The sequence below is a fragment of the Salvia hispanica genome, unplaced genomic scaffold (assembly GCF_023119035.1).
Source record: "Salvia hispanica cultivar TCC Black 2014 unplaced genomic scaffold, UniMelb_Shisp_WGS_1.0 HiC_scaffold_425, whole genome shotgun sequence".
NCBI classification, from domain to species: domain Eukaryota; kingdom Viridiplantae; phylum Streptophyta; class Magnoliopsida; order Lamiales; family Lamiaceae; genus Salvia; species Salvia hispanica.
In genome coordinates, this window is record NW_025952163.1 from 1 (window position 1) to 65,654 (window position 65,654).

Here is a 65,654-nt window from a genome sequence, read left to right on the forward strand (position 1 = left end):
TTCTTGTGTGATCGGAGGTTTCCATGAGAATTCGTGAGTTGCGAAGCAGTGTTCTGAGAGGTGGTGGTGAGATTCTTGGTCGGAATTCACTAGGTTATTAACGCTTTGAGTCCATTAACTCAAGGACTTTGGTTTCATGCCAGTAGACGCAATTCCATTAGCAGCAATTCCGGGAACTCACCTACCGACGTCCTACCGATGGCCATCACACTCCAATTCTATAGAATCAAATAGTGCAATCCTATATTTTGTTTAGGACATTCACAACGTAAGAGTGGTTTTTTCCCCCCAAATTCAATATGGGCGCCTTTCATTAGGTGGGGACAAATGCCCCAACCCTTCTCATTCTTCTAATTTATCTATATCTATAAATATCCCTTTATTACACTTTTAAAAAATTACTTTATATATATATAAATTACTTTTTCCCCATCAATATAATTTTCTAGTTATGCCCTTATTCAACCACAACTTTCAATTTCAGTTAACAAAAAAAAAACTTTCAATTTCAGTTGCCAAATCAACAATTCACTTTTTAACCCTAAACCCAAAATGCAGTCTCATTGCATCCCAAATCCGGTCTCAATTAGATTTTCATCTCATCATTTAATTTTGTTATTCTCCAATATTTTTGTGAATTGTGATTAAATTAATAAATACAAATTTGAAAACTACTTAATAAAAAATTTAAAAGTACATTAATTTAAAAAATAAAAATAATACTCCACAAAGTTTTACAACCACAATGTGGTTTCTCTCTTTCAAGCATGGTGGAGTACGCATGGCTTTATAAACAATGCGTCTATAATCTTGTCCATTCTATCAGAGTACCCTAGGCTGGATTTGGTGTCTTTCGTCGTCAGAACTTTTTCCTTTGCCTTTATCCTTGTAATTTAACGAAGATCCATTGCGCAATTTGGTTGAAATTGAAATTATTAAATTGGGTGCATTTTGGATGAATGAAGAGTAAATGTGTAGGTGTAATTGTACTATATCCACTACAACAAATCTTTACAATAACGACACAAGATTAGAGACGCAAATGATTGCGTTACTAAATTTTGAAAAATCATCAAAATACACGACGCAAAACAATAGCGTCCCCAAATTTAGTCCAATTAGACACATGTATAGTTGCGCCCCAAATTATAATTGCCAATTACAAATTAATAAAAAATAAGTTGATTAAAACAATTACCAATGGAACAAAACTCAGAGAAACAGATCCATCGTTCTCCCTCTCTCCCATCTTCCAATCCCTAGCTCTGTAACTCTCAGCCGGCGCGCCTCCGTCATTCCGCCGCCACCGGTAAAGGTCATCGTTCCCCCTTCATTATCGAAACCCTCCACTCACGATGTGTACGCACACTACCGTGGTGACGTCTCCAAGGCTCATCGATTGCTTCTTCGCTAAGCTCAGGGAGAAAGAGGTGAATTTTCTCTCTGATTCGTGATTGGATTGGTATGTTGAGGTCGTTTTTGGTTGTGTTGTCAGTATAAATGTTATGATTGATTCGGTGCTTCGTGCTTCGTTATTGTAGCTGTATTGAGATGAATCAGGTTCAAATCGACAAATCGTGAGCTTATTCTGATGTTTTGTGCTTGTGATTGATTTCGTTTGATGATAATCTCCTATTTCCTGTGCTTATAATTGATTTCATTCGATTTATAATTATAGGTTCAATTCAATAAATCAGGTTCAATTCTCTATCACTTTCCAGTTTCTTCTTTCGATATTTGTGTCAATTTGAAATATTTTGGGAACATATTGTATGAATCAACTCTGATTATATCATCTTCTACTTGTGATATTTTCAGCCAGTATCTTAAGTGCAAAACTGGAGAGGCAATTACTTACTACATTGGAAATCAGACTTGTTTGAAATGAAGAGGTATTTTTCCTATAGTCTTGATAGTATCCCTTTGAACATATATTTGCCATTTTTTATATGAGTATAAATATTAAATGTGTTTCCTTTTTCTGTGCATTGTGATTAGTCTCGAGTATTGTGATTAGTCTCAGCTACCATCTTGTCTTGTTTTGTTCTTTTCAGACGATTAAATGAGGAAGATATGTACTACGCGCTGGTCTTTCATTGTAGAAGAACAATAGGTAACTTTAATTCCTCTGATTACATGATATTGATTGTGATTGTTGATTTATGATTATGATTATTAGATTGATTCAAGAACACAAAGTTGATTTTCTTCGCCTTATCAAAAGAAGAGTACAATAAGATTTCTATTTATGCGGATAACATAGTTGCAGTTGTGAGTTTATATGATTGGGTCCAAAATTTGTGGTTCTTTTCCCTGATGCAGTGTTGACAACATACTAGGCTAGCTAACAAGATCAATGCCACATGATATAACAGTTATTCCCGAGGAACGTGAAGCTATAGAAAGGGTAAGGCGCTTTGACTAGATTTCAATTTTTAGCGTTTGTATGACATTTGAAGGTTGCAACACTTTCTGAAATCTATAGCGAGATTTTTCTTTATCGTAGGCCACAAAATGTTTTAGGTTTCCTAGTTTGTATAGATGCAACGGACTATATTAGAGCTTGATTTTCTGCAGTTTTAAAAGTAAAATCATTGGTAATGAGATTTTGATTTTGTGATGGATGAAGCCTTTAGAGTATGACTAAATTGGTGTTGTGTTGTGTTGTGTTTATGAAAGAATAGGAGGGAATCTAGCGCGTTAGCATCAGAGTAGGGAGAACTGTGTTATTGCTCCCAAATGCCCTGTTACTGGAAAGAGAATTCAAGAGGTAAGTTGTATTCACCAATTTTGCATTTTATATTTTCTGGATAAATGTGATTGAATCTATGGCAAAAGGGCTATCCATTTTGTAGAAATACATAAAGTGAAATAGTCAAGGATGTAGAGTGAATAGCAAAAGGGGCTGCCCGGATGGTTATGTTTGCTAGCTGCTAAACCCTAATGATCTGATTGAATGACAATCATCCAATTTGGCCTTATCTGTTCTGTGAAGTTCATTCGGTCAGCTACTGATCCTTGGATATCTAATGTTTTTATTTATTGTAGCTATTTAATTTTCATCTTCTAATTGAGTTTCTGAAGTTAGAAGACTTTATTCTCTCTATATTTCATGACTTGATTAATAAAAAGAAAATCTTTCTTTTTTATCTCTTATGTGCTACAGAAAACTCTTGAGGAATGTTAACAGCGTGTGGATTGCGGCCTAGCAAGGTGCAACTTCACTCACGAACATATCGTTTTGTATGAAAACGGAGAAGCTGAACCAGGTCTGCTCCTTGGTGTCTATGTAGCCATTTTTAACACTAATATTAGTTAAGTTAGTGTTAGTTTGTGTTCTGTATAAGGTAAAGGTCGAGTCTTGGTTATAAGGCTCTACGTTTTCGATGTATGAAGATATTTGGTTGGTTGGTAAAGGTGAAATCTTGCAGAATTAATGATAGATTTGGGATATGAAGTTTTATTTGTATTTGAAATGTGTATGGTTGCTATGATCTGAAATTTAGCTACTGATCATGGTTACAAGTTACATAGCTAGTGAAATTGTGTTGTGTTCTTGATTTAAAGGGTTTGGTAATAGTCCCAATGTGTTTATAAACGTTTAGGGACGCTTTTTAATAGTGTCCCCAATTTCGCATTTAGGGATGCTTTTTAATAGTGTCCCTAATTTGTGTTTTTAGGGACGCTTTAAAAGCATCTCAAAATAATTCACCGACGCTCACTATTTGCGTCCTTATTTTTATTTGGCACGCCACCAGTAAGGACGCTTTTTGAAGCGTCGGTGATATATTTAGCAACATAAAAAGGCGTCTCTAATTGATTAAAAATGCGTCCCTAGCCATTCTTTTTCTTGTAGTGATCATAGTATATAAACCTACAAGCTATGGAGTTTATAAAAAAAAAAGTACTACTAGTATAGTTGTTTTTACAAGTAAATTTTGGTTTATTTACACTGATCTCCAATATAAGTGAGTTAAATCTACCGGGAGATAGGAAGGAGAATAGAAATTCAATATCTTATTTCCCGTGATGAAATCATCTCCCCCCGCCCAAAGATTTTGGCAAAAAATAGAAGAAAAACAAATAATATAATAATGGGAATGTATGATCAATTACTTTGTGTGGGTCTCTTGTCAAAGGAGAATTCCTTAGAGACGTGAATAGTGATGTGATGATCTTGTGAGGAGCTGAGCTCCACCTCTGCATCCATATGGGAGACAGGGCGCTGGAACCGGCTGGGAGACGGCGATTCCGTGTCGGAGTTGTCCATTTCGGGGCAGTAGTGGCGGAGGAGGTGGATGGGCGACGTGTGGCGCGAGGGCGTCGCAGGCCGGCTCGACAACGGAGTCGTTTGCCGGCTTTCTTTTACGTGTTTCCTGGCCGTGTGGTGCCAGTTTCTTAGCGCCCTCGCTACTCTATCGTTGAATATCGTCGGTTTCATGTTTGATCCCATCTATACATTAATTAATTATTTAATTAAAATACGTAATTAATTAATTTAATAATTAGATCTATTCATTACCTGAGTGACAAGGGCATAAAGTGGGAGAGTCACATAGCTGCAAAGTATTTGTATGAGAATCCTGTTGATCAAAATTAGTTACTCAACTGTATTAATTTCAAACAAGCGAGCATTATTATAATTATATGGAAGATATATTTACCCCATTGAGATCCTGATTACGATATCCTCCACGTGCTCATGAAAGCACGATTTTAATCCGAATTCAAACTATTCAACAAAATAAAAGGTCAACATTAATTAATAAGTAATAGGAGTAGTATAATAGTATGTGCCAGTGTATTGATAATTTTGTATCTGATCATCTATATATGAAACTCACCCAACTCCATGCAAAGAAGGCGAGTTGAAACGCATTCTGCAACATTTCAAAAAAAGATTCATATTAATTTTAATTAATTAGATATTTATAATTTATTTACGATAATTAGTAGTAAATGAAAAAGTAGGTACCTGAAAAAGTACAAAATTAATAAGGTAGAGTACAAGGCGTGGACGATTAAACCAGAAAAGGTCATCTCCCGGTTGAACCACAAGAACGCCTTTAACGACTTCACCCCTTTCTTGTATTCTGAGAGCCATTTTGGAAATTATCACTTGTAGCTTCGTCCCCACTACTAATATCACCTGTCCATTTTTCAACATTTTTATTTCAACCTAATTAATCGATTAAAGTCTTTAATTATGTCAACTTTCGAATGTGTATGCAGAAAATTCACAACTTACAATCAAGGGGATGAATGGTAGCCAAAGATAAGAATACCAGCCTGCCCACATACAAAATAGCAATTAATCAAATTATGGTCAATCAAAATGTGCCAAGAAATCTAGAATCAATCATAGACCTTCTTGAAATAAGAAAGATATATTTTGGGTTGAATTTTCTCTTTAATAAAAACCATTTTTTTTACCCGGGGAAAGCTGAACGCATGTATTGGGATTAAATCATTTGTCTTATTTATACGAATGATTCTTATACTATATTAAGGCTCAATGTACTTTAAATTTATTTGGGCATATATAGACTTTTCCAAGTAAGATTAAATACTGTAAATTCCCATGCAAAGGAGCGGACCGTTCTCTTTCTATTAACTGGATCAATTTAGACGATAGATCTTAATGGTCAAAATTGATTTTTTGAAAGATTTTTTGTTCATACGCCAAATTAATGCTAGCTCTACGATTTTAAATTTTTTTTTAACATAAAATAATGCTTCTGTTCCTTACGTAAAAAATACTAATAATGTTAATATATCAGAGATATATACTCCAAATGGGTTTTTAGTTCATAGGTAACATAATGAGTTGAGATATGCAAATTTAAAAAGGATACCCCTTTAAAAAGGTTTTTTTTATTTTTATTTTTACCAAAAAAAAAAATTTCTATATTAGGAAATTTGTTTTTGTCTAATAAGATGAGATACATTTTTCACTAATCTTATTTTCTTTTTTAACCCCCTTAATTTAAATTTTGTATTAAAAATTTTTGTTTTGAAAGTTTTTTATTTTTGGGGGGGAAAGGGTATTATAAAATTACGAACCTAATTCCCACAACCACTTTGAAGTCCTCTTCAAGCGATCTATTGATATATTTCTGAAAATCAAATTGATGGCTTTGGGGTGCAAGGTGTGCCTGATCATTAATTGTATAAAACAATCATCATATTAAATTTCTCTAATAAAACAATGCTTACAATATTTATAAAAAAAAAAAAAATTTTTTTCACAATAATATCTTTGAAACCAAATTAGATTTTTTTAATCAATCAAGTCTGGGGTTTACTTACCGTGATAAATCCATGCCGAAGAGTCAAGTAATCCACTTTTGGAACAGATCTTCCCAAAATTTTCGGAAGGGAAATTAACCTGAAAATCAAATTAAAAATACATGATTGTAAAAAAACGACACCAATAACTGATTGAGACTTCTAGGTGATTAATCATTTTTAGTTTGTTAATGCATTAATTAATTAATAAATTAAAATTGAGGGTTGTGGTAAGGGAAAAAGGGCAACATTGAAGCGCTATAAAAGCTGAAACGGTCAAGCCCCGATAAGTACAATTATTGACCTTGAATGTGCAATAAAAAATGAATAGAGGTGTAGTTTTTTTAATAATTTTTCCCAAAAAACAGTATATGATTTTCTTCAACTTTATGAAATGCAATCATATCCACATATTTATTTACACCAGGTATTTATAACAAGATTCAGGAAAGACAACATATTTGTTTTGATCTCTACTATACAAGTTTTGCAATATATTTTTCAATCTAACAAAAAAAAAAAAAATTGGCGATTCAATTTGATGAAGATGGAATTAATAATTAGAGAAAATTTTGGTGATTCATTTATTTGGAAAAACTTACAATCCATATTGGAAAGGAGTTTTTCTCCCGAAGCTCAGGTGTCTCCTTCCAAATGATGTTTGTGTTGCAAATCTGAATCTCTCGGTCTATAAATATATACATAGTTAAGAATAAACATAATCAATTAGTAGTAATTCGAAATTAATAGTAATACTTAAAACACAAAAATGGACGTACCGTGTCAAATTGGTACTCTGCGGTCGTTGTTTCTTTCCCCCATGCTTTCCAACTTTTCATCTAATTAATTAATTAAAGGTATAATCAAGTAGGTGGATTGGATGGTTTTTAACGAGATGAAGATGAAGATGAGATGAAAATACATAGTACATACCTTAGCTCTTCCCAAGGCCATGGTGATGATACAATAAAGGACATGAAAAACGGCCAAAACGAAGATGAAGATATGCAGCTGATGTATTCCATCCGATGATACAAATGGTACTTTCCCCCTGCACTCATGCACACATTACTTAATTAGCGCTTAATTTTCTCTATAATCATCACGACACCAAAATCAAATACTAATACCTTTTCAGCGCATTTGTCGCTGCCGCCGCCGGCCAATATCCGCCTAGCCCCGCCTTCTATCCACAGGAGTCTTCTCCGGTGGCTCTCCTTCGTCGCCTTTGCCTACCGCCTTCGACTCCTCCTCGCTTTTGCTGCACGGATGCCACGACGCACCAGCCGACTTCGATATACATATATTAGATATCGGAGTCTGCCCAACTGTTAGCAGCAGCGATATAAACCCAGCAGCATCAACTCTTCAAATTAAAACAAAAATTAGAATTTCAAAATTATGATCATGAATATGGAATATCAAATCTTACCAGACTTAATCTTTTTAAGCGCTTCAAACAGAGCTCTTTTGTTCTTCGACTTCAACCACTGGTCATCATCAGATCATATTATGAACAAGAAATGTCAAATTTTGTAGTAAGGTTTTTTTTAATTCGTTACCTTTCCTATTTAAGTAGATGATGTGCTCGATCAGGATCGAAACCGCAACCAACGCGAAGCACACGACGCCACCGCCCACGTCGGCGTTTGCTCCAGCGACCTCCGCTACCTCCGGCCATTTTCACCGCTCCCAATAAATTCCACTGCTTGATTAAGACTCAATATCGATTCCAGTACAAAAATCTGATGAATTAAATGATTTTTTTAGATGTAAATTGAAACTAAGATTGATGTGATCATCAAGAAATGCATTAAATAAGTGTGAATTTTTTTTATTTAAAAAGGGAGAACACGGGTATAATGGTAAAACCCCTATTTGAAAAATTAGACTTGGACTATGGAGACGCGTGACAAAAGTGTCCGTGATCCCAATTTTGTTGAATGTGTGAACATGTGACAATTTTCTTTTATCTGTAACGTCAACCCTATATATATGTAAACTATTTTCCTGAATAATTACGGCAGTGTGATTTTCTAGTTGGGGTAGTAATTGCTAATACAAGTAGTACTTCATTTTTATTTTGTTTTAATTAATTATATGGGCTAGCTAGTCTTGTTCGTTGAATTTTGGAGATGGTAAATTGGTAATATACTCCACATATTACGAATGCCAAAGTTATAAAAATTTTAAGGGATTTCTATTTTGAAAGAGTGATTTGTGGACTATCAAGAGTCGAGATAATGGTGAGAGATGGAGTCGAGGGGATCCGGCGGATGCTGGATTTGAACCATCTGCCGGGGTTCGGCCGTTGGGGAAGGTTTAAAAAAGAAAATGAAAAATGAAAAAAAATCATTTTAATGAAATTGTTTTTTCATTCCATCGCAGTGGTTGAATTTCCAATTCTACGTATGGTCGAATCATACTACTACTAATTACGTAGCGGTAGCATGAACTGCTCGATACCAAATAAGTGGTGAGTAGAGGTTTAGTAGTGTATTATGGTGATTCTACAATTAATTTTTCATTGAAGAGCCCGGTTGTGTTTAGAGTTTAATGGTCGGCGAAAGAGTGTTTTAAAATTAATAAAGAAAACCCTCGGTCCAGGAAATCTTAAGGTCTAAATGAGAGCCCGAATACGTGGTTGGGCACACATTACAAACCTTTCCTTCAAACCCTAAACCACTTTATAAAAAAACTATCGGGGGTAGGGATCGAATCCACGAGAGATGAATGCACAAGTAAGCATGTTCAAAGACTTGGAAAACTATTTTGGACATCGCAATTTTGGGGTTGAGTTTTTAATTCTGACTTGGTAAATGAAATATTCTACTCTAGCGACTAGATCTGGAGGAAACATAAAAGCATGCATATTAACCGAAATAGAGCAAGACAATTACTAGACGAGCGAACACTTCCTAAACTAACTTAGACTTGGGAAAAGCTAAACGTGGGGACCATTTCGAAAAGTGATCGATTGAAAAAGCTGCAAATAACTAGCCAAAGGTTAACTAAACGGCATCCTCTTCTCCAATATTTATCACGAAACATCCGGGTAAAACGAGCAAAAATGAAGATCGAAGCAAATTAAACGAAATTAAACCGATAAAAATGAAGAACAAGTAAAACTAAGCGATCTACGACTAAAAAAACAAAAACAAAAATCGAACTTAAACAACAAATAAACGAAAAAAAACAGATCAACCCCGGGGACGCTTAATCCACCCCGGACCCAAGCCATCCACAACAATCAAACATCATTTTTCATCTCCGATCCTCACAATTTTCGTAGTTAAACCGTCAACAAAAATTTTCAAAAACCCAACCCAAACTCGATCAACCAACAATAATAAAATCAAACTAAAAACACCACGATAAGATAAAAAAAAAACGAACCGCTCCCAAAAGGGCCAAATCGAAAAATGGGAGAAAAAAGGGAAAAGCAAAAGATGATTGTTTCCCCCTCGTGAAGCGGTTTTGGGACTTTGGTGAAATGTAACCCCCCCCAAATTTCCGGGAGTGTGTGTAGAAAAGTGAAAACTAAGCTAAGAGGAAAAGTGATGATCTCATGTCAGCGTTTTATTTAAAAAGGAAACCAAACTTCCTCACTCCTTTTGCCCTCATTTGATGCTCCTTTGTCTATTGGCTCTTCCTTTTTCCCTTTTTTTTCCGCTAGCTTCATCTCCCCCCATCTTCTTTTTCCCAGGGGGCTAGCGGCTTCTCACACCGGCTTAAAAAACCTTTTTAGACCCATAAAATTTAAAATTTTCCCCCAAACCCAATGCATAAATTAGCCTTATTAATCATCTTGGCGAAAATATACCTTGAAACTCTAAAAACAAACAAATAAAACCAAGAATTTTAAGGGCCCAAAACAATATTTTTTTAAATAATTGTAAAATTATGTTAATATATGTACTTTAATAGAGTGAAATTTTAGTAAATACACAAAAAAGAACACTTAAATCGTGATGTACCTAAAAACTTAAAATCATCTAAATTTTTAAAGGTAATAATGTACTAATATAATACTCAATCATGTATAGTTGAGTTGGAGTCATCCTTTTCTTGTTGTCCAAAAATCGATTCATTTGTTTTTTTTGGCAAAACCTTAATTCTAACTCCTACTTTATTTTTTTTAAAAATTTTTTTTCTTTTTTAAAATTTTTTATTTTATTCTTTTTTCGTTTTTCAGAAACATTAATTTTTTAAATCCCATGCTCAAAAAATAACATATAACTTTACCTTTTATTTTTTTCCCTTACTTTTATTATGTTATCTTATTCTTTTTCATTTAAACTTTAAAACCCAATTTCTTAAATATCAGCTAAAAAAATCTATCATTCTTGTTTTTTTCTATTTTATTTTATTTTTTCATTTAACCTTGAAACATCTTTTTTTTTAAAACAAAATTTTAAAAGAAATGTACATCAAACTATTTAGATGAATCGTAATTTGTGTTGTTGTTTTAATTAAAATTTCATTGCATTATATAATAACTACTAATACTAATATTTTAAAAGCGTTATTAGAGGAATTATCAATTGGAACATTTGTACTTGTAGAAATTAGGGTTTTAAATTACTAGGCCTTTATAGTACTAGTATAGTTAATCAACAGAAATTTTATCAATACGCTATCGTATTTAATCATGCATGACATATACGTAGGTGGACTGATATTAGATCCATGATATCCATACACCTACTTGTATTTGTTTGATTTTTTTAATGGAAACATATAAATATATTATAGACGAATTAAAATTGACTAGCTATATGAATTCTTAACAGTTAATTTATACAGGAGTATTAAAATTCCCCTGTGCCATGGATTTGGCCAGAAAACTCAATATTTAAGCTGTCTGAGTTTGACATTTGTCTCAAAATCACATAAATATGTAGGTAGGCCCTGGCTAAGAATGTGTTTCATATGGATTTACCTAGATAAAATTCCTAGAACTGTACTGGGTTAAGTACACACCCTTATAAATCTTTGTCGATTCAACAAATGCAAACGATACTATTCTTTCAGTCCCAGGAAGATGCTAATTTTCCTTTTTTGGGTTGTCACACTTAAATAAAAACTCATTTATCTCTATTTCGATTCTCCATCTCTTTACTTTATTCTCACGCCAACACATAAAATAAAATTGCATAAAATCTCGTTCATTCAAGGAATAGGTAATCTTTATTGGGACGGAGAGTACTAAAAATCTAGAATGTGGAATTCCTATAATTTGATAAGAGTAATATTAATGGCAGAAAACAAGGAGTATTGTGAATTCCAATAATCATCTCATTATAATAAACACATTTTTTAAGAATGCAAAAATCGAGACACAATTATTTACGTGCCAATTCCGTGTACTAAGCGAACAGTTAAGGGGTTTGCATAATTTTGTAAGAAAGAAACAAAAAAGTGAAAATGATTTGAAAAGTGATCATACCCTAAATTTATGTATTATTGAAGATATTTTTTCTGAATACCGCACGCACGCATAGAAATGCGATAATTTAGGGACGACTTTTAAAGTTTATCAACACGTTTAGGCTTTACTTCTGCCATCTAAGCATAGATTAAACAACCATTAGGCAATCTCAATTTTTATCCAAGTTTATTCATATCAATCATAGACTAATTAAATGGTAAAAGTAATAAAGAAATTTTTATAACTTAATGTAGTTGAGGGTGAATGCCAGTCTTTTTGGTCTAGGAGTAGGAGATATCGTGACGCCGGCTAGACTTATGTACTCAGAGTGATCAGCGAGCAAAACATTAACAAATATGAATATCAGTACTACATAAAACATTGATTTTAAATTTTTTAGATTCTATTTTGAATATGATTTTTTAATTTATGAATTATGTGAAATTATGAAAATATTTCTATAATTTGACAATTGTTGAGGAATCATGCTCCAGACAAAGTATAAATATTACAATATACAATATTTCTGTATAGACAATATCCAATCCTAGCTAAAATACTATATGTCGCTAATATGTCACAGTTACATGCTTAATTTTCACTGACCTTATCGAATTGGCAAAACCATTATCCTACCAGACCTACCTACTAGTACAATGCAAGATTCAGTCAAAGTTTCGCTTCTGGCTGATTAGATCCAAGTTAATACTCCTACTTAGTACTAGTATAAAAAAATTGTTTTAGTAGTAGACAATAAATGTTTTAATAGTACTAAATTGATAAAACAATTGGAATACAAAATAGAAAAAATTTAGTGGAAATATTATTAGTAAAAATAGAGCTATTTCATTAAAATAGATATAGCTAGACTAATTTTAATGAATTAATCAAATTAGAAAATAAGATTATATTTCGTAAAAGGATAAAAATATAGTAGTACATCAATATATTAATAGTAACTGCTGCTGCCAATCAAATTCTTCTCTAATATGTAGAGACTATTTTGTTTTGCACTCTATTTCGCATGTATATGGCGGCTTATCCATTAATCAGTAGAACACAGACATATATATCTCTTTCTAGTCGATCTTTTCCAAAATAAGATACGTAAATTTCCTGGAATCAAATCTATTAATTAACGGGTCCAACTATTCTGACCCTCCATAGTATTCACTTGACTGGAGTTGAGGACGCAATTAATTCACTCAATTTTATCAAATCTATATTCTCTTTCTATTTAATGTTCATGGAAATTTTGACATTGTCACCTTCAAAGGTGGAACGCACTTCATTATATACGAGTGCCACTTTATTTCCATTGATTGGATATTTAGAACATACTTTAAATCTCTTATAATAATAATAATAAAATGTATACTTTATATCGAATACCCTTTAATTTTTAATATGGGATACTTTTTAGATGCAAAAAATGGGTCTCTATACATAATTAATCAACCTACACTACAAAAAGAAGATGTTTCAGCACCATGTGTCTAAAAAGAGTATGCATACTTTGGTAGCAAACAGACGTTTTTCTTGTAGTGCTACATACAATTGCTATTAATATACATTTACGAATTTTGTCCAACTTAACCACAAATTGTAAAACTCAAATAACATTTCAATCACGAAGTCGTCTATTGAATTGATGGACTATATTCAACCATTTACATCAAATTTAAACTCATTTTTAAGTATATGTCATATAAGAAAGTAGTTTTACTTCAATTATTTACACTAAATTCAAAATTTAAATAAAATTTTTTAGTATATGTCTCAAAAAAAAAAATCAGTAACACTATAACCCAAAAATGGGTAGGGATTCAGTAACTAAATTTAACTTACTAAAGTGGTGGCAAGATTTGAAAATTTAAACACACAGACAAACGGAAAAGATGGTTCCTCCAAACCACTACAAGAAATTAATGTATGAGGACATTTTTAGTCAATTAGAACTCAAATTTTGAAATCTATTACTTACACTTTAAAATGTCTTCAATTTTGATATTCAATTAAAATCAAGAAATGCAAATAAAAGAACAAGGTGTGATTGACGATAAATCATTCGCAGGACTAGTATCGATTTTGGTAGTTAAACAAAGCTTTTGCACGATTATGAGTATCGCAATCGGAAAAGGCAAAAAACGAATATTAACCATTTCCGCATTAAAGCCCTACACCCATACCCACACGTATCGTAGGAAAGGGTGTTCCCACATGTTTTCTCGTATTTTAACTATGTGAACACTAATAATATCATATATACCATTATATGTGTGTAACCTATTTATAACACGTATAGTAAAATAAAGGAAATTTCGTGACGAACCGGCTTCTATCATCTCAATTTTTCTATTCATGGAGAGAATTTCATTTTATGATTTTTTAACAAAACCTGGCTTGGTACGTCCCAACCCAAAAGCAACCAAATTTTACCCCTTTGGTCCGATGCATGGGCTCTTGAACCAATTCAATCTCTCCTTAAATCAAAAACATGCCTACCAAATTCATATATGGAGCATGTACCTTATATTCTTCACATCATTTTAGGAAGTTTTAATAATTGATATGAAGAAAACGAGTAATCTATTGCTTCATATTTTATAACCAAGTGAAAACAGATATGACCTTCACTAGAGAACCCACCTTAGACTTTGAAATGGAAAATGACGACTCAAGACTTCATTCAGGCAGTACAGTGGGGATACAAAGAGCCAAGGTAGTTGCCCCTTTTTTTATTTCTTTATTAATGTAACAGAATATTAACCAATTAAGAAACTGATTATATTAGTTTTGGCCCCTTCTTTATTTCACCATAAGCGAGACGCTTTTATTAAACACGAGATTTTTAAAAGAATGATATTTAAAGAATTAAGTGTAGAAAGAGTAAAGCACAAAAGAAAGTAGAGAAGTGAAGAGAAAAAAAAAAAAGAAAGAGAATAAAGCGATCGAGAGAAAATGTTTTTTCCTAAAAGGGGAAATTGTTCATTTTAGATGGGACATCCAAAAGAGGAATGTGACTCGTTTATGATGGGTTTGAGTGAGTACTTTGTATTAATTGAAGAAGTGGAAAAAATTGAAAAGAGACTCAAACTATAGACAAGGATGTCAATCGGGTCAACCTAGCGGGTTCAAGCCAATCCTACTCGTGTTAAGCGGGAAAATCATATTGTGATTTTTATCGGGTTATAAATATTCAACTCTAACCCTAAAGGTTCATGTTTCAAGCTAGCCCAACGGACTAATCGAACTAATGGTACGATAAAATTAACATGTGATCAAAGCAATACATAATAATAGTCATATTTATAGGATGTAAAAATTTAATTATGACAATTTTGAGAGTATATGATTAAACTCAAACATGATTAAATTTAGGAATTATATAAATAAAATAAAATATAACTTTTTTGAAATATTTTAAAGATGCATAAACTACAACACATGTTCGTATTTTAGTAGCGTTAGTTACATATACACATAGATTTACTTTTTATTTTTCATAAATAGTTATATTTGAGGACTTGCATTTGATCAAAATTAGAAATGCATATTTTCTTTCTTACCTACAGCATGTACAGAATCGCATTTTTTCTATGAGATTGTTACTCCATCGTCTAATTTTGTTTGTATTAAGGAATATTAACGAATTGAAAATAATATTCACTTCTCAATGCATATACAGGTTTTTAGTTGTTCATTGGACCTTACAATTGATTGTAGGTTGAATCCAATAAAATCCTTTTATTATAATTTAATTGTACAAAACACTCTTCGTGGCCCGTGGGTATTTTTTTTATATTTTAAAATTAGAATACTCTTGCATAGTGGGTTTAAATAGATTTCGGAGTGTATGTAATGACAAATAAATTTTTATGTGCTCAAGGCCCAATTTGTGGCCCAAAATATACAGAAAATAAATTATAGGGTACGAACCTTTATTGATTATAGTTAGAGCTGAATTACAGAGTACGAACCCCGACTACGTTGAAAATAATAGCAGAAAGATTATAGGGTACGAACCCTTATTCATTTAAGCTTACATTTCTGTAAGCACAAAGATTAAAAAAATAGTGTTAATATGTTAAATAGAAAGAAAATAAAATAGATAACTAAACATATAAATATGAGATAATTAAGTAATAAACATTTAAGAATTAATGTTTAGTGTCTTAAATGAAGAGAAAATAAAAAAGATAGTGAAACAGGAAACAAATTATGAGAGATAATTAATCAAGAGAAAATAAAATAGACAATCAATCACATAATGTGAGATAATTTAGTAATAAGAGAATTTTAAATGTGTTTAGGGTTTAGGTAATTTCTTATATAAAGGAAAAAATCACTCAACAACAAATAAGACTACAAAAAAATTGATTACTACTCAACTACAATGAGATAGTAAGAAGACCATAACTTTTTTTTGGGCTAATTATGTTTTTAGGTGATTTGGATTATTGGTAGAAAGTTTCTCCTTTCGAATTACTCCATAATTTACATAATATTCATATAAAATTTAAAGACAAAAAAAGGATTGGTAGAATGAAATTAGCAAATGCGATTTTCCCTTATTTTCTTGTTATCTTTTTAAACTTTATTTAGTTGGGCATAGGAGAATAAGGATTCAGTTATTATATCAGTGCTATAAAGATGAGTAATACACGATACTATAATATCTAAGCTTGTGATATATATTCAAAACATAATTTCGAAATAAGGTTAATTGAAATGTATATTATTATTTATTAGATTAAAACTAAGTAATCAAAACCCTCCAAGAAACAAAAATCAAGAAAAGACTGATGAAGGTTTCTCTCAAATATCCGAAGCGGTAGGATTGTGAGGGGAATGGATAGCGACAAAGAAAATGATGTGGTTAGAAACATGGGACAACGAAATGACTGGTGTAACCTAATTTATTGCTCAAGTATTAAAAACACAAGGCCCACATCTAATTAACAGGTTAGGCCCAAGCAACGCATTTTCAAGTTGAAGGCCCACCAATTAAGTCACTGTACATCACGTGTCCGCCCATTAATGGCTCCACGACAACTACCTTCCTGTATCTACAATCTCACTTACCTTCGTCACTCAAAATTTGTCCCATTTTACTTCGTAGAGTTTTAAGAAATATAATAAAATGAGTTGAAAAAGTTAGTGAATTATGGGTCCTACTTTTATATATTAGTTTTATAATAAAATGTGAGTAAAAATGAATTAATGGAATATGATGTCCATTACCAAAATTGATAAAAGTGAAATGAGACAAATTTTGGAGAGCGGACGAAAATAAAAAAAAATGACAAATTTTCAGAGACGGAGGAAGTATTAATAAACAATTGAATACTTGAATTTTAATTAGTCTTCTACTACTATACTAGTATAAATTATAATTAATTGGTCCCTCTTCCAAGTTGGTCTATTACTCAATTCGCCATTAATTTAGTAGTAGTAAATAATACTACCTCCGTCTACACAACATAAACTAATACTCCCCCGTTTCAACTAAGTTGAGCATATTCCTTTTGGGATATTCCAACTAAATTTATTTTTTTAACAAAAAACAAAATATTCAATCACTCTTATTTTATTCCACCATCTACTTTACTCTCTTTAATATTCCTACTTTATTCTTCTCTTCTACTTTTGAACACAATTTTTTAATTTTCGTGCTCAAAAGTTTTATCTCAACTTAGTTGCGATCGGAGGAGTAGTTTTTATCATTTTGGGGTGTCTACCAAAATTAGATCAATTATAAATATGGCAAGTTTTAAACAAATACTATCACTACAATGTCTACACGTCATTCTAAATGTGTTCCCACAATCCACTAACATTATTTTCACTATTTTTTTTTCATCTGCTTACTTTATCAATTGTGAAGTGCCACTTAGAAATTTCTCTATTTTTCAGATTCAAACTCAAAACTTGCATTCATCCATCAGGGAGATGCATTCACCGTAGATTTTCGATATCTAAATGAAAACCCTCATGCAGTAAAAACGTGAGAATAAATTTCATTCCTTATTAGAAAATTTTATGACATATACAATTTCTTAATGGACGAGTGCAGGCGCATGCAGCTCTTGAGTTCGATGTAGTGTTGATAATAAATTAATGGCAAATATAGAACTTTATATGTTTGGTGCAATATTCAACATTTATACAGTAAAAAATATGTTTATTTAATTTAATCAATCAATATATATAATCTACATTCTTAAATATATTTTCGAAGTTTGTGGTACCGTTTATATAAGACTATGATCCTTATACGATGTCATTTTGGTAATGTTACTAGAATGGTAAAAAACTAAAAAGAAATGGAAATAGTCAGAAAAAAAAAAAGACAGATTGTGAAATTGCTTGTTGGGCCTTCATACACATTGTAGGAGAGACGATTGACTAATTGAAATTTGAAAGTAATGCTTCAACCACTGTCGCTGTCTTCTTTTTTCTTTTCTTTTCAGTTATTTGGATTGTTTGTGTGATTGAAACAACACAAATTTTTACTCCAAACTACTGGTAATTTAACAGAAACAATAGATATTATTGATAGTAAAAAACTAACATACACGATCAATATATGAAAACTGAAAAAAAAAAAAAAAAAAAAAAACTTTATTATTCAATTTCCGGCAACAAATTTAATTTATGACATGACCCATCAACCTCTATTGCGAGATTTCGATTGCAGTATTTTTTTTGGAAATGGCATAGTATGTATATTGAAAAATAAATGAGATGGAGAGTCTTGGGTGAGTTGGGTAGCTGGGAATAACTAGAAGGAAATCCACCAACATGATATTTTTGTGGATCTATTATGTTGTACTCCTCAACAACTGACAATATTATTATTAGCTTTTAAATAGTTTGCGTATTTAATTATAATTATCAACAATGTAAAATATAAATTCTATTTTTTTCATATAAAACATTGACTTGGAATCTGATATGTTGAGCAATGAGGAGGCACTGACTTGTGAGCATTTCATTTATTTCGCGTAACAATATCCAAGGAGAGTAATAGTAGTATTATTCAATCTAATTTAAATTAAATACACTCCTGTCTTTTCAAAGATCATGACAGCTCTTTTAACAATTTTGATTAGCATTTAAACACCTATTTAAACAATTAATCTATTCACTAGTAAGGAATGAATTAAATTACAACACCATTTGTCTTGGATTATAGTAGAGAGCAAAATGTCTTGTCTAGAATCTGGATGATTTCGTGTATTTTGAAGGCTGGTATTGGTACATGGACCAAACTTAAATTAATGAGTGGCAAGGAATAACAATTGACTAGTATCCAACTTGAGTTCAACTTAAAACTTAAAGTGTGAGAGTCAATATTAAAAAAAATTCTTTTATTAAAACAGAAATTTAAAACATTAGAATTTAATCCAATTTAATTTAACTTCAGGGGCCTTATATACGTATATGTACAGTACATTTATCTTTATTTGTTAAAAAGGTTTAGTATATCGTAGGTGACAATTTTTTATCCCCACAATTCTACGGTTAACCCGAACAACGCACGTTTAGGATTTGGTTCTTATAGGGTCGACTCCAATAAGAACCCTTAAATTTTGGGTTGGGTTGAGTCGGTTTGGGTCGGGTTGGTTTTCCATTAAGAAAAAAATACTTATTTTGATTATTTCTATTAATTAAAATAATATATTAAATTGTAATTTTAATTATTTTTATTAATTAAAAAAATATTATAATTTTAATTTTATTAGTAAAAATATATTATAGTCACATTTCCAAAAAGTCTGTCCCACATTTATAGTTACATTTAGAATTTTTCATATTTGGACTAAAATTTTACCCCATTATTCACAAAAATTACACCCAAATACCATTATCTAAATTAAAATAAATCAAAACAAAAATAAAAACCAAAAGTAAAAAAGGACCCACTTAAAAACCCTAACCATTTATTACACACTCCAAAAATCCACCCATTTATTAAAACTCTATCATTTCACTCCCCACTCATTCATTAATTACACACCCCAATCTCACTTCATTAATTATACTCCACCAATTCCTTAAAACTCGTGGGCATAACTAAATGTGACTATAAATCTAGAACGGATGGAGTATTTTTATGATAAAAAATATTATATACGAAATTTTATTAAAAAAAAAATTATTTTAACTTTATTAGTTAGATTTAATTTTAATATACTTTTAATTTTATTATTTGGGTTTAAAAATGATTTAAATTAATTATTTTAATTTTGTAAAATCTTATTTTATCGTGTAATATCAAATTTTAATTATATAATATCATATGTCGATCATTATTGTATAACGTTTATATGGTGTAGTAACTTACTATCATTAAAAAAATCTGATATTTTTGGAATAACAAAATTCGCGGATCCGAACGAACTGTTTGGTTGAACCCATAAGACACATTTTGGTTGGTTGGGTTGGGATCCGATAAGGTTGCGAATTTAGTTTTACGATAACGATCCAATATTATATTGTCGACCCTAGTATTTCGTCGACAAAAATCATCATTTATCTTTGTAGTATTAGCTGAAATATGTATGGGCTAATGAGAGAAGGAATCTGTGGAAAGATTTAAATAATAGTAAGAAATTTGTTGAGGAAATATAGTTTATAATGAGAAGCTAAGACAGATAAGGACGTGTGATTGATGATATAGATAGGGGAAGGGTACGATGAACGCGGGCGGCCTGGTAGGGCCCCTCTAGTCTCCCGACAATCATGGTTCGATTAAAGCAGATAAAACACACTGCTGCTGCACCACCAGACATAGTGGTGCTTCATGGCTTTCTTTCATTTGTTGTCTTCTGTTTTAATATCTCATACCATCTCTCTCACCTTTCCCTTTCCCACCAGTATCTTGGTATACGTGAATGAGATAAATAGAGGGGGGATTGCGACTTTAATAAAGTGAGTGCAGCTGATTTGTATGATCATTATGGTCATGGACATGTACAAAATGGTTGGCGTGACATCTCCTAAAATGGATTTAGGTGGGATCGGAACCATTGCTTCACCGGAATCAAGCTTTAGAGGGGGATATCAATAAAACGAAACACACCGGAACGGAGAGGAAGTTATGTGAATATATTGCTATGAGACTATATATATTCGAGGAGAGCATTTGTATTACTCCCTCCGTCCACGAATAGAGCCTGCTTTTTCTATTTCTTGCCGTCCACTAAACAGAGTCACGGTTCATAATTACCATAAATGGTAATGAGACTCACATTCCACTAACTCATTCCACTCACATATCATTTAAAACTAATATATACAAGTGGGACCCATATTCCACTAACTTTTCTTCCACCCACTTTTTTAACATTTTTTAAAACCCGGCCGAATGTAAATGACTCCTATTCGTGATGGGGAGTATTAGTTTATCTTTGACCTCAGTCACACACACACATAAAAAGTTAAGAAATCTTAACCGTGTGATCACAAGTTTTGAAGTTAAGGACCATATCAAGGGCGTTTGATAGTTACGCATAGACTTGGTTTTATTAAATAACTCATGTTATTTTATGGCATGATGAAGCTGTCTTAATGTCTATGTTTCAATCTAAAATTTATCCATCATTTTAGTAGGTTAAACTAGCAACTTTAATTAGAAGTTGGATATAAATAGTGGGATTAAACTGCAATGTTGCTCTTCATCTTTCTCACTCTCTATTTGAATCGATGCAAGATTTTAACTAAATTACCAAGTACACCAGCTAGAAATACAACTAGCATAAACTACGACATGTATCATGATCATTATTTTTATGCTCTTTTTTAAAAAAATTATATTACTCCCTCCGTCCCAATTAAGTGGTGTCACTCTTCTTTTACATAGAAATTAAGAAATGTACTAATAAATTAAATGATAATAAAATAAAATAGGAGAGAAAAAAGTAAGAGAAATAAGAGAGAGAAAGTAGGTTATAATAAAAGTGATTAGATGTTTTATTTTTTTGTTAAAAAAGGAAATAACTAACTTTGTCTGGACGCTCCAAAAAAATTATGACCAACTTAGTTGGGACAAGAGAGTACTATTTAGTCGTATGTATATCAAATTGAAGATCAAGATCTTTAATTAATACTCCTCCGTCCCAAGGTATTAGACCAACTTTCCTTGGATGTCCCAACATATTAGACTGCTTTCCTTTTTAGCAAAAGATCTATCTTATTTTATTTTCCACCTACTTTTTTCTCTCTTCTCTCTCCTACTTTTTCCTCTCTCATACTTTACTCTCTCCATTTTAACTAATTAAATATCAATTCCTTAAATCATATGTCCAAAAGAAGTGAGTCTAATACTCCGGATCGGAAGGAGTACTACTTATTACCGGTTATTAAATAATGATAAATATACATATATGTACATAATCGATTTTTTTATAACATTTTACATTGAAAATTAAATTATAAACATTAATTTATTTAAAAATAAATTTCATACTAATCATTTGGCATCACTTCAAAAAATTTACATAAAAATTTGTATATTTAGGAAAATGTATATTTTTTTTACCGAATATTATATAATTAATTCAAATCAAGCTCTGAAATCATGTAACAATTTGATATAAAATTTCTATATCACTTCTTTCTTAATATTGCTACGTAATAATACAATAAAAAACTAATTTTAATTAAATTCAATTAAATTTAAAAATTTAAGGATATTAGTACATGTTCAATTTTATGTACTTTATTTTTGCAAAGGTTATTAAAGTATATAAATTGATTTTCTGTTTTAAAAAATATTAATGGCAGTAATTAATTTGATTTAATGATTGGATACTGTACTTGATTTTAATAATTGTACTAGTATAGCGATTTTTGTGTTCTAAAATCTCTTAATGAAGATTTGAGATCTATATACAAGCACATTCATAAAGAGATTTCCGACTATTTATTAATTATTGAATGTAGTTTTATATATCAACTTTTCTCGACTATCCTCTAATGCCTATTAATTTATGAATGCATATAAATTGATTTTCAATATTTACCATTAAATGATTAATTTAGACGATACCATGTATTGAAGGAGGCATTGGCGGATGGGTTGAGGAGGGGCTTAAGCCCTCAATGATTTTTTTTTTATACTTTTTTTTTATTAATTGTTTTTAAATTTTATTTAAATTTATTGTAAATTATAGTTAAAAAGCCCTACAAATTATCTACATTACTCAAAGTATACATTAAAACAAAATTTAGAAATTCCAACCCCTATCAATAAATATCAAGGCCCGCACGTAGATATGCCCTTGTCAGTGTATATATATAAGAGGCTAAGGTACGTTATAAGTTACTATCAAAATGATCTTTTCCTATACTACTTATCCATGTGTAGGTCCTTAAAATAGAGAAATGCTATTTCCATTGTCAATGGCATAAATAGAGCTCCACCTTGGTAAATAATGGGGGGGGTCATGTATGTTAACCATAATTATCTTAATATTTATGGCAAAAAACATTCTTAGGCCCTTATACTTTAATCAAAATGTTCATTAGGCCTCATACAATTTTTGTTAATAGGTCCTTATACCTTCTCATAAATTTCAACACACTCAGATAATTTTTTCGTTATAGGTCCTTTTACTTTGATTATAACTTTTTTTAGTCCTTATACAATTTTATTTTAAGATATTCTTTTACTTTTATCTTATATAATAATTTATATTTAATTAAATTTAATGAACCTTTTAATTTTATTATTTAGCTTATCTTATGATTATAAATATTTAAAAACATCTTTCAATATAAATATAAATAATCAATGAAAATTTGGGTAGTTATTCTAAAAAACTTCAATTTTAATCTTCAATAATCATAATTAATCTTTTTTTTATTCTATGAACTTATTTAGATTTTGGATAACAAATGATATTATCTTTATAGACTATGCTAAGTTAAATAATGAAATATTAAAAAGTTTATTCAGTTTAATTAAATTTAGATTATTATCCAAGATAAATGTAAAAAAAATCTATTAAATAAAGATTGTACAAGGACCTAATGAAAGTTATGATAAAAATATAAGGACCTACTAAAACGAAAAATTGTACGAGGACCCGATAAAAATATTGTCATAAGTATAAGGACCTATTAAAACGAAAAATTGTACAAGGACCTAATAAACATTTTGACTAAAGTATAAGGACCTAAGAATGTATTTTGCCAATATTTATCCCATTAATTACTTTATGTTGTTGATATGATTATTATGGTGAATAATTACGAGCATTATAATAAAATAGATAAGGCCAATCAGAATTAGTGGGTGCACATCGAAATTTTAATTTCTTGGTAATATATACGGAGTGCACTAACTTATATTTATACGGAGGAGTTTATTAATAAATATACTTATGAATACGATATCGTAATTCTACAAATTACAAACTAAGGAATGTTGCATCAAATGTAATAAGTGTAAAACACATTTAGCTAGGTGTGAGAAAAACATAGAGTACTGCTGTATGTTTTCTTAATATAATCTATTTTATAAAAATATACATATTGTTGATTTTTTATTTAGGGCTATTCTCCAAAATTAGTCTCAGTCTTGGAATATTTTCCCTTTTTAATGAGGTTTCTTTTTATTAACAATATTGTATAAATATTTTGATTTTTTGATTTTATTAATATTGTAAGAGTACTAGTGAAAAAGGTATTCTCTTTATTACATATTAATAGAAACGTTCCATTCTCTACATCCATTTTTAAAAATAATACTAAATAGTTAAAATGAAAAAAAGTAAAATAACTGAAAGAATAATGTAAAAAGGCTTAAGTATTATTTTTTAAAATGAGTTCTGAAAATAAAACGCTTTGCTTAAGTCGGAATAGAGGGAGTAGTATTAAATTATACTACGGAGTACTTTAACTTTTCATATTTCTATTGATGGCCACATTATACAAAATTAAATACAGTACATGTGAATATAATATAATTAAATTTACGCGAATGTAGTGCTATAAAATTTAAAATACGAAAACTATAGAACGCATAATCTACAAAATGATTGGAAAAGGAATTATGTAACATAAAGTTTGAAAACACAAAAAAAGGTGGTATATAATTTAATTATGGTAAACATGAGATGGTAATCAACCTTTACCACTTTTTACCTCAGGGGATTTAAAGTCAAAGTAAAATTAATGACAGATGTGATTGTGGTTAGTATTCTATGATGGCAAGCATGTCTTGATATTCTTAAATGTCTTCTTTATTAGGAAGATTATAGACATTTTTGTCTGCATTCAATGGAGATCTCCTTTAATGGGGCCTCAACCTAAAAGTGACAAAGAAAAAATTGATAAACTTAGTAATTAGTGTAGAATTTTTTACTATGAAATCAACCAACAAACTAGGAATCGAGCTCTGCTTGGGCTGTTAGTGTAAAATTAACATCTGTGATGCTATGCTCCTCTTTCCTCTCTTTCTATCGCTATAATACACACAAAACAGTCTTAATTCCAAAAGGGTACTTTTTTGGTTCTGTGCTATGTCTTTTGCTGCTGATCCCTCTTCACAGAACTGCAAATGGGGAGGAATCATATTTCGAATTTCTTGTTATTATTTGATACCCTCTCACTTTCCTTTTCATCTTTTAGATTACTTCTTACACTACAAACTCTTTGCTATCCTATCCACCCCCAAAAACATACGATTTCCCTTTTTCTCTTGCGCAACTTCTTTACCCTTCTCGCTCTAAAGGCGCCACCTTTATGGATTTCTTGCTCAAAATTGGCTTTCTTTCAGGATAATTCACCTGGCTATTTTCCGTAGAGCCTTTGGAAACATTCTTAATTACTAATTCCAGCCTATTTCTTGATCAATGTACTTTGCCCCCTTGTTCCGTCGTGTTAGTTGCGTTTGTTTTTGTGGTCGTGTAATGCTAGAGTGACTGAAGTGTTTGCTTCAAGAAAAGCAGAAAGTTGGAAACCTTTTTTTTTTTTTTTTTTTAATCTGGGAATTCATGGAATTTGATCTGAATCATGCAGTGAGTGAGGTGGAGCAGAATGTTGCATGTGTAAATGGAGGAGAATGCGAAGGTGGTAGTGGTGATTACGTGTGTTTGGAAACTTCAATTTCATCACCGAATGGCGCCTCTCACTCATCCTCTTCTCCCCCTTGTTCAGAATCTGCTCCACCATCGATATACGTGGAGCTCTGGCATGCTTGTGCTGGACCTCTCACCAGCTTGCCTAAGAAAGGAAATGTGGTGGTGTATTTCCCTCAAGGCCACATGGAGCAGGCTGCATCTGCCTCACCCTTTCCACCCATGGATATGCCTACTTTTGATCTTCCTCCACAGATCTTTTGCCGAGTTATCGATGTTCGGCTACTTGTGAGTGCTTTGTCGAGCTTTTGGTTTGTGTCCAATGCCTTGTTGGTTTTATTTTGGGGTGTGATTTCAACGTATAGTCTTGTTGTGCTTTGGTTTATTTTCTATCTCTGTGTTTTGGTTAATGTTTTTGTAACAGGCAAACAAGGAGAATGATGAGGTTTACACTCAACTGAATCTGCTTCCTTTCCAGAGGTACTGTTGGTAATTATAGGTAGATGCATTGGTTTTTAAGATGGATGTGTGATTTTGAAATTCATAATTAGTGAAAGAATTGGGAAATTCATTGGTGGTGAGTAGATTGCTTCTTGAGTTCTATATTTTTTAATTTTGGTTAGTGAAAGACTTGGGTCTTTATGATAGTTAATATTGGTTCTTGTTGTTTACGTTTCATTTTCTGTATAATTAGTGATAGACTGATAGGGAAAAAGGGCCCTTTGGGGTTGGTGCTAGAGAACTTGTGTGTTCAATTTTAGTGTTTGTAAAGTTGTTGTGCTGATGCAGATGGGAGGTGAAATTGGATGGCAAAGAGAATGAAAATTCAGACGTTGATGAGGACGGGAATGGTGTTATGCCTGCAAAGTCGACTCCCACATGTTCTGCAAGACCCTGACTGCTTCGATACCAGTCCCCATGGTGGATTTCCATTCCTCTAGGGCTGCAAGATTGCTTCCCCTCTGGTTTGCCTTTTATGATGAACAACACTTCAATTTCTATTAACTTCAGTAAAGTTCATCTTGCTGAGGAATTACATTCCGTTAAGGATTTAAGAGCAAAGGCCCTCCCAGGAACTCAGCCAAAGACCTCATGGAGTGGAGTGGAAGTTCAGACACATTTATAGAGGTATAGGTTCGTGTATCACTCATTCTCTTGTTGGAATTCTGAGTGTTTTAATTATGGCATTGCAGGCCAGCCTAGGCGACATTTGCTCACTACTGGTTGGAGCATATTTGTCAGTCAGAAAAATCTTGTTTCAGGGGATGCTGTTCTCTTTCTGAGGTACATTTCCATCGAGTTTTGCATTTGAGCAATAATGTTTCAGACTGATGCTTGGGAACACATTGAATAAAAACTACAAAGACTTTTTTTACTGAATATATTAAATTTAATACTCCCCGCCCCCAAAGAGTATGAACTTTGGGTTTGGACGTTTAACGCATTATTGGTAAAGTAATAGAGAGATGGATAGAGAAAGTTTTTTAAGTATTGTTAGTGGAGGATGGGTCTCACCTCATTAGAGAGGAGAGAGTTTCCAAAATTAAAAGTCCATACTCTTTGGGGACGGACGAAAAGGAAATAGTGCATACTCTTAGGGACGGAGGGAGTATGATTTGAGGGAAAATAATGGAAATAAGTAAAATGCAGAATAATTATTGTTTGTGAGAAAAAATGGACTGATATTACAACTCAGGTTTGCTCTGCAGCATTCTTGTTGAAAGTGTTACTCGCCTTATAAGGTGTATTACCTGTATACTGCAGAGGAGAAGCTGGGGAACTCGGTTGGGGGTTAGACGAGCTGCTCGGCCTAGGAATGGCTTGCCTGATTGATCATTAAGAATCAGGGTTCTTATCCCAATGTCCTCTCTCCATTCAAATGCTTATCAAGCAACAACTCTTTTCATGTTTTCTACAGCCCAATCTTTTTTTGCCCCTCTTTTTATGAAGATCTGGTTACTTTGGGAAATTTTTTACTTTACGTGTTAACCTTTTTTCTTACTTGATAATATAAAAAAACTTTTGAAGAAAAAAAGCTTAGAACCTAGTATAAATCTGTAGCTGTATTTGCCTATGGCGTTATTGTCTCCACAATGCCATGGAAATACAACAGTGTTTCTGAACACTTTCTAGTAAAAATAGCACAACTTGCTTTGAGGATTGTTTGCCTCAAATATGTGTGTAGATTGGAACACGAAGGTCATGCGGTAACTGCAAGTTTTGGAAACCCTCTCAAATTTTTACCCTAGAGAGCACCAATTCCTCGATGTACAATCTTGTTTTGTAACCCAAATTAACATTTTAGCCTTTCAACCATTTTTAATGACACAATGGAAAAAATCTCGTCTCAAAAATGATACCAGTGACTATGCTTATTATTTTGTCATAAAGTATGATAAAGTTCAAAATATGACTGATTTAAATGTCTTGGAGTTGTTGACTGTTTGAGATATTATTTGAGGAGCTGTTAGCTGTCTTGGCCTTTTAAAAGCATCAGTCTTGATCGGGGCAATAAAATCCTAACGATTGGGCAAGTGAAGTATGCATGTAGCTAAAATTTGATGGATAATACAAATGTCAAAGATTGTATGAACTTACAGAATGAGGAACAAATCACTGGCATGTTTAGATTACATGGTGTTGTACTTTTGGGCCCTAAATCAGTGCCCTCTCTTAGAACTTTTTTTTTATTTTGAGGGGAGCCATGCTGATTTTTTTTACCCCCAAGAAATATGTAAAGTTACCACCAGCCGTGACCTGTTGGGACAAGATTCAGAATGGGGTCGATTTTGATGATTCTCCTGAAAAAGGCCCCAAAAGTTCATTTCAAATTTTACCTTTTAGCCTCTGCATTCTGCAATGGATGCTGTTTGTATTTGTTTTATGTTTGCAGGTTCAGTGGGTGGTGACTGGGTGGTGATATGGATCCCTATCGATGGCAGAACTCGAAATGGAATGCCTGATGGTAGATACAACTTCGACAACCTTTCTGTGATTTTGCATTTTTCTTCTAGGACATCTAGTTTATCGTTGTCTTTCCCGTTGTACTATGACCTTATAAATGCCCGAAATGACACATGTTCTAACTTTATTATAATGGATGTGGGGGATCTATGTTTTTTACATTTTCCCCTGTTCTTTTTCATGATTTGTGATTTTTCGGTTTTGGTGAACAGGTGGAATTGAGATTGGCGTCTGGCGTCTGTTCATTTTTTTGCTTAATTGTTTTAAGTTTTATAAAAAACGTTGGGGGTAGGTTCGCCCCCCTTGGGGGGAAATTGGATTGAGTTAGTGTTAGTAGAAAAAGATAGATCAGAAAACATTTTTAATGCCTTTTATTTTTACCCAATATTTCTTCAATGTCACTACCCCCTTGTTCCCGGAAAATCTTAGTCTTTGGGGGCAGGCACATGAGAAACCACCAAACGAGTTTCTCCATGGGACTTGTTTATCAGGTAACTATACTCTGGTATCAGTCCTACCTAGGATGAAGAAACTGGTGAATCTCCCTTTCCCCGATGGTAGCCCGTTCTGGTAAAACTTTCCATTGGTTTTAAATTTTTCTGCTCACTTTTTGCTCCTCTGACCTTAAAATCGTTTTATATGCAGGTGGGGACTGTTTTTGGGCTTTTGAGTTTCCCTCCTCCAAGGTCTTCAGGTCAGAAAATAGGGCTAGTTTCCCTTTTTACAGAGGGGATCGTTGAACCGCCAACTCGATTTTGGTGTCAACCTACCACATTTAAACCTGTGCCAAAAAGGGGTGGATAAAAAGAACATGCGGTTTAGGCCCCGCCCCGGCCCCTTCACAGGCTTTCTGGAATCCACTTGGTTTCCTGGTCTTCAAGGTCAAAAAATTTGCTCATTCAAATCTCCACGGGGGAAATAGCTCGGATCTCTGTTTTGGGCAAAAAACCCCAGCATGGTTACAACATTCCCAAACAGAGGCCGATTCCCCCCCTGGGTTAGAAAAGGGTTTTAGAAGCATGTCGTTCCCCAAAAGCATCCAAAAGGAGGACCCTTGTCCCCTTTTCCAATTTCCCAAAAAAGGGTCATTTTTGACCCCCTTTTTTTCTAGTGGGGCAAAAGCCAGTGGTGAAAGCCACATCTGACAAACAAGGGGCGGAGAGGGCGTCTGGTCTTAAAAATGTGAACAGTGAAAGCAACAAAGGAGAATGTTCCGAGCTCAAGAATTGGTTTTTCCTTGACAGAAGATCCTGCTGCCATCAATCTACAGGGCCCTGCAAAAGGGGCTGTACAAAAGGGACTTTTTAGCAAGTCGACAGCGATGGCTGATTAATACTCTTTTTTCCGAAAGGGTGATTGGTATTTTTTTTTGTAGGTTTAAAACAAGGTACATGGGGAAGCCATTGATCTTTTTGGGGTTGAAAGGGTATGATGATTTTCTGACTGAACCGAGAGGCTGTTCAACATGGAGGCCCTTTGGGGCCAAATCATGGATGGCGCTCTTAAATATAGTGAACGACATGATGGTGGTTGGCGCGACCCCTTTGGGAGTAAGTCCCTCTCGTAACAATGCTTTGTTTTTTTGGGGGGAATAGCATGGTTTTGGGAAATTTTAAACCAAAATTTTTGCTCTGTGTTTGATGAATCGGGTTTGTTGAGGTGGCGGAAGTCCCCTATCACCAAAAAGGAGGTGGGGCTGACCATTGGAATGCAGCGGACACCAAGAGCTCCCAGAAAAACGCCATCAGGCCCGATTGTCAATTTGTCAGTAGGGGCCCCTTCTTAAAGGGTAAGGATGTGAGGCAGGTTCTGTAAGCTACTAAATAAAGTGTGGTGTTTGTGTTGTGTTGTGGGGAAGGGAAAAAATGGTTTAAAGGTGATTTGGGTTTTTATTATGATGCTATTTATTCCTCTCTATAACAGATTGGTTTGTGTTGGTGCTTTGTCTAAAGTAAAGTTGTTTGTTTTGCCAAAAGGACACAAAAAATTTATTTTTTGTTTTTTTTTTTTTCCTGAAAATTGTACAATTTGACTAATGATATTTTTTTTTTATATGAATTATATATATGTTAAAAAAGTTTGTTAAAATTTGAAGTTGGTTATAAAATAGATTTGTAAATTAAATTTTTAAAAAAGAAATTTATTTACTAGTATACCATACCTTAGGTTGTCTCCTATGGTGCCCTTCCGTTCGCCGTCGGGGAGAGGCGCCGGCTGGCGCCGTAGTGTGCGGAGAGCGCCACCCCCGTCCCGCTACCCCTGCGAAAGCTCGCCTCCCGTCGACGGGCGAGTGGGGAGCGCCAGCGTGGCGAGGTCGCCGTCCGCTGGGACGTCGCTTTTTTGTTTTTTTAATTAATAAATAATAAACTCTATAAATAGGGCTCACCAATTCATTTCGTCGCGCTTGTGTTAACAAGTTTCTCTCTCTCTACACATTTCATTTCTTTTACAATGGAGTACAACGAAACTCCCCACCACGAGCGGAGGGAACACACCCTCGATTCCCATCGGCGCGGAGGAAATGTTGCGGGATGAATCCCAAGCGGGGATGAATCCCCGAGATGGCGAGGATGGGCGGTATGCGACGATGACTCCCCAAATGTTCTACAATATGTACACTTGGATGAGTCGAATGGGTCGGATGATCTTAGGGCGCGGGTATGCCGGCAAATATGTCGGGGATGGGTGGGGCTGCGGGGATGGGCGGTATGCCCCAAATATGGCGGGATGGGTGTGATATGCCGGGGGGCGCGGGGATGGGCGGTATGCCGCCAAATATGGCGGGGGTGGGAGGGATGGTGCCGGGGCGGTGGGGATGAGCGGTACGCCGCCAAATATGTCGGTGAGTGGGTCGATGCGGCACGGGAGCCGAGGCGCTGGGAATCGTCTATCGGCCATATATAGATTTGTTGGCCGATGACTCCCCGCCTGTTCCGGAGACTCGGTACGCCGGCATCGAGACTTTCTCTTTTGAGGATGCGGGGCATCGCCTCAGAGACTCCCCGGGAGGAGGGGGGGCCATGGGGGCCGGAGAGAAAAAGCAAGGCCACGGCCGGGGAGCGCGGGTAGGGGCAAGGGCAAAGTCCGGCTCTTCCTCCCCACGGGGATGGGAGGGGAGGAGGGTGTGGATGAGGCGAGCGGAGGACGATCGGGACCGTGTGGGAAAATGCCGCGCTTGCGAAGGCGTGAGTCGTGTTGTAGAGGATCCTACACCGGAAGCGAGCGTATGTTGACCGAATGTGGCATCGCATCGGTGCCGCCCTCTGCGCCAACAAACCGCTGGGGCGAAGCCTCGCATCCCGAGATATGCCGGAAGCAGTGGCTCGGTTGAGGCCTAAGCTCGGTCGTTTGCCTCGATCTACCAAACAACATGCGCATGGTAGGCGGCATGTGCGAGGATGATGTGCGGAGACAATCCTTAACCCGGTACCCCGGCAAAGACTTGGGGATCAAGAGTTTGACCGAGTGGGAGGCATTTCTCGCGATCAAGGACTCGCAAAGTTTGCGGTTGGTTTCGAATCGGGGCAGGCGGACGAAGATCAACTCTTCCGGTGAGTACGACGACGGTGCGGGTTCGCACGAGCTCCGAGCCGATGAAGTGGCCCGCTACCACGACAGACACTCGCCGTCGTCGTCGCCGATGGGGCATCGAGTGCCTGCGCGGATGGCGATGGAGCGGCGGCGCGGCAGGTCCTACGAGGTGATCGGAGGTCCCGTCGGAAGATGGCGACGGCTCGCCCCCGTGCGGCAAACGAAGACCACGATGCGGATCACTTTGAAGTGGTATAACACGCACGATCCGGTCTTGAGAAGGCGTGCAAGGAGATGGTCGGCCGATGTCGGCGCGATTTAGGATGCCGCCCATTGATGATGATGGCGTCGAGATCGGGCGGGACGTCGGAGGTGGCGGTGGCACGGGCGACGGGGACGGGACGAGGAGGAGGGTGAAGCCGGGGATTATGTAATTTTATTTACTATGTTTTTTCTTAAATTATGTAATTTTTTTAAATTATGTAATTTAATGTAATTTCGTATTTCCCGTTCGTATTCGTGTCGAATTTTATTTCCGTGAATTTACATTTTATTTTCGTGAATTTAAATTTTAATTGTGAATTAATTTAATTGTGGGAAGGCGAGTGGGAAGGGCTAGTGCGTGGAAGGGCTAGTGATGTGGCGGTGGAATGGGAGGTAGTGCGCGTGGCATGGGAGGACGCGTGGGAGGGGCGAATGGGAGGGCGCCGCCGGAGAAAACCCTGTAGTAGTAGTATATTGGGTTAACGTGAGAGTTTAGTATTTTTGTGAAAAACATGGCTCAACGTACGCGAGTTGGTAGAAGAGTTAATTAACCAAAGCTTACACAAAACTTAAAATAATTCAAGAATATTAAAATCTTAAATATGATATATGATTTAGTTAAAAATGAGTCATATTTGTAATATGAATAAGGTATTAATAATTCATTATTAACAAAAATTAAATCGTGATCAATTTAAACAATTAATTCCATTGAGTTTTAGAGGCTCAGTGTCTATTTAGCCCTAAATCCTAATCCTACTTGGAACATCTCCGAGGGAAAGAAGTAGATAAAAAATATTTTTTATTGATCACTTTCAGTTAAGGTAAATATACCTTTTTAGAAAATACTACAAGTAAATTTCAATATAGAAGAAGGTAAATTGAAAAAAGTTTATAATTATCTTTGTATAGAAAATTCGGTAAATATACCTTTTTAAAATTGAGGAATATATAATACTTCTCAAATCTCTTTCTATTGAAAAAGAATTTTATAGTATGAAGTAAACACGGTAGTTATTTGTATTTGGAAAATTTTAAAATTCTATATTTGGAATCTCTAAATTATACGGAGCATAACCCGACCCGTATCAGGGCTTATAAAACAGAAATCAACAAGCGCTGAAATTTCGAAAATTCGGGCTTCCTCATCCAGCTCCAAAAACCCCAACAATGGCGGAAATTCACATTGTTAAACCCTAAACAGGCTAATTGGCATAAATCAGTGATGGATCGTGGTGGAGGACAGCAGCAGATGCCGGGCGCATCGAAGCCCTCGGTGTTTGCGGTGTACCAGAACCCAGCACTCTCCGCCGCCCTCACCTCCAACAGCCTTCGCCCTTCCGCCTCCACAGTCTTCTTCATCCTCTCTCTTTTCTGCGCCTCTGCCGTCGCCCTCGCCATCTCTTTGTACAGGTATTTCGCGGTTGTTTCAAGGTTTATGCTCTGCATTCCGGTTAAATTATTAAAAAGAGGCTGCCATTAGTTCCCACTAATTTGAGCTTAATCTTGAAACTTTGAAATGAATTATAGTATATATTGCACACAACTTTGACATGGGAATTGAAATATCTAGTACTCTTGCATGAATTGGGAAATCTTCTGTACTGAACGTGATTTCGAACCTTAGATGTTTGATAAAACCAGTACATTGACATGAGGTGTGAAATATTTAGTGCTAATGTGAATGTGATCGATGCAGGGGAAATACGGCTGCTGCTGATTTTGGACTTGGGTTTGTCTCTCAAGATGTTGCAAGTAAGTAGAGTTTTGATTTTCATTACCGTTTCTGAAAGCAATGATGTGACTAGTTCTAGCAATCGGTTTTGTGATACGATTTCAATATGCAGGTATATGTTCCAAAGTTATAGCAGCAATGGCAAGTTGCATACTGCTTGCAGCTGTGTTTGCTTTTGTCAAAGCCCTTTCAGTTTGGAGAATAAGAAATCTTAGAGAGGTTTTTGTAGAATCTCCTTCCAAAGGCACAAAAGAGCTAACACGCCTTACCGATCGACAGCTTGGCCTTTTGGGGTTAAGGTCAAAAATTGAAAAGGATTCTGAGGAGTCTTCAAAGAGACCTCCTAAATCAAAAGTTAGCTCGCCGTCCCCATCAAGTTTGCTTGTCCCACTTCATCCATCAAGTTCGAATCATGAAATGAGTGGTGGGAAATCAAGCTCTAGTGGTGGGCGAAAAATGCATGCTTATAGTACACCATCCAAGTCACCTGCTTCTCCTTCTATGTATCTTGTACCTGCGGCCTCTACACGGTCATCGATACCGTCACCATCGCTGCAGTCTTCACCTGGAGTAGATCAGTTGACTGGCACTCCTTGGTCAAATAAGCGTCGTGCCTTTCAGAAAGATTTAGCAACGGAGAAAGATCTTGAAAGTTTTCTGGCTGATATAGATGAGAAGATATCTGAAACAGCTAGTAAATTGGCAAGTCCTCCCCCAGCATAAATGCATTTGGGATGACCAGTCCAAACACCCTAACTGGTTCCGTTAGTACTTCTGGAGCTACAAGAAGTACGCCTTTAAGGCAAGTTAGGATGTCCCCTGGTTCCCAGAAGTTCACAACTCCACCTAAGAAAGGAGAGGTAGAGCTTCCCCCTCCAATGTCTATGGAAGAATCGATTGAAGCTTTTGAAAGGCTGGGCATTCATCCACATATAGAGAAATGGCGTGACCGTCTCAGGCAGTGGTTTTCTGCTGTTGTACTCAATCCTCTTCTTGGAAAGATTGATACCAGCCACATAAAGGTGAAATTAATATTCCCCTGTATCTTTTACCACATTCATGGAGATTTTTCAGTGAGTATGTATGGATTACTATATCTAGTTACGAGTTTTTGGCTGTCTCTCTGGCAGTCAGGATTTAACTAAAAATATTCTGCTTCACTTCTTTTGATGACAGAGAAAAAGGACTCCTTTATATTATTATATGGATCTTGAATCTCTATCATTGCACTAGAAATTCTCTTTGGATAACTGTAACCTTATACTGTAGCATCATCTGTTAGTTTCTGGCATTTAATTTGAGTGCACTTTTAGTTTATAGTATATTGTTTCCAGAGACTCTGGATATAGCTATCACGGGAGACTCTTAGGGTTGACCTCTTTTTCCTACTCCCTTAATACTCTATTTAGGAGACACTATAAATCTAGTGATTGAAAATAAAGATTTTAAGCATTCTTCCCATGGAACAATGATATAAGGCCTGCCCTTGTTTTGACTCAAACTAGTGTAATCATTCACCTAGGATTCTCATCGATGGTGTAGGACTGTAGGTTGTTGGTTGTACAGATCTAATTCGCTGCATACTTGTTTGGATGTACTTACATAAATGACCTATTTTATAATGCATGCATATTCAATCGTAGTTCTCAGATCTTGTTTTGCTGCTAGAAGAAACACCACTTACCTCTTGGAAGTTTTTAGGTTATTGAAGCAGCTGCAAAACTTAATATTTCAATTGACATTAGCCAAATTGGAAGTGATGCACCAAATGCGCCTGGTACTGCTAATGTATCTCCAATTGATAGAAGTAATGACTGGAAGCCAGCATTTGCAGTTGACGAGGATGGACTTCTTCATCAGCTTCGTGCAACTCTAGTTCAAGTTTTTTATACTTGTATGTTACACTTATGGAAATTATGATTTTAATATACAATCCTGAATTTGAAGGAGAAGTTTGTTTAACAGCTTAGTGTTCCTTTTCATTTCTAGCAAAAGCTCAAGGCATTAATTTCCAGCAATCCCAGCAGCATGCCGTGGCAATCTCTATTTTGCGAGAGGGTATGGATGCCATTACGGAGCATCAGAGACTCCATGCTTTGATGAAAGGGGAATGGGGTAAAGGTTTACTTCCTCAAAGTAGTGTAAGAGCAGATTATACTGTACAAAGGATTCGAGGTATGTGCTTTCCTAATTGCTTGGTTCTAAACAAATTGAAATAATCAATTAATAGATTTCCTGTAGTGTGGTTTTTATCATTTGATATATATCAATTATCTTGTAGAACTTGCTGATGGAACATGTTTGAAGAATTATGAGTATCTGGGAAATGGCGAGGTCTATGATAAAAAGAATAAGAAATGGAGTCTTGATCTTCCTAGCGATTCTCATTTGCTTCTTTATCTGTTTTGCGCTTCCTGGAACACCCGAAATGGATGTTGCATGTTGATCCTACAACATATGCTGGGGCTCAGGCAAGCAAAAACCCCTTGTTTTTGGGGTGTTCTGCCCCTAAAGATAGGTTTCCTGAGAAGTACGTAGCTGTTATATCTGGTGTTCCCTCAGTGCTACATCCGGGGGCTTGTATTCTGGCTGTTGGGAAGCAAAGTCCCCCAGTATTCGCCTTGTACTGGGACAAGAAGCCTCAATTCTCTTTCCAGGTAATTTATAGTACACGATGCTAGTCATATGCTTTTACTTACTACATGATAACTGGAATTACTTGTACAACTAGAAATTTGTAATACAGTTTCAAATGACGATTAATTCATTTTGTCCAACCTCTAACCCCATCAAGACTTGCTGAACATGCACCTTCATTTCCTCTCTCCCCCTGCTATATGCTCCTCCCTCTTTCCCAATTTAATGTCATTTGAGTCTGCGTACATTCATTTAATGGTCTCTGTTCATTGTAGTCGATTTGTAGGCATGATGGGTACGACGTGTTAACACACCATCTATGTCCTTGATTGCAGGGAAGAACTGCACTATGGGATGCCATATTGCTTCTGTGCTATAAAATGAAGATCAGTTATGATGGTATTGTTAGAGGCATGCACCTCGATTCATCAGCGTTAGCCATTCTTCCAGTCCTTGACCAGGAAAGTGATGACTGAGCAAAGTATGGGTTTATGAATGGCAAACTGAGTCAATTCTGCCGCTGTCGCACAAAAGTTGTATCCAAATTTACATAGGATGCCGTCACAGAGACACCTTACCTTCTGCAGCCGACAATTTCCTACTGACCCTTCTCTTTTGTACTGTATTGAACTCACCATTTTGATTAATTAGAGTGAACTTCATAATTGGTTCATAAACTATTACTAGTACTACATTTCAGGGACCATAATTTTAACGATCCATTGGATAAAATTGTGTTGGAAAGATTTGTTCTTTCTAGTTTCTATTTTCCCAGCTGACGCCAGAAAGATTTAATGGTTTAATCTTTTGGAGTGGATGCAATAGTTGAAAACTTAAAACTACTGAAACTCAAATCCAAAACAATTTCCTGTAGCATTGCTTGACTTTAGTAATGTTTGTTTTCTAGTAATTTCTTAAAAGTTGTTAATGGAGATATCATTTATTCGATTTATTGATGTAAATTTGTATTTAAAATTTGAGATATATTTACGGAAAGTTTTTGTAAGAATATAACTACAGAGTATTTGAACGATTGGCAGATATAAGAGCTAAAAAATTAAGTATATTACTGTTCCAAACAAAATTATGTAATTTATTGATGCCTTAGTTGTGATTCCATATTTCTGTTTATCTTGTTTGGAAACCTACAAATAACTGTGAATTCAGAAATACTGAAAATTAGGACTTCATTTTCAAGTAACAGTTAATGCATAAATTATTGGAATGCTTGTACACACCATTGATTTATTGATTGCTCAAGTTTTTGAGTAAGAGATCAGTTTTCTCTGTTTTTTTATTTTCCCCCAAAAATCGCTTTCATTCATACGCTTTAGCAATTGAGCATTATCATGAAAATTGACTCACGAATGATAATTTATGAGTGCCTAGAAGCAACTACAAATACTAAATATTTTATGGATCAATTGTGAAGTTTCCTCTATTAATTATCATAGGACTCAATCTCACCGCTTTGTAAACACAGTTTCTTAATTAAACCAAACAACTACTCTCTCCGTTCGGTGAATAGGAGTCTCATTTCATCCATCACAAATTTTAAAAATATTAAGAAAAGAGGTAAGAAAGTTAATTAAATATGATTTCACTTGTATATATTAGTTTTGTATATATTAATTTTAAATGATATGTAAGTGAATGAGTTAATAGAATGTTAGAGCCTCTTACCATTCATAGTAATAATAAAACGGACTCTTATTAGGTAGACGTAAAATGACAAAATGAGACTCTATTCAGACATAAAGTAATAATAACTGAAACAATCATGCCAATCAATGGTTGAGATTTCGTCTTGTTATCTTGTAAATTATTAGTATTATTAATAATAATAAATCAAATTCGAGATGTATTTATATAGTTGCACGGCAAACGGTAGCACACTATTCATTTAGTGTCCTATCAAGGGCGAAATCATTAAGGGAGAATTGCGTTGGAGAAATGATTAAAAAAAACACTTTTAATAATTAATAATTTAAGAAAAAAGAAACACTGTATTTAATGCCATGCTGTGCAATTTACAGGTTATTTTTTCTAACCTAAATGTAATATTTCATATTTCCTTCTACAAAATTATCTGAACTCCAACTTTACCATCTTTCTGAAACTACAAAATGAGCAATCTAGCAGCTGCACCTGCAAACAACCAAGGTGAAAAATATAAGTCTTAAATAAAAGCAATCAGAAAGCTGGGCACAACAGGAATTGAGCTTCAAATAGAAGAGAATAAATGGCTCACCAAATTTATCATCGAAGAAGCATAAGAGGTTTTTTTTTAGTTCACATCCCATTGCAGCAGGTAATGTGGTCAGCTTTCGATCTGCTAAATGTACAGATGATCAACTAGAAAGCATGAATGAGACTCTCCACAGAAAAACAAGGCATCTGACCGTCCTATCTAAGATATCTAATCGAAAAGAAGGCATTTCCTCCAGATTGCTCTCCAATTGTTTCATCAGTCTGAACTGACAGAAAGATAAGTAGTCTTGGTTTTACAGACACATGAAAATGAAAAGGGACTATCTGTTTCCTACTCGTTTTACCGGTCCCTTGCTGCTATCCATACCAAGCATAAAAAGGTTGTCAACCAAGAAACGAAAAAATAAGTAAATATACAGAAGGATTATATCAATAACAACTCATCAAATATTACATTCAACTGAGTTTTAGCAGTAGCAATCTCTTCATGTCTCTGTTCCACAATCATTCTCCCCTAAGGAGTTACACGGTCTAAATTAAATTCAATCTCTTAAATGAAGATTCGATTTTCTGATGATTAAAGAATAGAGGTAACCTAGAAGTACTCATCTTTTATACATTTTGAGGGGATGGGGAAAGGGGAATTTAGAAATAAGATAGCAGTAGTGTTACCACAGGATCTGCTAACACATCCAAGTTACCATCTTTCGCTGTAATTGATTGATGAACTCAAGCCATTTGCTGTTGTAGGCTGGACCCACTCCTCCACCACTCATCACCAAGCCTGAGAGAAATCCAGTCCTCAGTACGAATGCCATTTGATGCATCAGGATGATCTCTCAACCGGGGTCTGCATAGCTGAGCATCATCAGATCGCCTTGCAGAAAGAAGACGAAGTGAAATGGTCCCCTTGCCATTATGCGCTAAATCATTGTCTACTAAAAACCACCATCACACTGGCAAGTTGGTGCCATACATCAGAATCAGGGATGAGTGCAGCAGATCCCATAGAAGTTCCTCGAGGCAAATTATAGCCACTCAATAGAAGACTGGCCATTAAGAGTGACGCCTTCCATGTCAAATTAAAGGATCAGAAATGCCAGCATCAGAGCCAAATAATTGAAAATTCCGGCCACCAGGTGGCAATGACCAAATATTACTCCCAAACTCGGCCATCATTTGTATTGTGGGTGGATCGAGGCATGAATTTACACCATTAGAAACAGCAGGATTTTCAGCAAAAGAATCAGGAATCCCATGCTGTGAAGCTGGAAACTGAATGCTACTGGGGTAGCTGCCCCATTGCTCTTGTAAACATCCTTTGAGGGATTTAGTGGTTCAGTTTCTTCATCAGAATCATCTAAGGACAATTACTTCAGCATCTCCATTCCGGAGTAGCAGGAATGATCATTAAATACATGTGGAGATTCAAACCCTGGGGGCATGGACTCATATTCAGTAACATTCACTGCAGTAAAGACAAGGTTTCCCTCATCATCCTGATTAACACTGCTATCTTCACCATCTCTGCTTCCATAAATGTGGCACTACTGCTCATAGGAATTATAATTTCACCATTATTCTTGGAGTTTTGTTGAAGTCTATTTGCAGGCGACACTCGTGCATTATCAGTTTTGTTAACTTCCAGCAACCATTCCGGTTCTTTCTAATTCCTATTTTTAGAGCACCATGACCATCAGAACCGTTCTCCTGTTTAACAGATTTGGTTCTCCTTTGGCTTTGATTCTGCTTCAGTTGACGAACAGATGGTGCCATCAGGTAAATGCCACAGCCCAAGCTCCCAATAGTTCTACGATCGCCCCCTCTGCCTTAGCACGCCAAGAGCCGTCAGGCTTTTCTTTACCTCAATATCAGCCACATCTTCTCCAGCATCCCAGATCTGTAATACATAATGAAGGGGAGCATAATATAAATCAAGAAAAGCAGAAGATATAATACATCAATCAGTCAATGTACAGAGCAGTACCTTGTGTGATATCCGATTGAAATAAGGATCTATGATGATTTTCTCCCAAGAATAGTTCTTCAGGCAAATGGGACATTGCCACTGCATTTCCAGACAGCAGTGAAGAACATAAGAAACAGAGTCATGGAAGGACTTAAAAATGAAGTTTCAGTGTAATTAACTTTTATGATGGAGAACAACTTGTTCTTGTCCATTCAGTACACAGCGAGAACAGGCATTTAGGAAATATACAAACTAATTACCTTCCTAGAGCGCGTTGGTTCATCTCCACCTAATACTTCCAGATCAAAACAGCCCATGTGAGCACAAGGCTTGGAAACCTTCCAGCGATCTTTCATTCTCATGCCACTCATCTGAATAATACAGTCATCAGATTAGAGGCCATTCAGATTCAATATAATTGGAGTAACCTTTTAACAAAGAAACAAGGCTGCATACTATGACAATCTCACCCACATAATACAAACAGCATATGATGAAATATAGTTTTGAAAAGTATAGAAAGTAATTATAAGAATTCCATAGCATTAAAATAAAACTAATTGGATAATAACAAGAAGATAAATTTTTTGATGAGTTTCAGTGATAAAACTAAATCTTTGGGAAAGCATATACTGAGATGTTTCCGTGAAGTAAATGGTTTGCAACTACAGATATAGACGTTGTAAATAAAAAAAACCCAAAATTCCATATAGAAGTAGAGAAGTACACTAAGATCAAAAAATGCATCAATATCATACTAGATCTGCTCATGGAAGAAGACGCATAGAGATATCTTGTTCTCAAGAAAATATGCCAATCAGGTCAAGAATTTAGATAACATTACTCACAGGACAGCGGAGACAGACAGGAACAAAATCCTCCAGAAACAACTTCAATGTCACTGTCACTATCACGTTTTCTGTGGCAGCCCCCACCAACACATTTACAAACACGAACTAGTGCATCCTCAAACGCCACCTTCGTCCTCTTTTGGGATCAAATTAAGAATCTAGAGAAACGCCGTGCAAAAGTTCACTTTTTAAGTCCAGGTTAATAAAACTGAAACAAATGTACACTGCCAATAAGTTCCACAAACTTCTGATTAACAGTACAACAGAAACCAAGATCAAGTCCCTCATATCTTTAGATGGCAAACTCAAGAAGATGACTAATTATCAGAACGTAAAATGAATATTTTGGCAAGCAAAGAAACTGAGACAATACAAGCTAAACATCAATAATGAGTACAGTACCCCAAACACAGACACACAGAAGTTTAATGACACAATTAGAATGACACCTTGCTATATACATCAACATAAAAAGAGGAACTGCTAAGGCCTAAGAGTTTTACAAAAGGGGCCATGAGTACACTAGAAAGCTCTGGTCCTATGAAACAGGGTGAGATCATATCCATACAGCATGATTCAGAAACATATTATCGGCGCATTATTTTTGCTTAATTAAAATATTCAAGTTTACCAAACCACATGAGTATATAGCAAGAGACATTTTCAAAATATACACCAAAATAAAATTTTAGGAGAATCTATTCAACCTGATGCAAAGTCCTCGCCATAATTCTAACTCCCACACAGAAAATGCGAGCATCACATCCTGTTAAGGAAATTTTATTAATTCCATCTCTGGTGCATGTTGTATCTGACAAACAACAAGATACACAGTAAGGTATATGTAAACAACAATACAGAATATCTAGTCAAAATGAATGAACGACATAACCACATTGATTTCCCCACAAAAAACACCAGCTTCCACATAAAATAAACATAACTCCTTAACAATTAACGGTTTTCTAATTTGACAGTTCATAAGCATACATGGTACACCAAAAAAGATGGCAATGTGAAGAGAAACTCACAAGAGGTCCATCATCTCGACCATTTGCCCAGAAGTTGAGAACTGGGTCTGTTTATTGCCCTTACTGGTATACCTATAAGGTTAATAAAACAAAAAATTGTTCCCTTTGTGAGCAAGTGCAATACTATGTCCTTTATCGCTCACATCAAAGTAAACAAAAAGAGAAATGGAAATGCCTACAGAAAAATCAAAATGTATGCCAGCAACCCTCCTCCCAAACAAGAAGGTTATAATAATATCATACTTTGGACATGGATGAATAGGCAAGTCCTGATTTTGGAAATGTACTAAAGCACAACAACAAATTAGAATCAGATGAGCATCTCTATACTTAGCTGCAACGAAAGAGCACTTAGAAACAGTTTCGAAAAGTTGAAGAAGTTAGCTTATAATCTAATAGACTCACAAAATTGAGTATTGTAAGAGGATATCATACTATCACTTGCAAATCTGCATATCGTAATACTGCATCCTATATGTGACCTACTGAGTAGCATGCACCATGCCTAGGTGGAAACAATCATAATCATGTACAAGATTAGCATATACCAAAATAACAGTTACAACGCATACAATTTTCCTATTACATTAAGTGATCACCAACCTGAAGATCAAATTCTTGTTTCAACAACAAGTCCTTGTCTGCCCTAGTCAGTTGAAACGCTTTCGATGCTCAGAGCAGGATTAGAGCTGCAGGCCACAAATGTGCAGAAATGCAGCCACAAATTAAACTAACTCAATGAAACAAAACATACATAAACAAGAAAACCTCAGAAACAAATAAATAGAAAGTCGGCATGGTAAGCATCTGACAGACCACAAATTTAATTGCCAGAATTTATAATCCCACTTCTCAAAACATGGATATCGAGAGAGTGCAACAGATTCAGTAGGAAAGTTTAACTAGGTTGCAACGCAATACTAAATCTTGAATTTGAACTAAAATTAAATGTATTATATGCAACAGAAGACACAATCAGCATTCCATGGTACACTGTATTCATACCGACTGGTACATGCACCACAACAAACAAAGATCTGAAGACATTGAAAAGCTAGAACAAAGAATATAGTTGCACATCTACTACAATAGATTGCTGAATATCATCTTTAAAGTAAATTATATCACTTGTAAAGCACCTTAATCGCACAAATACCAGGTTCAGCTATTAGAGTGTGACATATTGCCTCATACATGTGAAACCTACAGAATGTTAATAGAAGGATATCCGACGATACCCATCTGCTTGAACATTTGTGACATTCAATTTCCCAGGAAGCAGAGGATGTGCCATTGACACCAAGAAGCTGCATATTTCAGCACAACGATTACTATCAGGCATCACATTTCTAAATTGATTCCACTACAAATGAAACCAATCATTTCATATCAAGTATAAAACGTTGGAGCATGTCAATTGGGTACGGTGTTTCACATAAATTAAAACACTGATAAATAATTTAAGGGCCCAGAAGTACATAGAACCATGCATATTTTTGAGTTTAGCATATCGGATAATAACCCAACAAGTATCCAACATTGGCCAAGCTCTTAGTTATATAATGAGAGATCTTCACAAATTAAAGTTACTTGAAAATAAATTGGCATATACTTTCAGCTGAGTGTAAATACATTGGCATGACAGTAAAAAAGTTCTGTAAATGGGAGAAAAGTTGGAAGCTTGAACCAGATCTCAGGTTATAAGACAAGCAACTGCTTGTGGGTTGTGACAGTGTTCATATGCACGAGATAAAAATTTCCCAAGCATGGATAAACATACAACCAAAGCATCTCAAGAATTCTACTAGTATCCTGCCTTTTATGTTCAGTTCATTAAAAAGTTTATCTACAAATTACTGCAGGCAATAAAAAGAATAGAAAAGGCAGATTGTGAAGGAAGTAGATAAGAAAGGTTTACTTCTGGAAATGACACAATTTGTATTGATTGAAACAAAATAAAGGTTAAAAGTAAAATAGGTTAACGAATAATAAGGTAATCAAATGGTGAATATAATGCCTATGAGAATCAACAAGCTCCAACAAGAACAATAAAGGTGGCATTTTTACTCACGGGTCAGCTCGACTCAGCCTACATATTTCACAGTAAAATGTCTCTGGAGGACTAGGTAGAACACCATCCATTGGTTTCTCAGGAATCAACACACATGCTATATGCTGCCATACATTACACCTTGGATCTTCACACTGCACCAATATGTACATAAAATTATTTAGAATGTTCACTAGCAAGTAAAAGCAAGTTGGATCCTGAAACTTAATAAGTGGAGTACTAAATAATAACACGTCAGAATATAATCCAACAGTTAAATTTTTCATTAGCCTCGTTAGGAATATCATGAACTTTCGTCATTTTATAATCAATGGTTCAAGTTTTAACATACTTTATTCAAACCAAAAGTATAACAAACATTATGAATACCAACTTGCTTAAACCGTGCCGGGCCCGGGTCAAATGGTGACAAATTATTAGGGACAAAAGGAGTATAACAAACATTATGAATACCAACTTGCTTAAGGAGGACCAAGTCAAACGCACTTGGTGAAATTTGTGCCTCTGGTACCCCTTTAACAACTATCCTACCTTATTCCTACCATATCAAGATGAACAGAGTGTAGGAGCTCATGAACATCAAACTTCAGCACACTGTACATACCTTAATCATTGAATCAGTAGGCAATGTGCTTCCACAGATACAGCGTATCTTGTCCATGTGATGTGAATCTACTATCTCCTCTTTAGGTTTTACCTTTGTACCATCTGAAATGCCTTTTGATTTTGATGCCAGGTCAGGTGCCCCAGATATTTGCATTTTTCTGAATATATAAAAAGGATAATGGGCATAAAATCAGGTCCAACCAATGAGTACTCCTCCCTACTTTTAAAGAAATATTTTATCTCAAAGTTGCAGTTTTTTCCTCATTGTTGTCACTTAACAATTTTTAACCCACCACCTCAAGTAAGTTTCTTCTGCTTTCTTTAAACGTTTCTATAGGATTAAGTACTATAGCTCTGAAATCTAAATGGGACATAAATTTGTAAGAGTGAATGAAGAAAAATCCGAACAACTGTCTGCTCCTTGACAACATAGCAGACAGCATGAGAAAAAAGGACATAGTAAGTAGATAATAAAAGATATCCAAGACAAAAAGGCAGTAAGTCCATGATTTAAATTTTATATTATACCTGTAAGTGTCGTCAACGAGCTTTGCCACTTCATCCTTTCCAACAGCATTCTTCTTGGCCCAGGTTCCAGAAACTGTTACAAATAAATAATAGAATTCATTTCTCCAACGCTTTGTATTCATCAGATATTATGTCAGAAAATGAGGTTTACAATTCTAGTAGTAATCCTCACGTTTCTTCATAAGTACTGTTTGACATGCCATCACATATTTGTCTGTAGATGGATTATTCATTTAATCCAATTATCACCATATTTACTTTATTACTTAGCAACAATGAGATTAGAGCTTCATATCAGATTATTTTGGGTAAGAGCACAAAAACTTTGTCAAGAACTTTCGAGTACTTTCTCAAGTATTTTGAATGAAAAGTACTTTGACGCATAATTTTCATTGGACCAATGCAAATTGAGTTTGCTTAATTTTATAAGACATTCCGACAGAAAGTGAATAGTTGCCCTCATTCAACAGATTTGTTAAAGTAACAGAGAGATCGCATAGTCAATTACCTCGATCATCGGAGAGAATGGCAATTATTCGGTCAACAAGGTCCTGTGCCAATTGAATACAAAAAAAGATTCAAAATGTTGTTGGACTTAGAATATTCAGAAGCAGGAAATAAAACATTTACGGGATAATAGAAAGTAATAGTACTCCACAATACTAAAGAGCAAATGAGCAATAAGTCATCAAGCCTCTGAGTTATTGGAAACTAAAACATGCAGGATAACAACCCAATTATACAAGTAGGTTTCCATCTGTGAACAACATAGATATTTTACAGTCTTAATTTCAACTAACTGCTCCCAGGCTCGAGCCCACAAGTACACAAAAGAAAGAGGAGACTAGGAGTCTAGAACTGAGTGGAAGTAAATGCCAATCAATAGCAATATATAAACATCTTACTTGTTTCTTTCCCTGCTTAGAAAGTCCGAGTTGTGTAAGGACATCCTTAAGCTCCTTAATCCGAAAATACGCTAATTTGTCCTGTGAAACACGATTATTGAGTTTTTTCTCAAAATAATAGTACGTACTAGCTGAGAAACATAAATAAACCATTTCTTAAACCCAGGGCTATCAAAACAGGACCAACACAAGCAAACAAAAAAGTTTACAAAGAAACATGAGAATTCTCTTAATAAGAACAGTAAGTTAGAAACACAAAAGATGGTATCAACAAACTGTTATGATGCATATAAAATCTCCCCAGCTAAAGGGGGTATTATACATTACAAATGACCTACTATACTTATTGTTATGATGAGATATTAAGCACACACCATACAACACCTTTTTTCATATCAATCTCGACCAAATTTGTCCTTCATTAGTTAAATAATTCACAATTATCAAGAAAATTAATTCAATGAATATTACCACTATCTAATCTAATCAAACACATATGCATTAATCTTTTAGTCTAACTTCAAGCTTTTGTGATAATGCATCCTTGCTTTTGGTCTCCTTGTCAGAGCATATTAGTTCTTAAAACTTAACATTCCTCCTCGTTATCTCATCAAGAACAGCATATTCATGTGTGTGCACTAGCACCTCATACACTTATGATGTGTCTACATGCATATGCTCATTGACCTTCTTCTTAAATGTATTGAATTAAAAAAAAGTAATGGACTTCCAAAAACTAGGAGAAAAATGCCTCACATTTGCAAAAAGAATAATGTGGGGTTGTCTACACAGCTTTACTCGAGGCTTCTGCCCTCGTAGCTAGAAAAACAGCAACAAACCCTAATAACAATCAACTGATCAAGTTGCCCTTTCTAAGAGTAAATTTGAACCAGAAAGAAAGTATGCACGAACTAGGGATATTTCTCCTAGAATGAGCATAGGGTAAAGGGTTAAGGGTAAGTGGAGGACAACAGAACAGGTGAGAGACAAAATGAACAAAAATAATTTTACAATCAAAGGAATCAGGGGAGAGCGGAGATGTCACATTTATTCGACCTTTTATTGGAATTCAAATGACTTCTTATTTACCTTAGAACATATACTCATTTGGTTGTTATTTTGAAACCAAAAGAAACTGCAGAAAATAAACTTTAGTAAAAGCTTCTGGAATAAACTAATTCGCATAAGGACAGAAATATGATATGGATACCGACAAATTTCAGATTGCTTATGTGATCCCTCAAATAAGGTAGCGAATTAATTTTATGTACAGATATATTGGCTTTTAATTTATGAGACTAGCTTCCAAACAGAAACTAAATCCAAAAATACCAAACAAATTTCTCTCCGTCACCATTCTCTAAGTGATAAGCTATGGAATCATGAACTTACAAATTTCTTAATGCTGCCACAAAGAATAAAGAAATATGTATATCCTACATATCCAAAACTGGAAACCGCCATCAGATGTATACAAAATCCCATTCTCCCCCTTCGAGAAAAAAAGTAAGGGGGATAGAACCTCAAAATCACTTCTCATCAAAATTAATTATTTTCTCTTACCAGAACAATATATCTCCTTAACAACTCCTACTCTCCAGCATTACAGCAATGAAAATATGCAATGCAGGATAAGGACCTGAATGCAATTTTAGCAAACATAACCACAAGGATATCACAACAGTTCATTTCTTAATCACCAAAATTCTAATTCTCATGTATCTTGCCTCATAAAGGCAAAGCTTCAATCTAAACCCAATCCTATGTCTCTACTAGCTTCTGTATCATGCGGCACATTCAAATAACACTGATCGTATTCAGCACTTAATTGATATCACTAGTTTCCAGATTACACAAGTCTGTGGCACACAGTACAATATCAGAAAGACACAACCCAAATAGTGCAACTTGCTAATAATTCCTACTATAAGCCTCTAACAAATGGCCTAGGTTAAGTGTTAACAATTACTTGCATGACATCTTCAGAGTAGTAATCAAAATGAAAACACAGCCGCAAAACTGATAATTGAAACAACAAGTAAAGAATCTGTATGTTGAACACAATTCTACAAGCAAATAAGCTCCTAATCAGACTAATATTACCTTGCAGCTAGCCACCACGTCCATTCTCTTCACTCCCAAAAATCACTCCAACCCACAGCCGAACTCACAGAAACAACACCAAACGATCAGATAAAGCTGCCGAGCCACGCGTTTTCTTCAATTAGCCATCGGAATCCAGACCCCTCACATCATCAGCCAATTCGCTTCAGCAAAACAATAATATAAATAGGCAGGCACAACTCAGCCAGCACACGGTATTAAATTAGAAGAGACAAAAAACTTACAAAAAAAGTGATGAATTTGATACAAGAAAATGCATCAACAAAACCAGCGGCGCAATTGGGGCGGAAAGTGATTAAGGGCAGCGAGGGAACTAAACAGCGGCTCGTCGTGTTGCCCGAATCTCTCGCTATAATCCACACACTGCAAGGTGTTGTGTGTGTTTGATTTTGCCCCAAAAGAAAGCAGCCGGAAAAGAGAGAAAAACAACCTACCAAATTTCCGGACGTATCATCGGTGTATTGAATCCGGTTTATTCACTGCGAATACGTCCGGGTTCTGCTTCGCTATTTCACGGTCCAAGCCACCAGTATTTTTTACGAGTATTTTCTTGACTAATTTCTATGCATTTTAATTTTTTAAAGTGAAGACTATGACTAGGAAAACACAATTTTCACATATTTCACGATTTTAACATTATTTTGAAAACATTTTGATCAATAATTAGCGTTAATTCAAGTGCATTAGTATAAAAAATTTAGGATTATAATTTTGATAATAAATTAAAATTTTGTAAATATTATATTAAATTGAAAAAAGAGGGAAAATCGTATCGCTTTTATGTTTATCTAATAATGTATTCCTTGTCGACATCACATAATCTTATGAGCTACAGTAGTAGTATTTCCTTGCATGGGGAGTATTATAATTGAATAATTCCACTATGGTGATTGGCATACAAATTAAAATGGTGTATAGCATGTGCCATCTTTAACCGGACAAAATTGAACTTTGTGAATCAACATTCAATCATCAATTCTCCATTTTATCCTCTTTGCGGAATTTAAATTAAGTAGTAGTACTTCCTAAATGGTGCAAGCATCATGATGCAAATGACGTCATTTTAATTTGTTAACCGGGCATAAGATTTGTCAATTGTCGCATTATCATCGATTTCACAAAATATTAGGAATTGTTCAAAAGGACGTCATATTAGTTTGTTAACCGTTGCATAAGATTTGTCAATTGTCGATTATCATCGATCTCACCAAAATTATGAATTGTCTAAAAAATGACGCCATATTAGTTCGTTAACCATTGCATGAAACTTGTCGATTGTCGTATTATCATCGATTTCACCAACATTAGGAATTGTCCCAAGAATGACGTCCCTATTAGTTGGTTAACCGTTGCATAAGAATTGTCAATTGTCGCATTATCATCGATTTCACCAAAATTATGATTTGTCTAGAAAATGAGCCATATTAGCTTGTTAACCGTTGCATAAAATTTGTCAATTGTCGCATTATCATCGATTTCACCAACATTAGGAATTGTCCCAAGAATGACGGCATATTAGTTTGTTAATCGTCGCATAAGATTTGTTAATTGTCGCATTATCATCGATTTCACCCAAATTAAGAATTGTCAAAAAAATGACGTCATATTAATTTGTTAACAGCATAAGATTTGTCAATTGCCACATATCCCGATTTCACCAAAATTAGGAATTGCCTCGAGATTACGTATTTTATTTTACTTTAATCATCACATAAGATTTGTTAATTGTCTCATCATCACCGATTTAATTAAAAATTAGGATTTGTCCCAAAGAATACGCATTTTTTAACCGTCACGTAAGATTTGTCAATTGCCCCCCATTTCCCAAAATTAGGCATTGTAGGATAATTTCAAACGTTATACCGTAGTACTTTTAAACTAAGTTAAAAATTTTACATAAATAACCGCAATTGCAACATCATAGTTTAAATGAAACATTACCCTCATTTTTTTTAGAGTGAATATGCGCCCAGTGCATACAGTCAAGTGACTCAAGACAATGTATCATGATTCATTTTACCCATATTTGTAGATTGTATGTTTGTCGGAACGTACATTTATTATCCCTCTTTGTTAATCTTTCACCACATTTTTTTTCTTTTTTTAAATTTGATGTTACTAGTACTCTCTCCATTCCAGAAAATTTGTTATTTATTTTTATTTTTATTCATCCCCAAAAATTTATCCCTTTGACTTTTAATATTTTTGGTAATGAACTCTACATTTCACTAATTTATTCTAATTTACATTTTATTAAATAAAACTAATATATAAAATAAAACACACATGCCACTAGTGGCAGATAGGGGGGCAGAAGGGCCGGTCGCCCCTCACCCGAAGGCCGAGAAGGTTGAATTGTACTAAGATTTTACCTGAAAAAGCCATGGTCATCCTCTCCGCAGGAAAAATTTTAGAGAGAAAAAGACTTGCTAGCTGAGCGGCAATGGAGAACGATCCAATATCATAAGATGACTTGAGATGACTTGAGATAATGAAGTTATTGGTATGCCGTATGCGCATGGACTTAATGAAGAATATGACATATGAGTGGGTTGGGTTGGGCCTAATAAGTTATTTGGCAAATTTGAGAAATTAGTGGACTGCAATTATTGTTACTAATGGACTCCACTTCTCAATAGAGTTATTTCATAAATATAATTTGTTACTAATGGTCAATGGACTCCACTTCTCGGTAGAGTTATTTCATAAATATAACTACCATACTTATTGCTAGATATTTGATTACTTCAATTCTTAAACAATAAATGAAATTTACACAATAAATATTATTATGAGCATCTATTAAATATATATGGGAAATTAGTCTCTAATATCATGAACTTTGCTCAGATTTTGTTTTTCCCCCAAACTTTCAAATTAGTACTATAAATCATGAACTTTCAGATTGGTTTGGTATTTTCCACGGCGGATCAACTGTAATATTCGGCTAATTTATATAGCATTTTGAATCCTATTTAGCAGGCATTCTTATAAGTGGCATGTCATGTTGGCATACCTATTTGGAATATTAAACACAATACTACTTTTATTTGACAAAACAAAACTCTAAAAATAAAGAAAACAAAATAAATTTAATAAAAACACAAAGAATTTAATAGAAACACACATCTGTGACGCTACGCTACAAAAATTAAAACTCAAAACCTTGTTTCTCTCTTTCAAAAACGCTAGGAACACATTTTAGGGAATTCCTAAAAAAATCTTAGATTATCGGGGAAATACCAAACTAATCTGAAAGTTCATGATTTATGGTACTAAATTGAAAGTTCATGGAAAAAACCAAAATCTGAAAAAAGTTCATCATAATATTAGGGACCAATTTCCCAATTAGTTGATTATATCTTCAAGGCATCAATAGCGTTCATTTTATATAACTTTAAATTACTCATGTAAGTTATACCTTTGTAACAATTTTATTAGCTAGTTTCATAATCAAGTTAATTTTTCAAAAGAAAACTTTAGCAACCTTATTGTTCAATATTAGTTTTTGATAGAACCATAAATATTTGGAACAAAAACTAATATACTTAATGTGTATGACTATAAAGTTCTTTTGAGCAAAATATATTGAACCAATTTTAAACTTTAGACTATCGAATATATCAAATATAGTACTAAGAAAATTGATGATGATTATAGGTGAAGTTGTCGTTTATATGCACGAGAAGACGACAAATAACATTTTAAAGAACAAAATTTCACCCCCTTCAAGAAACATTTCCAGATCCGCCACCGCATGCTACTAACTTTTTCAACTCACTTTCTATTATAGTTCTTAAAATTCGTGTCAGGTCAAATGGTGATAAATTAATAGAGATGGAGGAAACAAGTATCTTTTCAGATTTTCTTTCGATGTGTCAATATGCAGTTATTTAATATTTCAGTTTTTGTAAATACCAAATGGTACATTTAAAAACTAAAGTTTAATTGTCTAATACAAATAGTAATAATCAACAATTTCGAAATAAAAAAACAAACTAGTATCACACCACAGATTAAGATATTTTAAAATATTAATTTTAGATAATAAATTAACTAAACTTGGATAATTATAATGAATTATAAAAATTTGAAAGTTTTGATTCGCAGTACATGAATTTAGATAATTTGAAATAACATCATTTCGTTAAGTTTTGAGAAGAATAAACTGAATTCCATATATCATACAAATTAAAAAAATATTACTCCTGTCTTAAAATCAATCGAAACTATTAACATCTCAAGAACTACTTTCTGTAAAAAAATTCATAATTGTGAATATATAAATTTTAAATCAATATCAAACTAATTCAAATCATCGTATTACTATTTTGATACTATTCAACACACTAAGTATGGCAACGGTGATGCTACACAGAAATCTCATCACATCATTGACCTTTGTCCACAACCTGCCCCTTTACTTCATTCTCTAATACAATTTGTCAGCGAGAGGAGCAAACACACACACACACACACATTCAACCACAATGAAAATAGAATAAATAATAAACTTGAAATTTTACAAAAAATCCTCACTTTCTTAAGATTGCACCAAACCTCTCGTGTAAACTTCACGGAAAAATTGCTTCACTACTAACGCCCTGAGGAAAAAAAAGACTATAATTAATGATTTTATATAATTTGCATACAAATATAAAACAACGCATTAAACAACATATCACACGATAACGAAAAAACCCACTATAAACTGAGGACATTGGTTTGGCTCCATGAGCGGTGGCTTCATAAACGTGAATGCAACGAACTTTGATGACCGAATAAGTTGTGGAAGGCTCTAGATCATTGAGCAAGGTGTGGAGATTGTTTCATGATATCGACCTTTCCTCATGTGGTATGAACAAAAATGTCAAACTTGAATTTGGTAAGGTGAGTAGGAATATGTAGATAGAAAACCTTCAAATGTCATATTTATAGGTCAAAAAATAACCATGAGATGATTTAAGTTCGAATTAAAGTCTATTAATTTGCACCTTTAAATATGGATAATAAGTTTAAAAAACTGAATAAATAGTTTAAAAATTGATTGATGGGTTGAAACTGTGTAGGGACACACGTTTTTCTTACTATGAATCTAATATTTTGATTTTTTTTTTCAATTCTCATAGAGAATTCATAAGAGTAATGAGTAACGGTAAAAGAATGATGAGTATTAATTTCTTGGTAGTTGAAAATTGTAAAACATAAATTGGGCACGTCGGTTTTAATTTGACGTCGGAGTACATTGGTTTAATAACCTTAAATATTTGTTACAATAGGCTACATATTAATACATTTAATAGATAATTCCTAACATATGTTAGGTTATACTAAAATATAAGGATCCTATTTCAAATCATTTTCACTCATTTATCACCAAAATTCTTTTCGCTTTCCCTTCTTTATCAAAAAAACTCTACAAAACTTTTCACTATCTCTAAATGAAAATAATAGGAAAAATCTTGAAAAAATTTAATACATAATGCTTATTATGTGGTAATTAGTACTCCATATAACAATCCATTGAATATTATTATAATACTATTAATACAATTATGACGGTTACAAATAAAGTGGAATTAAGTTAATTTAATATATTCTTTTAATTACATATATATTCCTAGCATAAAATGATTATTCAAAAGCTCCCAAAATTCATCTTTTATATAAGTATAGAAGTATAGATAGAAAATTTGGAATTGAAATATACTACTCCCTCCGTCCCAAGATAAGTGACTTGTATTCCTTTTTGGGGTGTCCCACTACAAGTGACCTTATTTCCATTTTTATAAAAAAGTCATCTCTCTTACTTTATTCTCCACCTACTTTATTCTCTCTTCTCTCCTCTACTTTTCCCTCTCTCATACTTTACTCTCTTCACTTTAATTTATTTAAATACCATTCCTTAAATCCCGTGCCCAAAAGAAGTAGGTCACTTATCTTGGGACGGAGGGAGTGCTAAATAACCTATACAGTATGCTAAACACACACAAACTCAATTTTTTCATAAATTATTTTTGTAACTAAAAAGTTAAATTTAACATCATTAGTGTACGATTAATTAGAATAGTACATTAGTACTTAGTACTTGCACGACTAGTTAACAACTTTGTAATTTGAGTATGCATGGACATATTATACTGTTTGTAGTCAGAATTAACTTTATTTTATCAAATTGCCCATTTGACTCAATTTTTTTATTTTTCTCTCTCGAATCCCAAGCTACATCTCACATCTGTAGTTATAATTGTTGTTTGAAAAAGATCTGACTAATAATCACATCTTTATCCACCCTAATCCAGAAACAACCTTTTTAATAAAAAAGGTAAAAAAAAATTAAGACAGTAATATCTCTTCTTCTATCTGACCGGTCAATTATTATTATGTCCCCAGAATGCTTTAAGTGTCTTTTTCCGAACGCAACCTTCTTTATTACGATCGAAGCAGCACCACCAACCCCAGTTCTATCACTTTTTATATGCATCCCTCCCTTGGTCAAATCCCAAACTTAATCTGCCTCCATATCCACAGCGTTCTCTCCCAACAAAGACTCAACAAATGCTCTCAGTCTCGAGCAGTTGTGGCCTTCCAATCTGTCTAAATGGGATTTCTCGTCCTCTTCCTTTCTCCCAAGAGTATGTCTCTCTGTCTCTCTAAAGAAAGCAAGGAGTGGTTTGTTTAATGTTGTTGGTTGACATGTTTCAGGTTGGAGGATCATGAAAGGAGGAGGGAGAGCATGAAAAGGAAGAAATTTCAAGAGTTTTTGCAGTTACATGAGATGATTACTAGAGAGGCTTCGGGCCATGGAAGCGACAACCGTGGAGGAGGTGTTATTAAAACTGAGTTTTATCCCTGCATTTCCCTACCCAGTACTGCAAAAGCTGCATAAGTTAGTTACTATGTTATAGGCTTCAGTTTTTCCTCTATTGTTGCTTTTCAATATGAATCTTATGAGATGGGAAATTCTACATTCGAATTTGGTTGCTCTAGATATCTTCTAGTTTCCCGTTTTTGTGGTAATTCATTCCATGTAAGCGAAAGAGAACAGCGAGGCCGGATGTTATAGAGAGTAATACATAGGAGTATTACAGTAGTGTTAACGGCACATAATTATTTTTGGCCCTAACAATTGCAAATGACCCAAGTATTGAGCTTATAATAATATGATTAGGTTCAGATGATTATTTATACACCTGATTCAAAATAACTATGATGTCGAAAATATTGAAGGGAAGGCAGCAATGGTTGAGTATTTCTATTTTCTACTAATGCGGATTCTCTATTACTACAAAATTGCTCTATGAATCATCAATGGTGCTCACTATACCGGCCGTGAGTGAAAGCATAGTAGGATGACTTAGAAATTAGAATGCTACACACGGAATCAGTAAAAAAAGACTACACTTTGGCATGGAACTTCTAATCCCCTCCCATCTACTAGAGTTTTGTCTGTAGTATTCCAAAGGCAGCCAGATTCATGTATTTCAAACAAATGGAAAAAATACTAACAAGATGTTGTGAATATTGTTGAATTCTCTGGGCCCAAGGTTGCCAAGTAGTACAAGATTCACATCAAGTTAATAACTTCCAAGTAACAGTCTCAAAGATGACTTACTCCACATATCTAAAACTGGTGACAACAACTAAATATACTAGTATCTATTAAGTTCATGTCAAGGCAGGGTAGAATACACCTTACTCAGCAACAGTCGTTCGAAGAGGCAAAGAACTTTCAATTTCCTTGGCCTCAGAGTTCTTCTCTGCAACAGCTTTTGACATCCCGAACATCTAAAAGACCATCAAGAGTGCCAAATAGATATTAGTACTAGTATATAACGAGAAGAGAAACCAAAAGTCTAGGAATCTAAATACTAGACCAAGACGTTAAGCTACCTTCTTGATTGTCTTTTGGAAACAAGTCTTGTGTTCGTCCATAGAAGCATGGATGAATTCATCAATGTGATCTTTCACATCCTCTAGGAAAGTTGCACTTTCACTCTTCTTCTTCCGACATGAAGCTGCAGCTGGCGTAGAAGCTATGGATGAGGGGTTCTCGGTTGGAGTCTTTCCAGTTGCCATTGAAGGTTATAACCTACATAACATTCAGTACCGCAGTGACAGCATCTCTTAGATTGCTTATACATCGAAAACAGAACACATAAGAGATACGGCGGAAAAACGAAATGAATGACTAACAAAATAATCAGCAATCATGAAATAAGAAGATGAATTTCAGTAATTTTAGTAGGAAGTATCAAAAACCATGATTGACCAAATTATTTATCAAACTTGTTTTGGATTATATACTTAAATCACCACATGGATAACTGTTCGAGCACAAGAATAGGAGCTTGAAATCGCATTCATGGCAAAACATAAACAAATAGAATGGCGATATGTCAATTACCTCACAACATAAACAAATTACCCCATAAAATAAAAGCAACTTCTAGAAAAAATTCTACATCTCAAACAAGGAAGACCTAACTTGTGTTAGGACACAGGCTGCTCGACAAAATGCCAGAGTGGTATTAAACACTCCAAACAGAAGCAATCGAAAAAACTGAACAACACGAAACGCGAAATCGAACTGATCACGAATGTAATCAAAGAATTGAAATAAAATCACATAAGAAAGAGAAATACTTGTAGACGATGAGAAATTCAGAAATAAATTTCAATTCCGATTTTTTACGAACCATACATTGTAGACTCATATTTACATGGGCTATGAGCCACATATGTATATACCAAAGCCCAAAGGCCCAGATGATAAATTTCACAAAGGAAGAGGCTTATTTTTTATAATAATGTTTTGTATTCTTATTATATTGTCAAAGTCGACGTGGGATATTTTAACAAAAACCCATCCCAAATCGTCCATTTTTTTTTGCGTTTTGAATAGTGCTACCCAAAAATGGGGTAGAAGCTCGTAGCAATCGCAAATTCCCTTTTCCAATTTCTCGAAATTGCAATTTAAATCCTTTCTTGTCCATCTATTTCGAACGAGCAATGAAACTTACCGATTTATGGAGAATTCGACTGGAGAAAGAGAAAATGGAAGAAAGAAACTTGGCCTATCTAATTAATGAAAATCTCATTTTGTAATATATTTTATAGTATAAATTATTAGTATTGATTTTTTTTTCATAATTTGTGAATGTAATTCATATCTAGAAAAACTTTTCTTTAGTTCACGAACTCTATATATCATTTTAAGTTCGTAAGCTTTGAAAATATCATTTGAGGTCCGTCAACTATGAGTTAATATCTATCGAAATATTTTTTTACTATTTTTAAGTTTTTTTAGATGAAAATACCCTCAATACCTTGAAGCGTACAAATTTTTAATAAACTTATCATTTACTCATATTTTTAAAAATATTATATATTTTTGATGAATTTTTTAAATATAATTTGACCTTCAATATGGAGTATCACTTAATTTTGTGACATGAAAAAAGTTTCTTCTTCAATGTCGACTCTTATTCTACTACATAGAGGTCACCACGGTTAAGAACTGCCGTTCCGTGGAACGCCCATACCTTCCAGGGTTCCGCTTGACCGCCGTTCAATTTTCGTTTTTTAAATTTATTCATTTATAGTACTAATTACAAATTACACCTTGTAGTCTTGTACTATTGAATAAAATAGAACGAGAATGACAATTGACAAATGGAGTAGAAGTGGTCAAGTGGATGACATTGGACAATTGGAATTTTATTGATACAAATTTGAACGATATGTCGATATTACAAATACAAATGTTGAAAATTGAAATTACAAAAGAGTCAAAAGACTTAAACAATAATAATTAATAAATGAATGATGAATGTAAATATACATAATGCGTGCTTGTTAGCTTGTATAACAATTTAAATAAAAAACTTGAAGTAAAGAACAATAAATGTAAATAGATAGTAGGGAGTGTTATATTGCTAACTCATAACTTAATTGCTAACTAAATTAAATAATAGTCATTAGATATTCAAATTATAGGCTTAGATCATTATTCCTAAATTAATACGATCAACTAAAAACGTCAATAAGGTCATAGGATTAATTCCAAAAAATATCAATAGGGTATTAATGTCAATTAACTACATGTTTAGTTATAACTAACTTTAAAAGAAATCCCAAAACTTTAAATTCATATAGCATATATCAAATTAAAGATAATTGCATAAGGATTCCAACGATATCCTACATGCATATGTTCCGATCGTCAAAATTGGAAAAAAATTCGAAATTTTAAATTTTTTGCATGCTGAAATGTCAACATACTATATAAAATATGTAATATAATACATGTAGAATGTCAATATAAGCAATGTGTTAACATTCTTAAAGCATTGTGTTGACATTCTCAAAGACGTTATCTTGATATTTTCAAACACTACATTGACATTTTCATCCAAAACCCTAATTTGAGTTTTTTTAATCTTTTTTATTTTATAAATAAAACGAAATTACACGTGGCAAATTGTAGCCACACGCTTTCTAAAATCCTATGGTCTTAAATTAGTTGTAGTTAGCAATTAAATGATGGGTTAAACAATTGATCACTCCCCATAGATATATATATATAAATTGAGGATAGCTTTATCAATTCAACCTTAATTGTTGAGTTTAATTTAACCATCAACAATCATGGTAGAATTGTCAAAAGTCTCCGGATTTTATCTTATAGAGAAGTCTTCATCGATTAAAGTATATACAAATACAATTGTATAATTGTATTTGTATATTTTAAAGTTGAAACAATTGAAAAAAAAAGAAATAAAGGAAAAGGACTTGAGCCCAACTTAAATTTAATCCTTAATGCTCAATTACATTATGGAATCAAAGTCCACGTAGTTCTCTTACCTTACTTACCTATTCGGCAATCCGGTAGACCTCCCACTCCACCTCATTCTTGTTGTTGTTGTACTTGAGTGTTCCAATCTAGCTCTTGGTCTCTAATGTCACGAACACCAATCGTCAAGTAACATGGCGGCTTCCATCAATTCCTTAAAAACTCGTGCCATAATTAAATGTGACTATAAACTGGGACGGAGGGACTAAAAATTAGTCTCAAAGTATATATAATAGAAAAGATATATAAATGATTTAAAAGTTGGCAAAAAGAACCGACTTTGATAACTTGTCTATATATTTATGTAATCGGACGAAAGGAGGGGAGAAGAGATAGAAAAGCCAGTGAATTAAGGAAAGAAAATTTGCGAATATAGACGCAGTTGTAATATACGCATGAGGGTGGTGGATATATAGAAGTAGAGTTTCATTTAAATTATATCGTAGTATCACTCTTTAATTTAATATAGATGTCTCATGTGCTTATTTGTTATGTGTTCAAATAAAGCGAATAATTGAATTATATGAAATGAAAAATATGATAGGTATATTTGATTGATGCAATTGATATATTTTATATGTAATTTTGAATTATATGAATCATATGATCAAAGAAAAGATTTGTGACGGTCTTGCCCGGATCTGAAATACAAAGGAACCTTCGGGTTAAATCACGAGGGACCTATGAGTCCAATCACGGAGGGACCTTGGTCAAATAGAGGGACCTATGAGTCCAATTACGGAGGACCTTCGGGTCAAATATAGAGGACCTATGAGTCCAATTACGAGGACTTGGTCATAAAGGAATCCGACGAGATACGGACTTGATTTGTCACGGAATAATAAATGGAATAGAGAGGCATATGCATATGAATGGAAGAGTGTATCAGTTATATGATGTATAGGTGATATGATTATATGTTGTCGATATTAATGGTGGAATATGATATGGGTATGTGATTGGTGTAACAAATATGTTTTATATATATAATATTGGAATTATATGAGTCAGTATGATTAAAGAGGATCGTGATTGTCTTGTCCTGGATCTGAAAATACGAGAGGGACCTACGGGTCAAAATAGAGGACCTTCGGTCAAATATAGAGGACCATGAGTCCAATTACGAGAGGGACCTTCGGGTCATAGAGGAATCTCGGCGAGATCTAGGGCTTGATCATCCAGAATAATAAAAAGGAACATGGAGCATATGCATATGAATATGAAATTGATTATTTATATGTTGTGTATTGATTTTGATGATATTTGCTGATAAAAAAATGTGCTTGATGTTTGTGTAATGTGATATTAAAGACATAAATTTATATACATTGAATGGTGGTTCATATACACCACTAATATTTTTACGGATAAAATATCGGTATTTGCTTATCGAAGAATATACGCCGAGGGTTGTGGTGTGACAGTCGCATTTTTGAAACCTTTGAACAATTTAAACAAACTCATGCTTTGCAACATGCATGCGATGATATAAATCAGCAACATGATAAGTTCTAAAAAAATCAATCAAATAATCTATATGCTCCAAAGTAGAGTTCAAACAATCATATGTGGAGTTCCATCTAGTAGACACATCAATTGAAAAATTTGTGTACCTTATTTTCTTTTGATGACAATATTTCTTCCAAGCCTACCAATCGAGGCTTCAAATGGATCAAATTTACGGAATTCTAATAGGATCAACATGCTTTTGCCACAAAGAAAGAGCATCTTGTACACATAAATTTAAAATATGATAAATGCATCTTTGATGAAAATACTTACCATTTATAACCGGGACAAGCCGCAATTAAGTCGGCAATACTTGCGTGTTAAGCGGTTGCATTATCAAAACCAACAGAAAAGACTTTATTGCACAATCTATATTCATTCAAAACTTGAATAATTAAAGCGAGCAAATGCGGGTGTGGTGTGTGGTGTAGGAAATTGTCTAAAATCAATCAAACGTTTGTGCAACGTCAACTATTGTCCAAAAAATGACATGTAATGCCCATATAAGAATTTCTTTGAAAAGCATCAGTTCACACATCAAAGCAAATGTTTACTTTGTGACCCAAGGTGGACAAAAACGTGTTACTTATCTTTGTTTATAAAAAATTTGTTTGTTGTTAGATCTTTAATGTGAAGTTGAGGGTATTCTTTTAGCGACATTAGCGGTTTGTATAGTGACTTCATATTTTTTGTCATCAAAAAAATTGAAAGGCAAATGCTTCATTGCAGCTCATCTAACCATAGCATCTTGAGTGACTTTATGATCATATTTAAAAAGAGGCGTACATGTTGTTTTCGAGCGCTACGGTCGGGAAGTTTAATTGGGTTTAGGATTTGGCGAGTCCCATATTCGATCGGATGCTTTGCCTTCAAATGACGATGGAGAGTACCATAGCCCCCACCAGGACTAAAGGGGTAGAATTTATCGCAATAGTTACAATATGTGACAAATTCATTGGTCTCTTGTTGAGTGTTTGGATCTATTCTGGAACTTTTTATAATGTTTAACAAAAATATCCGATTTCAACGCCTTCTTAGTGTAATATTCCTAACCGAAATTTGCATCATTTTGCATATTGATATAGTTTTATTGATCATTTCATATTTATAATGTTAATGGCATATAATTATATTTATAGAAATGTGTGTAGGTGTATTTAAATACTAAATAATTAATTTAAGTATGTGTATGTTTATTTACGCATGTGTGTGCATGTGTACGATATAGTACTACCAATTATGTAAATACTTATATATATTAGTACATAGGAAATTATAGTAATCCTAAATCAATATAATATAAATAATAGTAGTAGCATTGCTTGAAATATAAATGTGTTAGTATGTACACGGTCCCTAGTTAATAGTGCCACTAATTTTATAGGACAAATGTCAAATAAATGGACTATATAGTATGCATATTGTTATTTATTTTAATATTTATAATTGATTCGTACTTTATATAACGCCTTTCCATGTTTATATATATACACCTAGAGTTAGTGAGTTGGAAAATAATAAAAAATAAAAAATTGGAAGAAAATTATAAAGGAAGGGAAATAAAACTAGAAGAGAGGGGCAGAGCTTTTAAATCAAGAGTCGAATCACGACTTTGGTAAAATTGTCCAGTCGAAATCGGGTATGTATAAATCACACTTTTAATTTTACATATTTTATGTGATTGATTGTTATGTGTTAAATTGAAGTGGATATTTGAATTATATGATGTGAGCTAAAATGGTTATGTGTTATTTAATATTGATGGTGGAATATTGAATATGTGAGTGGTGCTATGGATATATTTTTATATAGCACTAGAATTATTTTCATCATTGAATTAAAGAGGATATGTGACGTCTTTGCCTTGGGTTCTACGGGTCATATTCAATGATAATGGACCTACGGATCAAAGAAAATGTGCAAAGAGGGCCTTCGTGGAAAGGTCGAAATCAAAGAGGGCGCCGTGGAAAGGTCAAATAATTAAAAGGGACCTTCGGTCGTATACAATGGAAACCCGGGAGATACTAGGCTGATCTAGCACATAATAATAAATAAGAACGAGTGGCATATGCATATGTGTATGGAATTATTTTTAATATTTGTTGATTATTGTTATATATATTGGTTAAAGAATATGTTTGATTTTGGGATGTGGAATTAAAGGTAAGATTTATATGCATTGAGTTGTGGCTCATATAAACCACTAATATTTTTTAAGAATAAGATATCAATGATTCAGTGGGTTGATGTGATTACGGTTATTATAAGGGTCGTAGGTGACGCATTTTGCAACCTTCTCCTCCTCATCATTTTTGCATGTAGATAAATGTGTAGTCTATAGAGTGGTGGGAGGGTCCCACTGCGGTTTAGAATGGTTTGAAATATTCAATTGATAAGTGTTGGGTTTTGAAATTATATAATATGTGCATTATATGTACTTGGCGCGTGGATTATTTATTTAAAATTTACGAATTTATTTATAGTTAGTGCATACGTCATGGAAGTTAAGGTGTGACACTTAGTCTTACCCCGTCCGGTTTGAGTTTGAGGAGGAGTAACGCTTCATCATTTTCACCAACTAGTCCGGCGCTCGTCGGAGGATATTGTTCAGATCCTCCACCTCCAGTTCTACCATTACCATCGTTGTCGTCGGATGATAAATTCACGTCATCATAAGAGTGATAAGACCCAGTAACCTTCGCCAACGGAATGGCTAAGTAGCATGGCAGTCCTATGATCTTCTTCGGCCTACAAATATTATATAAAAACGGTATAAATAATGTATAGTACCAAAAACAAGAATATATTTATATATTATATATAGTTGTGAATTTAAAAAGAATTTGTAAAATTAATATTCGAGCGACTTACTTGCAAACGCAAAATGGTTTGTCGGGAAACCTCATCCATAACCTCATGATGAGTAGAGGGCGCCTTGATTTCCGGCGACCACTTTGATCTTGGTCTTGGGCAATTCCCTTGCCCCGATCACCACCACTGACGAGATGAAGACATTTTGCAAATTGAAAAGTAGAGAGAAGTATAACTAGAGTAGTGAGGACGTATATGATATTATGATACATAATTGAACTAAATTATAAGAACAATTTGCACAATTATTATAGTAAACAACTTGAGCAATTAGAGAGAATGGAGATAGAGATGAGAGAAATTATGAGATTGAGAAGAGATTTCCTTGTTAACACAAGAATGGGGTGAGTAGAAGTGAAGGGGAGAGGGGTATTTATAGGAGAAAAAAATCAGATTTAATAAATAAAAAAATTTTTGAATTTTGAAATCGGCCGGTTTACGCGGAACCGCCGGTTTCTGCCGAAAAACGCGGTTCACGCTGATAACCCAATTTCTGCCCGTTATGCACCGGTAGGCTGCGCCCCTACGCTGAAAAAGCTGCCGGAACCGCGGTTTCCGCCGGTTTCCGACAAGCTGGGTTTGGTCGCCGGTTCTGGCCGTTCGCCCCTACGCCTTGCCACCGCTGTCGCTGAAAAAGCTGCGAACCGCGAACCTTGTCCCAGTTCGAAATGTCGCGCGTTCGTTCACGTTCCGAACACGCGGTGAGTTCGGGCGATGCTCGACGATTCGGTTTAGTGACCTCTACTACTACACTTCCATTCAATTCAAAGTAAAACAATTTCTTAAAACACATCGATCAAATTGAGACAAATTTTATTGGACATAGGGGTACTAAAATGATACTTTATTCTTAATTTAACGAAAATCTACGTCAAATAATATGGCCATAATTTAAATTTTGTTACCATATTAATTAATTTAAAGTTTTAATATTTTTGATTGCATAAAAAATCAAAGAATAATTCAAAAAACTAAAAAATAAAGTATATAAAAAATAAAAAATGAAAGAAAACTTTAATATTATATATAGTACTACACTACTACTAGTACATAAAAATTTCAATAAAAGTAATAAATGGAAAAAAAAAGAGCAAATATATGTCCTCAAAATCCGACGGTCAGCAAAAACCTAACCCCCAACTCATTTGCTAGAGCTCTTTCACTGACTACTCTCATCGCAAAA

The 65,654-nt window shown here is 34.3% G+C and overlaps 1 protein-coding gene, 4 long non-coding RNA genes and 5 pseudogenes across 17 annotated transcripts; 5 read left to right on the forward strand and 5 right to left on the reverse strand.

The window, feature by feature from the left end:
* Positions 1 to 1,212: 1,212 nt before the first annotated feature.
* LOC125199206 lies at positions 1,213 to 3,453 on the forward strand. 9 transcript variants are annotated; one of them, XR_007172539.1, is made up of 9 exons: positions 1,213 to 1,430; positions 1,542 to 1,577; positions 1,679 to 1,697; positions 1,819 to 1,892; positions 2,055 to 2,113; positions 2,323 to 2,407; positions 2,680 to 2,770; positions 2,856 to 3,003; positions 3,167 to 3,453. It is a non-coding gene; the product is annotated as an uncharacterized LOC125199206 (long non-coding RNA). The 9 variants fall into 9 exon arrangements; XR_007172541.1 differs by having other exon boundaries at positions 1,542 to 1,560; XR_007172538.1 differs by lacking the exon at positions 1,542 to 1,577.
* Positions 3,454 to 4,069: 616 nt separating this feature from the next.
* On the reverse strand, positions 4,070 to 9,970 carry LOC125199216 (annotated as a pseudogene).
* A 15,563-nt stretch (positions 9,971 to 25,533) lies between these two features.
* LOC125199218 lies at positions 25,534 to 32,104 on the forward strand (annotated as a pseudogene).
* A 1,595-nt stretch (positions 32,105 to 33,699) lies between these two features.
* LOC125199210 lies at positions 33,700 to 37,458 on the forward strand (annotated as a pseudogene).
* A 2,422-nt stretch (positions 37,459 to 39,880) lies between these two features.
* LOC125199219 lies at positions 39,881 to 49,327 on the reverse strand (annotated as a pseudogene).
* Positions 49,328 to 49,355: 28 nt separating this feature from the next.
* On the reverse strand, positions 49,356 to 49,661 carry LOC125199214. The gene is made up of 3 exons (XR_007172548.1): positions 49,461 to 49,661; positions 49,414 to 49,415; positions 49,356 to 49,379 (listed from the first exon to the last, which is right to left on the reverse strand). It is a non-coding gene; the product is annotated as an uncharacterized LOC125199214 (long non-coding RNA).
* A 3,875-nt stretch (positions 49,662 to 53,536) lies between these two features.
* LOC125199230 lies at positions 53,537 to 54,979 on the reverse strand. The gene is made up of 2 exons (XR_007172550.1): positions 53,942 to 54,979; positions 53,537 to 53,840 (listed from the first exon to the last, which is right to left on the reverse strand). It is a non-coding gene; the product is annotated as an uncharacterized LOC125199230 (long non-coding RNA).
* A 476-nt stretch (positions 54,980 to 55,455) lies between these two features.
* On the forward strand, positions 55,456 to 56,225 carry LOC125199209. Its single transcript, XR_007172545.1, has 2 exons — positions 55,456 to 55,871; positions 55,942 to 56,225. It is a non-coding gene; the product is annotated as an uncharacterized LOC125199209 (long non-coding RNA).
* A 463-nt stretch (positions 56,226 to 56,688) lies between these two features.
* Positions 56,689 to 58,310, reverse strand: LOC125199208. Of its 5 annotated transcripts, none has more exons than XM_048097309.1 (3): positions 58,261 to 58,310; positions 57,130 to 57,330; positions 56,689 to 57,024 (listed from the first exon to the last, which is right to left on the reverse strand). In XM_048097309.1, the coding sequence occupies exons 2-3, from the start codon at positions 57,313 to 57,315 to the stop codon at positions 56,932 to 56,934; spliced, it is 279 nt and encodes a 92-aa protein (XP_047953266.1). In that variant the 5' UTR covers positions 57,316 to 57,330; positions 58,261 to 58,310; the 3' UTR covers positions 56,689 to 56,931. The 5 variants fall into 5 exon arrangements, with proteins under 5 accessions (XP_047953266.1, XP_047953268.1, XP_047953269.1 ...); XM_048097311.1 differs by lacking the exon at positions 58,261 to 58,310 and adding an exon at positions 57,883 to 57,988 and having other exon boundaries at positions 57,130 to 57,328; XM_048097312.1 differs by lacking the exon at positions 58,261 to 58,310 and adding an exon at positions 57,936 to 57,983 and having other exon boundaries at positions 57,130 to 57,328.
* Positions 58,311 to 65,599: 7,289 nt separating this feature from the next.
* The window catches only part of LOC125199227, a 2,270-nt pseudogene continuing 2,215 nt past the window's right edge, over positions 65,600 to 65,654 (forward strand).

Bases quoted from the DNA above. Each gene is read 5' to 3' on its own strand.
- LOC125199208 (XM_048097309.1), bottom strand. From the start codon at position 57,315: ATGGCAACTGGAAAGACTCCAACCGAGAACCCCTCATCCATAGCTTCT. The intron at 57,025-57,129 runs GTAGCTTAACGT...ATGGTCTTTTAG, and splicing joins TCCAAAAGACAATCAAGAAG to ATGTTCGGGATGTCAAAAGC.